Below are 72,089 nucleotides of genomic sequence, written 5' to 3' on the forward strand. Positions count from 1 at the left end.
ATTAATGATATAGTCACTTGGGATCTCTAACTAATATACAAAAGTAACTATCTTTCTGCTGACTTTTTAATTTTTTTTTTATTATATATAATCAGTTTCTATTTTGTCCTGAAAAATTTCCAAATATATTTTTTCAAATGATCTCCCTTTATTTCCCAAATAAAAATTACACAGATTTTTATTAATGTAACAAATTGGGATTAAGGGGAAATTTTCCCATTTAATCCGAGATGGTTGACACTTACGATATACAAATGTCTATACATATGTTGTTTGATTAAATATATATAGTGATCAATTTAAAATCTAATGTACAATTTATAATTCCATTTTCTCTATACATTAGTCTATAATCGGTCTTGGACTTATAAACGCACTAAGCACCTATGATTAAACATTCTAGACATGGTAAATGATAAAAATATGTACAAAACATTTATATAACACTGTGAAAAAAAATACAGAACAATACAAGGAATCACTTCACTAATGTCAAATTCCCACATCTTACATGTAGATTAAAAGTAGATTACTCACTATAAGGACACACATTCTAAACTCATATACTATATATGTTAACTTACACATTAGTATAAATCTCTGAAATAGTAACACAGCTAGGTTAGCAAGATTTATAATACTAATTAAACCAGTATAAAATTAAAATGGATCACAGAAGATATATAACTATATGTGCACAACATATATTGTTCATTTATATGTTATAACAGTATTTACTGTGTACATGTAATAATATCTATATTTATAACAGTATTTATATGCAATGACAATATTTAGATACATGTATATATGTAATAAGAATATTTGTATGTAATAAAAATTGTTTATATGTAACAACAGTAGTAATATGTAATAATATAATTCATGTGTAATAACATTATGTATATGTAATAACATTATGTATATGTAACAACAGTATCTATATATACATTGTATATGATAAAAGTATCTACATGTATATGTAATAACAGTAAGATTTTTTGATTTTCTATACAATTATATATATTTCATTTTAGATGGAAGTCCTTGTCAAGTGTTTGTATATGTAGTCTAAAGTTCATCGAAGCTAGTCCGTGTGATAAATTACACCGATAATCAACATGTTGGTTATACCAAAAGATTACATAGACATGTATGTGTGTGCACTACGGGTACTACTTTTATTCCATGTTGTCAAGGTAAGTACAACTTAATTAAAATTTTAATCATTAGATTGTACCCATTTTGTCACACAAGCAGAAGTTAATTGTTTCAAATAATGGAAATACCTATTTCTCATATTGGCATGATATGTTGACATATTACAACTTTTAATGCAAGATGCAGCCTTATATACGTTATATTTATAAGAAACTATACCTGTGAGTAGAATGTTTGCTGATGAGATGAGCTCTTGTTAAAATATACTCATCAATATTATTATTAGAAATGTTTGGCGACTTAGAATGTATGAGAACATTGTGTATTAATTCAATACCCGGTATACATTTATCTATTCATAGTCCTCATCTGAATCTGGTGGTTTGGACTGCCCACCTTTTGATGGTAAGTATACAATATTCATGGAGAGGCGTCTGTCGTCCGTCTGTCGTCCTTCAACATTTGTTTCAAATCGCTACTAGTCGAAAAGTTCTTATTGAATTTTTACCAAATTTGGTCAGAGACATCCTTGGCGAAAGGGAATCAGATTTTGCATAAATAGTGACTCTGACCCTCGAGGGGCCAAAGGGGCGGGGCCCAATAGGGGAAATAGAGGTAAAAAAATGCCTTTAAATGGCAACTACACAAGTCATAAAGTTATGAATGCATTTGAATCCAATTTGATCAGAAACATCCTTAGGGGAAGGGAAACAGATTTTGCATAAATGGTGACTCTGACCCCAGAGGGGCCAAAGGGGTGTGGCCCAATAGGGGAAATAGAGGTAAGGCCTTTAAATCGCTACAAGTCATAAGTTATGAATGGATTTGAACACAATTTAGTCAGAAACATCCTTTGGGGAAGGGGAACAGATTTTGCATTAATGGTGACTCTGACCCCCAAGGGGCCAAAGAAGCAGGGCCCCACAGAGGAAATAGAGGTATTTTTTTCAAATCGCTACTAGTCATAAAGATATGAATGGATTTGAATCAAATTTTGTCAGAAACATCCTTGGGGGAAGGGAAACAGGTTTTGCATAAATGGTGACTCTGACCCCAGAGGGGCCAAAGGGGTGTGGCCCAATAGGGGAAATAGAGGTAAGGCCTTTAAATCGCTACTTGTCATAAGTTATGAATGGATTTTAACCTAATTTAGTCAGAAAAATCCTTTGGGGAAGGGGAACAGACTTTGCATAAATGGTGACTCTGACCCCCAAGGGGCCAAATGGGGCGGGGCCCAATAGGGGAAATTGAGGCAATTCCTTTAAATCGCTACTAGTCATGAAATTATAAATGGATTTGAATCCAATTTTGTCAGAAACATCCTTGGGTTGGGGAAAGGGGAACAGATTTGGCATAAATGGTGACTCTGACCCCCAAGGGGCCAAAGGGGCGGGGCCCCATAGGGGAAATAGAGGTAATGCCTTTAAATCACTACAAGTCATAAAGTTATGAATGGATTTGAACCCAATTTGGTCAGAAACATTCTTGGGGGAAGGGAAACAGATTTTGCATAAATGGTGACTCTGACCCCCGAGGGGCCAAAGGGGCGGGGCCCCATAGGGGAAATAGAGGTAATTTTTTTCAAATCGCTACTAGTCAAAGTTATGAATGGATTTGAATCCAATTTTGTCAGAAACATCCTTGGAGGAAGGGAAACAGATTTTGCATAAATGGTGACTCTGACCCCCGAGGGGCCAAAGGGGCGGGGCTGTTACAATGCTTATGACATCATTTAAGACAATTTCAGTGTTTTTAAAAATAGAAACATCAGGTTAACATGCAGGTATCTCAAAATATTACCTTCCATGTGATCATGTTTTAACCAATGAGAATTGATTGGAGGAAAATTGTGCTATATCTATTCTTTAAAATTTTCTGTTATGCAGATATTTTAAAGTTAAGTGAATATACTACACTGCACATAATTTTAAATAAAACGACATATAATATAAACCTATTGTAAAACTATAAGACATGTCTAACTATTGTTCATTTATTTGACATTATGTAATAGATAGAAAGCTAGATAGAATAATGGAATATTAAATGGAAAAATATTTTTTATATTGATGCAGGCTCAAAGATCTGGATTGACGGTAAATGTCAGTGTAATACAACTGGAGGCTGTTACAAGCCCAGAAAGTATGGATTCTGTATAAAGATGAAGGAATGTCCTCCCGGATATGAACCAAATCAAGCCAGTAAGTACAGAAGCAGTCAATATGTGTCTATAAGTTCATTCATGCTCAGATTTCAGATGGAGAAAGATAATGTGATGTAGATAGATACATGTATCTGTAACAGATAGGACTCCAGATTACTATAAAAGCCAATTTTCAGCAGAATAGAGAAGTTTTATTGTTTTTGTATACATCTGTACATGAAAACCATAAGGGCTGCCAAGGTTGGGTATCTTTCTGGTTATACATTCCCTGTCCTCTAAACACATCACATATTGCCATTATCAAATCCAACTATCATTAAAACATCATTATTATACCATTAAAACTGATTAAGTTGCCAGGAACCCATTAAAAAACACATTTAAACTTTATTTATGTTTTCTTTAATGGTCATTGGACTACACTCATATGCATGAAATGCCATTAATCCAATAATGAATGGCCATTAAATATATTTAAAATCACTCAAATATGTATTCACTAAAAACAAATAATGGGCATTAAAAAAACAGTAATGAACATTAATTGTAGCAGTTTACATAATTTTATTATAGTCTGAATGAATTTGAATGCTAATGAACATTAACATATTACTTAACTCATTTCTGTGGCACTTTGCATTCATTACCATTAATCTGAATGAATTAGAATTCCAATAAACATCACCCAGTACTTGATTTTAATATAATGTTTTCCTTAATGGCCATTAAAACCATTACTTTTATATTTGTAACCTTCGTTTAGTTTCCTCTTTTTTTTCTTATTTCCTATTTTTTGATTTCATGTTTCGATGCTGACTATATTGTACATACATCCCTTACAGAACTCTTAATTCTGATATCCTCTGTTTTCGTACTCTTCTGCTTTCAAACTTTTCAGAACTCACATTCTTTTTAATCACTTCTGATTTTATATTTTTCTGACTTCACTTTTTTTTTCTGATTTCCTTCTAATTTTTTTTTTCCTATGACTTAACATTTCCCTGATTTCCTTCTGATTTCATACTCTTCTGATCATGGCTTAACATTTTCTGATTTTCTTTTGATTTCATATTTTTCTGGTTTCCATCTGTCTTTTGATTTCATATTCGTCTAGTTTCCATGTCTTTTGATTTCATATTCGTCTGGTTTCCATGTCTTTTGATTTCATATTTCTCTAGTTTCCATGTCTTTTGATTTCATATTTCTCTGGTTTCCATGTCTTTTGATTTCATATTTCTCTGGTTTCCATGTCTTTTGATTTCATATTTCTCTAGTTTCCATGTCTTTTGATTTCATATTTCTCTGGTTTCCATGTCTTTTGATTTCATATTTCTCTGGTTTCCATGTCTTTTGATTTCATATTTCTCTAGTTTCCATGTCTTTTGATTTCATATTCGTCTGGTTTCCATGTCTTTTGATTTCATATTCGTCTGGTTTCCATGTCTTTTGATTTCATATTCCTCTAGTTTCCATGTCTTTTGATTTCATATTTCTCTAGTTTCCATGTCTTTTGATTTCATATTCGTCTGGTTTCCATGTCTTTTGATTTCATATTCCTCTAGTTTCCATGTCTTTTGATTTCATATTCCTCTAGTTTCCATGTCTTTTGATTTCATATTCCTCTGGTTTCCATGTCTTTTGATTTCATATTCCTCTGGTTTCCATGTCTTTTGATTTCATATTCTTCTTGTTTACATGTCTTTTAATTGTTTTCATATTTCCCTGGTTTCCATGTCTTTTGATTTCATATTCTTCTGGTTTCCTTGTCTTTTGATTTAAACCCTTCTGATTTTGCATCATTCTGATTTCATATTAATTTTTCTGATTTAATTTTGATTTTACATTCTTCTGATTTCACATTATTCACAGTATTTTATGTTGATGTTGCAGCTAATGAATGTTTTCCTTGTAAGCGGGAGTTCTTCTCTGCCACTAGAGATTGCATGCCATGCATTCCCCTAACACAGTAAGTACATGTATCTTAATATGATCTGTTAGGTTTATCGCTCAGTGAATTAACAGCCAGGGTCACTTTGAGACGAGATGTAGTAGTTGGTGACTACCTCATTGGAGAAAACATTGAAGGCTCGCCACATGCCATCCAGAGTAATTAAGGTAAAGTGTCTTGCCAAGGAAGATATCCACAATAGCTCAGACTGATTTGTTTTTCAGTTTCCCAAGAAACACAAACCGATAGGTGTAGGGGGCTTCAAACCACACATCTCGGCTATTCACCTGAGGTTGCATGGCCATCACTCTAGCCATCTACATGTAGCTGTCAGTCGCAGCCCCTCTTTTATTGGGATTGACCTGTGAGTGAGAATCAGTTCTATATATATGCATTTCTTCAGTGATACAGCATTGCAGAATAATGAATTGAATATACATGTACTTAAAGCAGAATTACATGTGAATTCAAATTTTCCTTTGATCTATGAATCGATTGTGATTCTAATAATAACCAAACATTTAAGAAGTCAGAACCAGTTTTAAATCAATGTTAGTACAGACATACAGTTGGAAACAGCACAATGTACGTGTATATGTGACAAGATTAAAATTGGACAGTAACACATTATCAGAGTATACTGACGTAAAAATGAAACCATAATTTGAAATCAAAATTGGTTTAACAACACATATCATTATGACAAAACCTTCATTTTTAACTCAAAATCGATTACAAAGGTGCAAAATATAAATTATAGATTTGCATGGAGACTACTGAAAAAGTAGAATATAAGCTTAAGTAATATGTAATTATAGGTGTTTAAGAGAGTTGACGTTGATGTAAAATGACTATATATCATATTAATGAGTATGTTATTGATGCAGTTTTTAGGTCTTTTATGCAGCGACGTCTGTCATGAAAAAAATTCAAATTTCGACTTTGATTTTCTTAATAACCATGATTGAGGTCCAGTGACATGATATTGGACCATGCAGTAACATGCTACGAGGAAGGGCTACTAGTTTGATCAAATGAATAACCTTGACCTTACTTTCAAACTCACAAACATTTTTTCAATTGAATGACCTTGACTAGCCTTCAAGGTCACACTTGTCATATGTGTTAAATTCTACCAATTTAAAAACAAAAAACATCAACTATCAGTATGTATTTTATAACTGAAGTGACTGTTAAGGCCAATTGGCCTTTTGCTAACAATTTTACAGTCAAAATGGGACAAATAACAGGTGATCATGATTTAGCAACTGTACATATACTACTGACAATTAAATGGAAACTATGAAGAATATACATTATGGGTGAATTGTAAATTGATCTCATATTGCATATTGATTGACACTCATACACCTTTGCTTAAATGTAGCCCACTCTAACTAATCCTCAGCAAGCCAGCTTAAGTTTACAATGCATAAACATGAGTGAAATCAGTGTTTAAGTATTCTATATCACTGTGTTTAATATAATGAAACCATTTTTTTCAGTATTTCAAGAATAAGATATTTTCATCCACAATTGTGTCTGAGTGAAGTTTAATTTATCAATACTGTAAACCTTTTCACCTGATATGTCATTTAGCACAAAATTTGTAATGTTTGTACTTGTGATTTGTTGGATCTAATTAATTGTTTTTAAAAAAATTGTGTGTTGATTGGCTTGTTAGCTGTTAAGAACATACTGACAATCACCAGTGCTATGTATAATGGTATATATTCAGCTTAATGAAATACTATGCTTTTAGATGCAGGGAAAATGAATATGAATTACTGGCTGGGAACAGATCGATGGATACTGTATGCGAACAAAAAATGGATGAGAAAAGTAACACACCACAAACCACATCTGGTATGTATATATGTTATCATATATTTGTTATAACCATGCAGGTGAAGCAACCCCTAGAAACTTCATTTAACAGTTACTGCAGAATGATAGATGATACACATATTGAGTGTACACATAGCCCTGGTGGTGCTTGGAGGAAGTGTTGGTAATCAATATACCATGACCATCAAGTGAAATGTAACCACCAGCAATTGAAAATAGGTGGTCGGGTGGCACAGTGGTAAAACACTTGACTTTCCCCTTATCAATTTGCAGCATGGACTGCAATGCAGCATATGCTGCAATCATGCTGCTTTTATGCTGGCATCATGCTGCTAGTTTCACAGCATGATTGCAGCATGTGCTGCATAGCAGCATGGTACCATGCTTCTGTACAGCATGTACTGCAACCATGCTTTAAAAATTGAGGTAATTGAATATCTGAACTCTATCATGCTGCAATCATGCTGCGTGGACTTAGTAAATTTATCATATGCACTGTATCATGCTGCAACCATGCTGCAATAACTTTGCCAGTTTGGATATCAAATTATATCATGCTGCAATCATGCTCTGTGGACTTAGTAAATTTATCATATGAATTGTATCATGCTGCAACCATGCTGCAATAACTTTGTCATTTTAGACAGGATCTGTACCATGCTGCAACCATGCTGCAATAACTTTGCCAGTTTGGATATCGAATTATATCATGCTGCAATCATGCTGTGTGGACTAAGTAAATTTATCATATGAAATGTATCATGCTGCAACCATGCTGCAATAACTTTGGCATTTTAGATAGGATCTGTACCATGCTGCAACCATGCTGTATTAACTTTGCCATTTTAGATACCAACTGTACCATGCTGCAATTATGCTGTATTAACTTAGTTAATTTAATGAACTGCACCATTCTTTCATGTATTAACATGAATTATTAAAGTTGAAATGTGTATATGTGTATACATAATGTATATGTGTATATGGGTGAAATGTAGGTCCAAGCGAGGATCCAAAATCTAGGACCAAATTTCCCGGGTACCAAGATTAACCTAAACAATTATTAATAAAATAAGATACAGAAAATTATCAAAAGTTGGTATCAGATATTTTAGTATCTTTTTTTTTTAATTTCAAATAAAATATAGAAGATTTCCAGGTATCAATGGTGATAACAAAATCATTTTTAAAAACATATTTATGTTTGTGTTGCAGAATTTCCTTTTTATACTTGATCGGTACCACACATATTTATTTAAAATTCAATAACAATTATTTTAATTAAGTATTTCGTTTATAAGTATGTTCTTTGTTAGTATAACGGTTCACAGCTTTTAAATGTGATATTTTGTCAGCTTTCACTTGTAGTTCCATCTCAGAAGGAATTAACTTAAACATTGATGAATGTTACAAGTTAGTACATCCATGTGACGACTGTCAAAACTCATCCCTATAAAAATTTCATTCCACAAATTTTCCGAGTTTAGATCGTTTTTTGAAGAACCAGTATTTTGACTTTTGCTTCGATTATACACTTTTTATCGGAGATAGAATCAGTCACTTTATCGTGTTTGACACAACATTCATCGCTATAAACTCCAATAAACATGTGTCGAACTTATGTTGTCACTCGGACGCTTCCTTGTAAAACGTATATGTACATCTTTTTTTTAGACATTGAGGGAAATAATAGACACTGAAAACAATATCAGTGCCTATCACAGAAGTATTAGGTACATTTCACAAAATTCGGCTTGAAGGCAAAAAACTAGTGTGTGAATTTCATAATTAGATATGTTTCTGAAAAAATAGTCTGTGCTGTGCTAAATTAGTGCTTATTTGGTAAAATTGGTGAAAAATTCTAAATTAGGAGAAAATATGAAAAAACTAGGACATTCGTGTCTCCCAGTGAAAGTATACTTTGGGTAAAAATGACACCACTGGTGTACATTATAATGGGGTGTCATTTTTACCCAGTCTCAATATCTAGCCCCCTCCACATCCCCCCCACCCCCCCCCAAAAAAAACAACTAAAAAACAAAAAACAAAAGAACACCCACACAAAACAAAAACGTCTGAAAATGTGCTACACACACTAGAGAAGGTCCAATTACATGTACACAGCAGCTGTAACAAATTATCCTAGTCCCTGTGTTTGAATCGACAGTATGTACATGTACCATGATAGGACAAGCTAATGTTAATGTGTGCCACAGGTGCTTGCATAGGAAATGTGATTGTTTTTTATATGGCAGCTGTGTACATTTTGTAGGTCAGTGTTACAGTACAGCTGTCAAACAAGAAACACAATCTGGAGTTTAGTTATCACAACTATGTCGAGACTATTGTTGCTCTGTTTAAAATTCTATAACTTTTCCAACATAAAATTAACATCCTGTGTTTTAAGTAAAAGGTTGCTAAAGTAATGTTACATGCATTTTGGTTACATATAGTCATGCATAAAAGCTATACAGTTTCTCCATCCCCGGTCAATATTACAGCAACAGTAATGATTACATTGTCATCTACTATACTTGCCACTGCTCTGCAGGTAGGGCGTAAAAAATATATCTGCTGTCCCCGTTCCATTATGGTAAGAGGCGACTTAATTTCGGATCATATATTTTCTTTTCTTTCTATCAACTATCTTCTTTATGATATCTCTTGACAATAACTCACTTATGGCTTTTCTCTGGTGGGACAAACCAGAGTCTGTACTGATCATGGTACATGTACATTTTTGGGGTAGGGCGACTGGTATATATCCGTTGTCAGTATAATGTGGGCTGTCTTGCTGGATGTCTTTGGCAGACTACAATGAGGTAGTTTTGTCAAGAGCGAGTCTACAAATGGTCTTGCGCAGTGTCCTCCTTCGAACTTTGATTTATTTTAGTTTATTTTCCAATAAAGGATCTAAATTTATATGTATCGGGTATAAAATTACATAAATATGTATAATTAAATGTGACATCATATCATATCATCCATTAAATCTGAACGCTGTCTCATACAAACTTTCGCGGGTGATTCAGTTCTTATCCAATCTATCAGAACGGAAGAATGTGTAACGAATCTCGATATCGTAACATATAAGATTTCAATGATATCAATGATTTTATTTCACTCAGCCACACTTTGTGTGGAACAAGAAGACATACACACATGTATCTATACAGTACAGTGATTCACATATCCTTAAACACTAACTTTGTACATCCTTAAACTTTATCTTTGTATATATGGTAAATAAATGTGCAGTTTCACACATTCCTAAACATCATCTTTGCACATGCAACAAATGCAGTGATTCACGTTTTCTTATACCTTATCTTAGACAATTTATCACACTTTTTTTTAATTCAGCTTTGAGACAATGTGTGAGATAGTTTCCACTAACCATTTTCATACTACCAGCAGATTTATCTGCATGGTGCCCGCTCTGGAAAATTGTGGCCTATTCCATAATATTGATTTTTTATTGGTTATTAGAAAAAACTTTTTTTTTATCAAGTCTTATGTTTTCTACATTGTAAATACTGTATGACTTTCCTAAATACCGAAACGGCAAAATATGAATAACATTTATACTGGGTAGTTTATAAGATTTCAACGAGATCATCGATCTACATGTAGGCATATAACGTAAATTATGCAATGATGAACACAATGTTATGACAGAAATAATCTTCGTCCATTGAACTAGCCTAATTACCAAATACAACTCATAGGAAAAATAAAATATAATCTGATTCAGAAAAAGAAACCCAAGATGTTAATCGGCTGTTTATGTAAAATACAGATGATCGTTTGGCCCAGAAAATAAAACCCGAAAATGCTGATGTACCATGTAGTAAAAATGACGTTCCCTGGAACAACGTCGTGACCTTGTTCACAGCTTTGCACTAATGACGTCATTATTTACCTGCAGTGACGTCATTTATCATGATATGACGTCAAAATTTATTTCAATGTGTATTAAGATATTCGACCCCTATCAATCTGTAATAAATAAATTAAGAAAATAATATGTTCATTTCTTACTGTCCTGCATCGGCCTAAAATCGGCCCGCTGGCACTCAACGTAGTACTATAATCAGCCCAAAATCGGTCCCGTGGCACATAACTCGTTAAACATTATTCCATCGGATGAAGATGCTATATCTATTGTGATACCTAACTTCAATCATTATTATACAATGTGTACTGAAATATATCTAATTAATTTATGTAGAATTTAAATAATTTATTTTGTCTGATGTTTGACTTTACTTATAGATATTACAACACAAGGAACTGTGATGCAAGATGTGCCAGAAATCACAAACGACATGACTGTAAGCGGAAAGACTACTAAGACTACACTGCTACCTCCAACAGGTAAATTTTACACAGTATCTTCCACTTTATCAGGTAACGCTTAATAGAGTGCATGTATTTTGTTCTTGGGATAAAATTCAAAAACCAAAACTATTTTCTCCTTAATTATGTTTAAAAAATTATTTAATCGAGTTGGAAAAGGTGTATATTTTTGATATTCAACTACAACAATCTGACAAAAAAAATGAAAATGCTTCAATTTTCACAAATGTCATCACTTATTTCTGTAACTTTTAGGCATATTTATCAGAGGGTAACATATAGATTGTTATAATGTCAAAAAACTGTATATATATTGGCCGTGATTAATGCATTGATTTGTGTTCATAAGAAAATCAATAACTAGATATTGAAATAATTGGGTCAGTCAATTCATCGTCTTTACTAAATATACCTTACCAATTGCAAGTCAATGGAAATAAAATGTACATGTAGTACGTTTTAGAAGTACTTTGACTTCTTTCAACTTTCAGAACGAGAGTTAATTTTACTCTTTGACCATGTAGCCAATATGATGTTGTACTCAGTAATCTTGCTTTTCTTTCATATTTCATGATGGAGTTCAATGAAAGCTAGTACAAAAGAAGATCTGAGGGGTAGTTGAGCTTGAAGCAAGGGACTTTTCTGTTTTTACTATTTCTTTGAGATTGAGGTTTAATCACCCCTAATACTCAACATATAGAAATTATCTGACCTAGCTCAAATGTTATATATATATTTAAATACTAATTTATAACAACCTTATAAGTAATAACATTAATACCAAACAGCAGTGAGGATTCTAATTGGTTGAAAACTTAACTTTGAAAGGGACAGCTAGTATCTGAAAAATATACTAATCAGTTAAAGCTGCAGGAATACTAACAGGATTGGGTAGAGGTCACTCTAATGAAATACTATACAATGAATTAGGGTGGGTTCCTTTAGATAGGAGAAGAAAACAATACAAGTTAATGATAACGTCATAGACATCCCAGTCACATTATACCAAAACATCCTATACAAACTTCACAGGATATCCCAGTCACGTTGAACCAAAACATCCTATACAAACTTTACAGATATACCAGTCACATTATACCAAAACATCCTATACAAACTTCACAGATATCCCAGTCACATTATACCAAAACATCTTATACAAACTTCACAGATATCCCAGTCACATTATACCAAAACATCCTATACAAACTTCACAGATATCCCAGTCACATTATACCAAAACATCTTATACAAACTTCACAGATATCCCAGTCACATTATTCCAAAACATCCTATACAAACTTCACTGATATCCCAGTCACATTATACCAAACATCTTATACAATCTTTTAAGATATCCCAGTCACATTATACCAAAACATCTGATACAAACTCCAAAGTCATTCTTTAATTAATGTTGTCCTTAATAAAGGATGTGAACACTGTAATAAAACTGAAAACAGACCTTCTACTTGCTGTATCCAATAATGTTATTAGTTCATACAGATTTGAGTCAGATAAGTTTTTGTCAGCATGTACTATGAGTTACCTATAATCATATGTATGTAACATATTATATTCAGATTTCCATCTGCATGCAAGGTAACATATAATCTGCTGTCGAAAAACTTTAGGCTTTATAACTTTCACTTGGGAAATAGTAATCAATTTTTATGACTTTTTAACTGGAAGACATTAATATACTTCTATGCAAACTACTTCATAGATTAACACATGGACATGTAGAAAGATAATATTTTTTTTATTATTCACAAAGTACGTCAAACTTCAATCAAGATAAGTTGTTTGGTGTGGCTAAATTTCTAGCTTCAACAGTGGGTATAAACTTCTGACTAGTGCAGTGGTCTTTTATGGTCTAAATCTGTATTTGAGGAATCTCAAACACGTTGGATATTTACAAATGGTTCATTTTTATAGACATTTTATGTACATTTGATATCATCATGAAAAGAGTAAAAATAGTCAATATCATACAACAGTTTTTAAGGAGTTGCCTCCCTTATAACGTATATGCTATGATGCATGTATACAAATAGGCTCTGCCTGATGTCCAATCGTTTTTCATGTTGATGTCAATGAAATGTTTTTGAAAAATGAAATCCATAACCTTCCCTTCCAATAATATTTTGTGTAGACCTCTCTCATCAATTTACACATGCATGTGTCAGTTAGGATTTCTAATGACATGGCTGTCATTATAATATTTCCATGCTAATTAAAGGTTATCAAAGGATAGTACACAGGTTTAACATTCAACCTGTATATGTTTATGTTAGATGTATAATACAAAACAGAATTAGCTTAACTATTGATTAACTTTAAATGCTTGTATGATAGAATTAATCAAAAAGCTATTTTAAGATTGAAAAAAAAAAATCAAAAGTAGTAATGTGAGAATAGTCTAGAACATTTCACGTTAAATCTTTTTGATTCGATCTGCTAAACACATCAGTTTAATATAAGCATTAATGTATAAATAATTCAATATCTAATCAAATGCAAAACATCTGTATGTAAGTTTGGAATATAAGTTTCAATTCAGTGAATATAAAATACTTTCCTTATTAGAATGGTATGCTGAAATCTTTACAAATTAAACTGACTTGATAAGCTAATATACATGCTGAAAATTTGTTGAAGTCCATTTTGTTCCAAATTTTTAGGTCATCTGACCCACCATGCACCGCACACTGTCTGCCATGCATAAACTTTTCGCATTTCAAACTTCTAAAGTTCCATCAGTGAGATTCAGCTCTAAACTTACCTTAAATGATCCAGAAATGGTTGTGACCAAGTGTTGATACTTTTTGTATCAGTCCGAAATCCAAGATGGCCACCATTGCATCCATCTTGAAAAACACATTTCAAACTTCTTCTCCAGTTCCACTAGTGCTATTGAGCTGGAAATTGGTGAGGATGTTATGGAAGGGGAGCCATCAAACCGCTGTTATTTTTCAGCCTCTTAAAAGCTTTGACATGGCAGCCACTGTGGCCATATTGTAACATGAATGCCCAATCATGGGTTTCCAGAACAACACCTTTCAAATATATAAACTTCTTCTCAAGTTCCACCAATCTGATCCACGAAAAAGAACTGTTGTGGCAGTTGATTTTTTCCCATTGCGATATATAATTCGCAGAAATTTATCCTAAATTAACAAAAATTTGTGGGTTATCCTTGTTAGTGCAGAGAAGAGATCAGTTTTACATAGAACCATAGGAATCCTTCATTGGTGGGTACAAGAACTTGGATATCTTAGGTGTTTTGTGAAAATCATTCAGGAATCTTTTTTTTTTTTTTTTTATTTCAATTTCAACAAATTTTATTAGGATTCATTTTTTCCCTTTCAGATTACAGGGGTTCCGAAAGTGACCATTTGTACATGTAAGTGAATGTATCTAAAATACTTAACTACTGCCTCTTCAGAGTACGATTTCGCATTTAAAATGAAATGTCGGTTGTGTAAACACTTTTTTGCTTTTCCCAGCCCGCCAGAGAAATCGGAATTGACTAGGCTATAGTGTTTGTCTCAGCCTGTTTGTCCTTCTGTCGGATGTTGGTTTCCAGACAATAACTTGAGAAAAGATTGGTAGATATCAATGAAACTTCACTTAATGTAAGGTTCAGAGGCATTAGAGATTGGGATTGGGATTGATTTGGTGGTAGAAAGGTTACTGTTGCTAAAAATATATACTTTTTTCATCCAATGTTGGTTTCCAGATGATAATTTCAGAAAGGATTGATGGATTTGGTTGAAAGTTCATACAAAGTGTGCTTATGAGGACTATGTTTGAGGTTAAAATGTCAACTAGAAAGGTCACTGTTACTAAACATAGACATTTATCATCATATTTTGGCTTCCAGATGATAACTAGTAATAAGGGTGACTAATTGAATTGAGACCTGATGCAATTTTATATTATTAGAAAATATACAAGGTGGGATTAGGTTATGGGTCAAAAGATCAACTATGAATGTAACTTACTAGAGTAGACATATTGATCAGCATTTTTTCGGTCCTGCATCAAAGATTCAAGAGGCAAACTTTGTCAGAATAACCCCATGCCAGTAGTCAACTGACCAATGTTCCAAGGTTTAAAGGCCACATTTTGTTATGTGTATACTGCTCTATGTTATGTAGAAAATTTTGTTGACGGCACCTTGGGACAAGTGTTTTCATGGTTTCTATCATGCAACCACAAATATAAATACGAAAAACGATTATTGTTGTGTGTGATGATTATTGTTGCATCATTGCTAAAAAATAATCTGAAAGCTCCAAACCACAAGACAGTACATACATTGTGTTTCAACTGTTTATGGCACCATTAAAAACAACATTGACACAATAAATTGAATCAATTTTCCATACTTGCTAGAAACTCATTTATCAATTACGTAGTTGGACAACTTATTGTAATTGTGAATGATCAAAGCTAGCTCTATAATATCTTGTTTTTAATTTAATCCATTCTGGTTTATATTTCAGAATTTTGGGTCTCTGCATACCATTACTTGTAATATTGGCATGTGCATTTGCAGTAATATTCCATGTACGACGTAAAAGACAAAAGCAAAGGCGAGAAAAGGACAGCGGTATGTATATTTCTTGATGTTATACACCAAGGTGTTACCCTCACAGTCCAGATACATTAACAAATAATAAACTCCAATCTTCTGGTACTAATTTGTATTAGAGTTGAAGGTTAGCATAGACGTGCGCCTAGCTCAGAGGTTCACAATGGAACTGATTAGTTACATGTATGATACTCTCAATATATCCGATAAAAATAGGTGTGAAATTAAGGTGTGCCTCCCTTAATTTGGAGAGAGCATCAATTAACCTGAGCTTATCTGAAATACACTAACAGCCACCAAGCCAGGTGCCCTGACAGCTATTACCTGGTAAATATATATCACCCTGCACTGGCTAAACGGACCAACCAACCAATGGTTTTTCCATAGACTTTAGTGTTAACGTTTTGGAGTATATCATTACAATTCTTGAATTCAATATGGCAATTATGGTTTATAACAAAGTTTTGGGTCTCATATAACACTTAATCACACTTAAAAAAGTAGGGTCCTTCAGCTCAAACTTTTCCAGGGTAGCCATTTTGAAAATGGGTGAATATTGTAGTAAGAATTCTCAAAAATCTGAAATGTTTACCTGTTAATCATTATGACCTGAACTTTTGGAAAAAAAATTTAATTGGACTTACGAAATTTCTATCAACATTTCCTATGGATGGTTACCTATCAGGCTACTATACTGGCCAATCAGTGGCTGCCAGACATTCCTATACACAGTTGATGTTTTAAATGTTTTTTCAATTGGTTGATTGCTCCCTAACAAGTCACTATTAAGGATAATTGAAACAGATTGAAGCAAATTTCTTATCACGACGCGAGTTCGAATCCTACGAAGGCCCTTTTTCTTTTTCCATCAATTGCTTTTTTAATTTTCGAAATTAATGCCATATGATAGATGTTCTTGATCGTAATACTGTATTGCCTGTAAAGAAATGTACATTTTATAAACAAATAATGCAATACTCAAGAAATAAATTACAAGTTTTTCCCGGGGTTTCTTTGTCGTTTTTCTATTAGAAAGAGGTAGATCTCAGAAATGAACAGTACATGGTAGAATAGAAATAATCAACGACTCGTGTATTGTTGCAGGATATACAACTGCGGACCTCGTTATTAATTTAATTGCAAAATATCCTCGTCCTCGTTGTATATCCTGCAACAATACACGAATCATCGTTAATTATTTCTTAAATAACTGTTACTTTGAGCTTGATATATACATGTATTTGGGTTTTGAAACCGACTGCGGGGCGCGGGGGATAATGCGGCTCCTTGTTAAATGTGTGAAGTTTCATCTTTAGCAGAAGATGACATGGGCTTTTCAAATCACCCTACGTCTGTAGTTGTCCGTGTTATCAATCCTTGTTATCGGTGTTTCTTTAAAAGTACTGGGGGTATTTTACTCACATTTAACGTCCATTGTTCCCTAGTTATACCCTTATATGAGTCTTATTCAGAAAACAAAAATCTGCCAGACAGCTATATTTCATTTTGACAGTTGAAGTTTGCTATTTCTTGTGAAGTATTTGAAGGATATAACTTGATATTCAGGTTCTTCTCCTAGCTGTGCTCATTTGATTTTGAGTCAGACCCTGAAAACAAATTGGCTGACTGATGAGGTTTAGTAGTATTGTTATTTCTAATTCATAGAAAGTTATTCCATAGAGTCATTCTCTTTGTTATCAGATCATTTAAGTAGAAAAAAGAACGGTTTTACACAGAACCAATAAAGATCACTAAATATCGAGCTCCAGGATCCCTAATTGATCTCTCCTGTTTTATAAGATATATGTATATAATACCATAGACGTGTCACCTTTATAAGCACGCTACATTTGGCATTGATATACTTTCAAATGCAATAATTACATACCTGATTGTATTTTGTACCTTGTAGACAAATCCTTGGCAAATTCCGCTTTGTTACCTGACAGTGATGAAAATGGCAATGGTATGTTAACTATTTCAAATGTTTATGATATGATGAAGTAGATGAAAGATTGAAATATAAATTGGATATTATTTTTATGTTTTAGGCGAAATTTCAGACATTTTTATTTAAATATTCAAAACATCGTTGAACGTATACTACTAAAATGATGATGATTTTGTATACACCTGTTGGTATATATGTTGTCATTTTAATGCATTATCAAAATATCTCCTGCTAGTATTTAAAACACAATCATCACCACCAATGACCCCGGTTATCGTCTGTGAAATGTCTATAACACCAAGAGGTATTTAATTCTAATATGTTGAATATATTATTCACATTGTCCAAATCTCCATTAAATCTCAATCAATGTCAAATATTGGGGAAAGTATTATATACCTGTACATTCGTTTTTCCAATATACACAGATGCAATGATATATTTAAAATAGTCTAATGTGAAGTGTAAAAAGTAGAACATATACTGTCATAACATGGGCCTTTTGTATATATGTGTATTTACTGTCGGAGCTGAATATTTACTACAAGTTCTAAGCAGTATCGTTTTGTTAGCAGTTCATGATATAAAGTGTGTGATTTAACAAACCTAAATCTGATTAAGTATACTTTATTTGTTTCACTAAATTATTTTGTAACAGTTTCAAGAAAGTCTGATCCACCACCATACACCTCCAAGGATTACACCCCACTGCCCCCATTCAGGGAAGGCAGTCTCTCCAGATGCACATCAGAGACAGATGTTAAGAGACCATTACCATCACTAGATCTGTCCGAGGCTCCGCCACTTACTTTTAAGTCAGCCGGTAAGTGTAAAATATTTTACTTCACAAAGCTGGTTGTTCTAAATATATTTTGTTATTCTCTTTTTAAATCTTACGTAGGAAGTGATTTAACTTACTGTATGTGATTTGCGAAATAGGGGTAGTGTACATTCTGTATATAGATATGATGTTTGTGAGACCAATGCAAACTTTGAACATGTGTAATAACATACGAGTGTGTATTTTCAATATATACCGGATGCAAAGTATCTTTAATACGTATGAATGTTTTATATACAGGGGATGTCGGGTATAAACAATATATATCTGTTATGTGAACAGGAGTCATTAGGAATATGTAATATGTACTTATGTTTTGTATGTACAGTGTCAATGTCAAGTATAATGTTTGTATGGACAAGGTCGATGCCCGGTATAATGTATATTTGTTCAATGTTTTGTATGTACAGGGTCGATGTCAAGTATAATGTTTGTTTGTACAAAGTATGTTTTGTATGTACATGGTCGATGTCAGGTATAATGTTTGTTTGTACAAAGTATGTTTTGTATGTACAGGGTCGATGTCAGGTATAATGTTTGTACAAAGTATGTTTTGTATGTACAGGGTCGATGTCAGGTATAATGTTTGTACAAAGTATGTTTTGTATGTACAGGGTCGATGTCAAGTATAATGTTTGTACAAAGTATGTTTTGTATGTACAGGGTCGATGTCAAGTATAATGTTTGTTTGTACAAAGTATGTTTTGTATGTACAGGATCGATGTCAGGTATAATGTTTGTAGAAAGTATGTTTTGTATGTACAGGGTCGATGTCAGGTATACTGTTTGTACAAAGTATGTTTTGTATGTACAGGGTCGATGTCAAGTATAATGTTTGTACAAAGTATGTTTTGTATGTACAAGGTCGATGTCAAGTATAATGTTTGTTTGTACAAAGTATGTTTTGTATGTACATGATCGATGTCAGGTATAATTTTTGTACAAAGTATGTTTTGTATGTACAGGGTCGATGTCAAGTATAATGTTTGTACAAAGTATGTTTTGTATGTACAGGGTCGATGTCAAGTATAATGTTTGTTTGTACAAAGTATGTTTTGTATGTACAGGGTCGATGTCAAGTATAATGTTTGAACAAAGTATGTTTTGTATGGACAAGGTCGATGTCAGGTATAATGTTTGTACAAATTATGTTTTGTATGTACAGGGTCGATGTCAAGTATAATGTTTGTTTGTATAAAGTATGTTTTGTATGTACAGGGTCGATGTCAGGTATAATTTTTGTATGGACAGAGTCGATGTCAGGTATAATTTGTGTTTGTACAATGTATGATTTGTTTGGAGAACGTCGATGTCAGGTACGTTTGTATGGACAGGGTCGATGTCAGGTATAATGTTTGTACAAAGTATGTTTTGTATGTACAGGGTCGATGTCAAGTATAATGTTTGTTTGAACAAAGTGTGTTTTGTATGTACAGGGTCGATGTCAGGTATAATGTTTGTACAAAGTATGTTTTGTATGCACAGGGTCAATGTCAAGTATAATGTTTGTTTGTACAAAGTATGTTTTGTATGTACAGGGTCGATATCAGGTATAATGTTTGTACAAAGTATGTTTTGTATGTACATGGTCGATGTCAGGTATAATGTTTGTATGGACAAGGTCGATGCCCGGTATAATGTATATTTGTTCAATGTTTTGTATGTACAGGGTCGATGTCAAGTATAATGTTTGTTTTTACAAAGTATGTTTTGTATGTACAGGGTCGATGTCAGGTATAATGTTTGTACAAAGTTGTTTTGTATGTACATGGTCGATGTCAGGTATAATGTTTGTTTGTACAAAGTATGTTTTGTATGTACAGGGTCGATGTCAGGTATAATGTTTGTACAAAGTATGTTTTGTATGTACAGGGTCGATGTCAGGTATAATGTCTGTACAAAGTATGTTTTGTATGTACAGGGTCGATGTCAAGTATAATGTTTGTTTGTACAAAGTATGTTTTGTATGTACAGGGTCGATGTCAGGTATAATGTTTGTACAAAGTATGTTTTGTATGCACAGGGTCAATGTCAAGTATAATGTTTGTTTGTACAAAGTATGTTTTGTATGTAAAGGGTCGATGTCAGGTATAAAGTTTGTGCAAAGTATGTTTTGTATGTACAGGGTCGATGTCAAGTATAATGTTTGTACGAAGTATGTTTTGTATGTACAGGGTCGATGTCAGGTATAATGTTTGTTTGTACAAAGTATGTTTTGTATGTACAGGGTCGATGTCAGGTATAATGTTTGTTTGTACAAAGTATGTTTTGTATGTACAGGGTCGATGTCAGGTATAATTTTTGTACAAAGTATGTTTTGTATGTACAGGGTCGATGTCAAGTATAATGTTTGTTTGTACAAAGTATGTTTTGTATGTACAGGATCGATGTCAGGTATAATGTTTGTACAAAGTATGTTTTGTATGTACAGGGTCGATGTCAGGTATACTGTTTGTACAAAGTATGTTTTGTATGTACAGGGTCGATGTCAAGTATAATGTTTGTACAAAGTATGTTTTGTATGTACAAGGTCGATGTCAAGTATAATGTTTGTTTGTACAAAGTATGTTTTGTATGTACATGATCGATGTCAGGTATAATTTTTGTACAAAGTATGTTTTGTATGTACAGGGTCGATGTCAAGTATAATGTTTGTATAAAGTATGTTTTGTATGTACAGGGTCGATGTCAAGTATAATGTTTGTTTGTACAAAGTATGTTTTGTATGTACAGGGTCGATGTCAAGTATAATGTTTGAACAAAGTATGTTTTGTATGGACAAGGTCGATGTCAGGTATAATGTTTGTACAAATTATGTTTTGTATGTACAGGGTCGATGTCAAGTATAATGTTTGTTTGTATAAAGTATGTTTTGTATGTACAGGGTCGATGTCAGGTATAATTTTTGTATGGACAGAGTCGATGTCAGGTATAATTTGTGTTTGTACAATGTATGATTTGTATGGAGGTCGGTGTCAGGTACGTTTGTATGGACGGGGTCGATGTCAGGTACGTTTGTATGGACAGGGTCGATGTCAGGTACGTTTGTATGGACAGGGTCGATGTCAGGTATAATTTGTGTTTGTACAATGTATGATTTGTTTGGAGAAGGTCGATGTCAGGTACGTTTGTATGGACAGGGTCGATGTCAGGTATAATGTTTGTACAAAGTATGTTTTGTATGTACAGGGTCGATGTCAGTATATAATGTTTGTACAAAGTATGTTTTGTATGTACAGGGTCGATGTCAAGTATAATGTTTGTTTGTACAAGGTATGTTTTGTATGTACAGGGTCGATGTCAGGTATAATGTTTGTTTGTACAAAGTATGTTTTGTATGTACAGGGTCGATGTCAGGTATAATTTTTGTACAAAGTATGTTTTGTATGTACAGGGTCGATGTCAGGTATAATGTTTGTACAAAGTATGTTTTGTATGTACAGGGTCGATGTCAGGTATAATGTTTGTTTGTACAAAGTATGTTTTGTATGTACAGGGTCGATGTCAAGTATAATGTTTGTTTGTACAAAGTCTGTTTTGTATGTACAGGGTCAATGTCAAGTATAATGTTTGTACAAAGTATGTTTTGTATGTACAGGGTCGATGTCAGGTATAATGTTTGTACAAAGTATGTTTTGTATGTACAGGGTCGATGTCAAGTATAATGTTTGTACAAAGTATGTTTTGTATGTACAGGATCGATGTCAAGTATAATGTTTGTTTGTACAAAGTATGTTTTGTATGTACAGGGTCGATGTCAGGTATAATGTTTGTACAAAGTATGTTTTGTATGTACAGGGTCGATGTCAAGTATAATGTTTGTACAAAGTATGTTTTGTATGTACAGGGTCGATGTCAAGTATAATGTTTGTTTGTACAAAGTATGTTTTGTATGTACAGGATCGATGTCAGGTATAATGTTTGTAGAAAGTATGTTTTGTATGTACAGGGTCGATGTCAGGTATACTGTTTGTACAAAGTATGTTTTGTATGTACAGGGTCGATGTCAAGTATAATGTTTGTACAAAGTATGTTTTGTATGTACAAGGTCGATGTCAAGTATAATGTTTGTTTGTACAAAGTATGTTTTGTATGTACATGATCGATGTCAGGTATAATTTTTGTACAAAGTATGTTTTGTATGTACAGGGTCGATGTCAAGTATAATGTTTGTACAAAGTATGTTTTGTATGTACAGGGTCGATGTCAAGTATAATGTTTGTTTGTACAAAGTATGTTTTGTATGTACAGGGTCGATGTCAAGTATAATGTTTGAACAAAGTATGTTTTGTATGGACAAGGTCGATGTCAGGTATAATGTTTGTACAAATTATGTTTTGTATGTACAGGGTCGATGTCAAGTATAATGTTTGTTTGTATAAAGTATGTTTTGTATGTACAGGGTCGATGTCAGGTATAATTTTTGTATGGACAGAGTCGATGTCAGGTATAATTTGTGTTTGTACAATGTATGATTTGTTTGGAGAACGTCGATGTCAGGTACGTTTGTATGGACAGGGTCGATGTCAGGTATAATGTTTGTACAAAGTATGTTTTGTATGTACAGGGTCGATGTCAAGTATAATGTTTGTTTGTACAAAGTGTGTTTTGTATGTACAGGGTCGATGTCAGGTATAATGTTTGTACAAAGTATGTTTTGTATGCACAGGGTCAATGTCAAGTATAATGTTTGTTTGTACAAAGTATGTTTTGTATGTACAGGGTCGATATCAGGTATAATGTTTGTACAAAGTATGTTTTGTATGTACATGGTCGATGTCAGGTATAATGTTTGTATGGACAAGGTCGATGCCCGGTATAATGTATATTTGTTCAATGTTTTGTATGTACAGGGTCGATGTCAAGTATAATGTTTGTTTTTACAAAGTATGTTTTGTATGTACAGGGTCGATGTCAGGTATAATGTTTGTACAAAGTTGTTTTGTATGTACATGGTCGATGTCAGGTATAATGTTTGTTTGTACAAAGTATGTTTGTATGTACAGGGTCGATGTCAGGTATAATGTTTGTACAAAGTATGTTTTGTATGTACAGGGTCGATGTCAGGTATAATGTCTGTACAAAGTATGTTTTGTATGTACAGGGTCGATGTCAAGTATAATGTTTGTTTGTACAAAGTATGTTTTGTATGTACAGGGTCGATGTCAGGTATAATGTTTGTACAAAGTATGTTTTGTATGCACAGGGTCAATGTCAAGTATAATGTTTGTTTGTACAAAGTATGTTTTGTATGTAAAGGGTCGATGTCAGGTATAAAGTTTGTGCAAAGTATGTTTTGTATGTACAGGGTCGATGTCAAGTATAATGTTTGTACGAAGTATGTTTTGTATGTACAGGGTCGATGTCAGGTATAATGTTTGTTTGTACAAAGTATGTTTTGTATGTACAGGGTCGATGTCAGGTATAATGTTTGTTTGTACAAAGTATGTTTTGTATGTACAGGGTCGATGTCAAGTATAATGTTTGTACGAAGTATGTTTTGTATGTACAGGGTCGATGTCAAGTATAATGTTTGTTTGTATAAAGTATGTTTTGTATGTACAGGGTCGATGTCAGGTATAATTTTTGTATGGATAGAGTCGATGTCAGGTATAATTTGTGTTTGTACAATGTATGATTTGTATGGAGGTCGGTGTCAGGTACGTTTGTATGGACGGGGTCGATGTCAGGTACGTTTGTATGGACAGGGTCGATGTCAGATACGTTTGTATGGACAGGGTCGATGTCAGGTATAATTTGTGTTTGTACAATGTATGATTTGTTTGGAGAAGGTCGATGTCAGGTACGTTTGTATGGACAGGGTCGATGTCAGGTATAATGTTTGTACAAAGTATGTTTTGTATGTACAGGGTCGATGTCAAGTATAATGTTTGTTTGTACAAAGTATGTTTTGTATGTACAGGGTCGATGTCAGGTATAATGTTTGTACAAAGTATGTTTTGTATGCACAGGGTCAATGTCAAGTATAATGTTTGTTTGTACAAAGTATGTTTTGTATGTACAGGGTCGATATCAGGTATAATGTTTGTACAAAGTATGTTTTGTATGTACAGGGTCGATGTCAAGTATAATGTTTGTACAAAGTATGTTTTGTATGTACAAGGTCGATGTCAAGTATAATGTTTGTTTGTACAAAGTATGTTTTGTATGTACAGGATCGATGTCAGGTATAATTTTTGTACAAAGTATGTTTTGTATGTACAGGGTCGATGTCAAGTATAATGTTTGTACAAAGTATGTTTTGTATGTACAGGGTCGATGTCAGGTATAATGTTTGTTTGTACAAAGTATGTTTTGTATGTACAGGGTCGATGTCAGGTATAATTTTTGTACAAAGTATGTTTTGTATGTACAGGGTCGATGTCAGGTATAATGTTTGTACAAAGTATGTTTTGTATGTACAGGGTCGATGTCAGGTATAATGTTTGTTTGTACAAAGTATGTTTTGTATGTACAGGGTCGATGTCAAGTATAATGTTTGTTTGTACAAAGTCTGTTTTGTATGTACAGGGTCAATGTCAAGTATAATGTTTGTACAAAGTATGTTTTGTATGTACAGGGTCGATGTCAGGTATAATGTTTGTACAAAGTATGTTTTGTATGTACAGGGTCGATGTCAAGTATAATGTTTGTACAAAGTATGTTTTGTATGTACAGGGTCGATGTCAAGTATAATGTTTGTTTGTACAAAGTATGTTTTGTATGTACAGGGTCGATGTCAGGTATAATGTTTGTACAAAGTATGTTTTGTATGTACAGGGTCGATGTCAAGTATAATGTTTGTACAAAGTATGTTTTGTATGTACAGGGTCGATGTCAAGTATAATGTTTGTTTGTACAAAGTATGTTTTGTATGTACAGGATCGATGTCAGGTATAATGTTTGTAGAAAGTATGTTTTGTATGTACAGAGTCGATGTCAGGTATACTGTTTGTACAAAGTATGTTTTGTATGTACAGGGTCGATGTCAAGTATAATGTTTGTACAAAGTATGTTTTGTATGTACAAGGTCGATGTCAAGTATAATGTTTGTTTGTACAAAGTATGTTTTGTATGTACATGATCGATGTCAGGTATAATTTTTGTACAAAGTATGTTTTGTATGTACAGGGTCGATGTCAAGTATAATGTTTGTACAAAGTATGTTTTGTATGTACAGGGTCGATGTCAAGTATAATGTTTGTTTGTACAAAGTATGTTTTGTATGTACAGGGTCGATGTCAAGTATAATGTTTGAACAAAGTATGTTTTGTATGGACAAGGTCGATGTCAGGTATAATGTTTGTACAAATTATGTTTTGTATGTACAGGGTCGATGTCAAGTATAATGTTTGTTTGTATAAAGTATGTTTTGTATGTACAGGGTCGATGTCAGGTATAATTTTTGTATGGACAGAGTCGATGTCAGGTATAATTTGTGTTTGTACAATGTATGATTTGTATGGAGGTCGGTGTCAGGTACGTTTGTATGGACGGGGTCGATGTCAGGTACGTTTGTATGGACAGGGTCGATGTCAGATACGTTTGTATGGACAGGGTCGATGTCAGGTATAATTTGTGTTTGTACAATGTATGATTTGTTTGGAAAAGGTCGATGTCAGGTACGTTTGTATGGACAGGGTCGATGTCAGGTATAATGTTTGTACAAAGTATGTTTTGTATGTACAGGGTCGATGTCAAGTATAATGTTTGTTTGTACAAAGTATGTTTTGTATGTACAGGGTCGATGTCAGGTATAATGTTTGTACAAAGTATGTTTTGTATGCACAGGGTCAATGTCAAGTATAATGTTTGTTTGTACAAAGTATGTTTTGTATGTACAGGGTCGATATCAGGTATAATGTTTGTACAAAGTATGTTTTGTATGTACAGGGTCGATGTCAAGTATAATGTTTGTACAAAGTATGTTTTGTATGTACAAGGTCGATGTCAAGTATAATGTTTGTTTGTACAAAGTATGTTTTGTATGTACAGGATCGATGTCAGGTATAATTTTTGTACAAAGTATGTTTTGTATGTACAGGGTCGATGTCAAGTATAATGTTTGTACAAAGTATGTTTTGTATGTACAGGGTCGATGTCAAGTATAATGTTTGTTTGTACAAAGTATGTTTTGTATGTACAGGGTCGATGATAGGTATAATGTTTGTTTGTACAAAGTATGTTTTGTATGTACAGGGTCGATGTCAGGTATAATGTTTGTTTGTACAAAGTATGTTTTGTATGTACAGGGTCGATGTCAGGTATAATTTTTGTACAAAGTATGTTTTGTATGTACAGGGTCGATGTCAGGTATAATGTTTGTACAAAGTATGTTTTGTATGTACATGGTCGATGTCAGGTATAATGTTTGTATGGACAAGGTCGATGCCCGGTATAATGTATATTTGTTCAATGTTTTGTATGTACAGGGTCGATGTCAAGTATAATGTTTGTTTTTACAAAGTATGTTTTGTATGTACATGGTCGATGTCAGGTATAATGTTTGTTGTACAAAGTATGTTTTGTATGTACAGGGTCGATGTCAGGTATAATGTTTGTACAAAGTATGTTTTGTATGTACAGGGTCGATGTCAGGTATAATGTTTGTACAAAGTATGTTTTGTATGTACAGGGTCGATGTCAAGTATAATGTTTGTTTGTACAAAGTATGTTTTGTATGTACAGGGTCGATGTCAGGTATAATGTTTGTTTGTACAAAGTATGTTTTGTATGTACAGGGTCGATGTCAGGTATAATGTTTGTACAAAGTATGTTTTGTATGTAAAGGGTCGATGTCAGGTATAATGTTTGTACAAAGTATGTTTTGTATGTACAGGGTCGATGTCAAGTATAATGTTTGTTTGTACAAGGTATGTTTTGTATGTACAGGGTCGATGTCAGGTATAATGTTTGTTTGTACAAAGTATGTTTTGTATGTACAGGGTCGATGTCAGGTATAATTTTTGTACAAAGTATGTTTTGTATGTACAGGGTCGATGTCAGGTATAATGTTTGTACAAAGTATGTTTTGTATGTACAGGGTCGATGTCAGGTATAATGTTTGTTTGTACAAAGTATGTTTTGTATGTACAGGGTCGATGTCAAGTATAATGTTTGTTTGTACAAAGTCTGTTTTGTATGTACAGGGTCAATGTCAAGTATAATGTTTGTACAAAGTATGTTTTGTATGTACAGGGTCGATGTCAGGTATAATGTTTGTACAAAGTATGTTTTGTATGTACAGGGTCGATGTCAAGTATAATGTTTGTACAAAGTATGTTTTGTATGTACAGGATCGATGTCAAGTATAATGTTTGTTTGTACAAAGTATGTTTTGTATGTACAGGGTCGATGTCAGGTATAATGTTTGTACAAAGTATGTTTTGTATGTACAGGGTCGATGTCAAGTATAATGTTTGTACAAAGTATGTTTTGTATGTACAGGGTCGATGTCAAGTATAATGTTTGTTTGTACAAAGTATGTTTTGTATGTACAGGATCGATGTCAGGTATAATGTTTGTAGAAAGGTTGTTTTGTATGTACAGGGTCGATGTCAGGTATACTGTTTGTACAAAGTATGTTTTGTATGTACAGGGTCGATGTCAAGTATAATGTTTGTACAAAGTATGTTTTGTATGTACAAGGTCGATGTCAAGTATAATGTTTGTTTGTACAAAGTATGTTTTGTATGTACATGATCGATGTCAGGTATAATTTTTGTACAAAGTATGTTTTGTATGTACAGGGTCGATGTCAAGTATAATGTTTGTACAAAGTATGTTTTGTATGTACAGGGTCGATGTCAAGTATAATGTTTGTTTGTACAAAGTATGTTTTGTATGTACAGGGTCGATGTCAAGTATAATGTTTGAACAAAGTATGTTTTGTATGGACAAGGTCGATGTCAGGTATAATGTTTGTACAAATTATGTTTTGTATGTACAGGGTCGATGTCAAGTATAATGTTTGTTTGTATAAAGTATGTTTTGTATGGACAGAGTCGATGTCAGGTATAATTTGTGTTTGTACAATGTATGATTTGTATGGAGGTCGGTGTCAGGTACGTTTGTATGGACGGGGTCGATGTCAGGTACGTTTGTATGGACAGGGTCGATGTCAGATACGTTTGTATGGACAGGGTCGATGTCAGGTATAATTTGTGTTTGTACAATGTATGATTTGTTTGGAGAAGGTCGATGTCAGGTACGTTTGTATGGACAGGGTCGATGTCAGGTATAATGTTTGTACAAAGTATGTTTTGTATGTACAGGGTCGATGTCAAGTATAATGTTTGTTTGTACAAAGTATGTTTTGTATGTACAGGGTCGATGTCAGGTATAATGTTTGTACAAAGTATGTTTTGTATGCACAGGGTCAATGTCAAGTATAATGTTTGTTTGTACAAAGTATGTTTTGTATGTACAGGGTCGATATCAGGTATAATGTTTGTACAAAGTATGTTTTGTATGTACAGGGTCGATGTCAAGTATAATGTTTGTACAAAGTATGTTTTGTATGTACAAGGTCGATGTCAAGTATAATGTTTGTTTGTACAAAGTATGTTTTGTATGTACAGGATCGATGTCAGGTATAATTTTTGTACAAAGTATGTTTTGTATGTACAGGGTCGATGTCAAGTATAATGTTTGTACAAAGTATGTTTTGTATGTACAGGGTCGATGTCAAGTATAATGTTTGTTTGTACAAAGTATGTTTTGTATGTACAGGGTCGATGATAGGTATAATGTTTGTTTGTACAAAGTATGTTTTGTATGTACAGGGTCGATGTCAGGTATAATGTTTGTTTGTACAAAGTATGTTTTGTATGTACAGGGTCGATGTCAGGTATAATTTTTGTACAAAGTATGTTTTGTATGTACAGGGTCGATGTCAGGTATAATGTTTGTACAAAGTATGTTTTGTATGTACATGGTCGATGTCAGGTATAATGTTTGTATGGACAAGGTCGATGCCCGGTATAATGTATATTTGTTCAATGTTTTGTATGTACAGGGTCGAGGTCAAGTATAATGTTTGTTTTTACAAAGTATGTTTTGTATGTACATGGTCGATGTCAGGTATAATGTTTGTTGTACAAAGTATGTTTTGTATGTACAGGGTCGATGTCAGGTATAATGTTTGTACAAAGTATGTTTTGTATGTACAGGGTCGATGTCAGGTATAATGTTTGTACAAAGTATGTTTTGTATGTACAGGGTCGATGTCAAGTATAATGTTTGTTTGTACAAAGTATGTTTTGTATGTACAGGGTCGATGTCAGGTATAATGTTTGTACAAAGTATGTTCTGTATGTACAGGGTCAATGTCAAGTATAATGTTTGTTTGTACAAAGTATGTTTTGTATGTAAAGGGTCGATGTCAGGTATAATGTTTGTACAAAGTATGTTTTGTATGTACAGGGTCGATGTCAAGTATAATGTTTGTTTGTACAAGGTATGTTTTGTATGTACAGGGTCGATGTCAGGTATAATGTTTGTTTGTACAAAGTATGTTTTGTATGTACAGGGTCGATGTCAGGTATAATTTTTGTACAAAGTATGTTTTGTATGTACAGGGTCGATGTCAGGTATAATGTTTGTACAAAGTATGTTTTGTATGTACAGGGTCGATGTCAGGTATAATGTTTGTTTGTACAAAGTATGTTTTGTATGTACAGGGTCGATGTCAAGTATAATGTTTGTTTGTACAAAGTCTGTTTTGTATGTACAGGGTCAATGTCAAGTATAATGTTTGTACAAAGTATGTTTTGTATGTACAGGGTCGATGTCAGGTATAATGTTTGTACAAAGTATGTTTTGTATGTACAGGGTCGATGTCAAGTATAATGTTTGTACAAAGTATGTTTTGTATGTACAGGATCGATGTCAAGTATAATGTTTGTTTGTACAAAGTATGTTTTGTATGTACAGGGTCGATGTCAGGTATAATGTTTGTACAAAGTATGTTTTGTATGTACAGGGTCGATGTCAAGTATAATGTTTGTACAAAGTATGTTTTGTATGTACAGGGTCGATGTCAAGTATAATGTTTGTTTGTACAAAGTATGTTTTGTATGTACAGGATCGATGTCAGGTATAATGTTTGTAGAAAGTATGTTTTGTATGTACAGGGTCGATGTCAGGTATATTGTTTGTACAAAGTATGTTTTGTATGTACAGGGTCGATGTCAAGTATAATGTTTGTACAAAGTATGTTTTGTATGTACAAGGTCGATGTCAAGTATAATGTTTGTTTGTACAAAGTATGTTTTGTATGTACATGATCGATGTCAGGTATAATTTTTGTACAAAGTATGTTTTGTATGTACAGGGTCGATGTCAAGTATAATGTTTGTACAAAGTATGTTTTGTATGTACAGGGTCGATGTCAAGTATAATGTTTGTTTGTACAAAGTATGTTTTGTATGTACAGGGTCGATGTCAAGTATAATGTTTGAACAAAGTATGTTTTGTATGGACAAGGTCGATGTCAGGTATAATGTTTGTACAAATTATGTTTTGTATGTACAGGGTCGATGTCAAGTATAATGTTTGTTTGTATAAAGTATGTTTTGTATGTACAGGGTCGATGTCAGGTATAATTTTTGTATGGACAGAGTCGATGTCAGGTATAATTTGTGTTTGTACAATGTATGATTTGTATGGAGGTCGGTGTCAGGTACGTTTGTATGGACGGGGTCGATGTCAGGTACGTTTGTATGGACAGGGTCGATGTCAGATACGTTTGTATGGACAGGGTCGATGTCAGGTATAATTTGTGTTTGTACAATGTATGATTTGTTTGGAGAAGGTCGATGTCAGGTACGTTTGTATGGACAGGGTCGATGTCAGGTATAATTTGTGTTGGTACAATGTATGATTTGTATGGAGAAGGTCGGTGTCAGGTATGATGTTTTTGTACAATGTATGATTTGTATATAATAATAGATGGAGTACCACGAATATGATATATATTATGTGTACGATGTTTTTATACAGAGAATGTGGAGTATATACAATGCATACATTTGTATATGTTTTTTTTTAGAGTATATGTGTGTTTTATATTAAGCGATATGGAAGAATTGTGAGGTATGTATTTTTATGTGATATATATATGTTTGTTATGTACACAATGAATGTGAGGTATTGTGTAATTCAATGCATGTTTGTATGCTTGAGATGTGAGGTATATAGAAGGTATAAGTGTGCTTTGTTAACTATTCATTTTTGTTATTTTCAGATTCTTCATTTGGGCCTATCAGAATCCCTCCGAATGATCACTTTGAATTACCGTCAGATAAACCTGCATAGGAATAGGATGATTAGATTTTCCAAGCGTGTCTTTCAACAGTGTAGATAGTTATTGTGTCCTTCAGAAGATACTACTCTTATTTTACTCATTTATCAATGGATTTACATACATGTTATAGGAGAAACACTATTTCTATGAACTTCATGTCAGTTATCCAGTAAACTGCATATTTTGCCATCTTGCCATCAAAGATTTTCAGACTTTGACATGAATGACGCAATGCCGTGTTTGTCTGAAATGCAATGACTTCAAAAATATATACGTTAGTAATATCTGTATGCAGGCAGATAAGTATATTCTTTCTTTTGTGACGTGACATGGGGGAAGCTTGCGCCTAGAGTCTTTCAAATAACGTTTTGGACAGCAAGAGATGTTTCCCTTGTGTACCAGTGTGGAATATATTCATGTGCAATTATTTGCCCTTATAGAAACAAGAAATCATTGGTTTGGACACTCTCTGTACGTCTTTACTTCGTCAGGAGAGTTCTATTCTTGATAAAAAAAACGTGTTCAGTATGATGTTTTTCTGCGGCGTTGGAGCAGTTAACATACAGGTTGCGTTCTCAGAATTTGTACTTGAGACATTATGATGAAAGTGTTGTGTTTGCACTTTCTTTATATTTTGTAAAATATATTGAAAGTCAATATGCGGTGACAAAATCTATGACAATATATTTCGTCATGTTACATAATAAATGATGCCTAAATATAGATATGATTTTATATTGCATAAACTATTAGTCACCATATGCTGATTTGAAATGTTCTTAAAAAAGCTACAAAAGGTTACTGTCGGGATTCCCTATAGATTTCTACGTTGTCTTTTAGGGAACTGTACAATGATCTGGTCGCCGATATCAATAAAATATACATATATCTATCAAGATTCTTCTGAAAATAACGAAAATCCAGCCGATAGAAACTTTACTATTTTCCGTGGAAAAACTCGAGTTTCTCCATGCAGTCCCTTTAAACCCTGTCTTGTCACGCCTATCATATCGATAGACGAAAATGTTTTATTTTTAGGTCACCTGAGACAAAAGTCTCGAGGACGAGGTACTCCGGTACTTCCGGGCGTGCGTGATATTTGGAAAGATATATAGACTGTTACCAGTCTCTCTGATATACAAGTCTCTGGTCGAATGAGGAATTTGCATTGCTTTTTGAAAATTCTGCGGGGTACACTTATAGTCGACTAGAGAGGTTCGTAATGAAATTCTGCTGATCACAGTTATACTTGTTACCGTGCTGTGCAGACCCTAAAACTGAATATTGCATCATCGAACCACAATTTATGATTTTACAAGTATATTTTGTATGTGTCTTGATATTTAGCCATTTCCTCCATCTACGTACATGCACCCTTTATTTATTTGTAAACACGGCACACGCCTTTGTGCCTTGTGGTGCTCGTATTTATGTGACTGTGCATGAGCAAGATAATGTTTTTGATATTCGTAACTCATTTACAAGCTATGCATGTTAACATAACGTAAGTAACTGAGGTGAAACGGGTTAGAATTCGTTTTTTCATCATTCTCTTTGCTGTAGTATGTGTACGGTTGTCTGTGGTGCCACGTGATATCTAAATGACGCATAGTAGGCGTGGTTAAAAATTCCATCATAGCCATAGATATGAGTGTAAGCTTCTTTTATTTAAAAATCTTATAAATTACTGTAAAGCTCACATCTGAAGTTCGAACGAAGTAATGCCCCTTTAAACATTAATGCGAAGGTTGTTTCCAAATGAAAGCTAAATTTATGTTAAAACATTTATGTGCAGGCTGTTTCCAATCGGAATTCATCAGAAGTACTTATGCAATGGGTGTAGGATATGTCAAGAAATCATGCATTGTGTTCGCTGACAAAACACCATTGGTGTAGTTTGTAAATCGTAAGAATGAATTCAAAACCAAAAGTTTCTTAATCACAAAGAATGATTCCCCTCAGTATTACCGCTGACTGTGGAAAACGTACACCTAAATACAAAATGGAGACATTCTCATCACTGTTTGTTTGTTTGTTTGCTTTTGTTTAACGTCCTATTAGAGGAAAGAGGTAGAGGAAAGCCGGGGTACCCGGAGAAAAACCACCGGCCTACGGTCAGTACCTGGCAACTGCCCCACGTAGGTTTCGAACTCGCAACCCAGAGGTGGAGGGCTAGTGATAAAGTGTCGGGGCACCTTAACTTTATCACTACGCTCACCACGTACGGGTCATGTGTCGGAAGTCATATTCGCGGACTTCCAAGAGCGTTGTTTCCGATGGCACAAGGAAGTAATGTGCTCGTTGTATCCGATGACATGACAAACTACAATGTTTTTCGGTTATGCAGATATCATTGTCCTGGTAAGCGGTGAATTGAAACGGCCGTTTTGTTTCAAGTTAAGCAAAATATGTCAAAATGAAAATACTTGTAATAGCGGGCCACATGTTTTATTTGTCACCCAAATTGTATTTTTGTCGACAGTTTACTAGCATCTGCTACAGTTCATTGCTTGAATATCTGTACTTACTTGATGACTTCAGCTACATACAACACACTCACCAATAAAACAGTGATAATGGAGATATTTAATGAGAGTAAACATAGGGTAATTGGATGACAGATACTGGTACTATTACACGATTACTGTTTATTGAAAACTGGTGATTTTCTCATCGCAATTAATGAAGCCGTGTTGTCGAAGTTATATCTTGCTAAAGAAGCAAATTGAACGACACTTTGGAAATAGATAAACTTGAAACTTCGTCATTCATAGTGACTAGTTCAGAGTTGGGTGCAAATCTAATGACTGATATACGTAAATAACTGTCAATTTACATGAGCCGCAGGCATCAATTCATTTTGAAAACCCGGTTTCTATGACATTCATGTGAAAAGTAAATGTCCAGTTTTCAGAGAAACGAATCTCAAGTTAAATAAATGTGTTCTTATTCAACGTCACATGTTCTTTAATTCCGTATATATATATCTCTCTCTCTCTTTTAAAACTGTACATATCACAGCTGTTTAGCAGTTACACTACAGATCATTTATATACAATGTACAATTATTTTGTATAGTGTTGAACTTTAGTTAATGATTCGGAGTGGAATGATTGGTATTGTTTTTATATGGAAAACAATCATTAGAAATGCATCATGTAATGTTAAACAAAATTGTACATTTCTCGGGTAATGTTCAAGTTAAATGTCGTTTTATGGGGAGACCTGTTAAGGTCCTTAAATGTGTTTTAATTAACTTGTTTGTAGACATTTGTTAGCGATACATTTTTGATATGTCATTGGAAATATCACAGCAAACCATCAGTCGTGCACATATTTATTCAAAAGTAGACAGTGTTATTTCACTATGTATTGTTAAACATATACACATATCTCTGATAACGTCGACTACACCAATGTCATAGCTGTAGAGATGGCGCAAGTTGGTTATTGGGGAAAATAGTCCAACATTCAGATTAATTAGATACCACGCTTAGAAATAGCTGTTTCTTATGAACAACGAAATTTCAATGTAGTTTACTTATTTTGGTAAGTATTGTAATACAATAATAAGTTCCATGTAAATGCATAACATACAAGAATATAGTTAAAACATGTACAACACCCCCGCTGGTTTGCCTTTACGACCCACTAAATAAGATAACTTCCGTATAATATAAAGGTACATATTTTAGCCGGAGCCTTCTTTGTGGTGTTTTTCGTTCCGCTAGATTATCATTCCGCTAATTGTACTTTCTGTATATTATTTTGAATGCAGCCAATTGATCATCACGCTGATCTGTTTAAATTCAGTTATGCGCGAAAATTTGGGTGCGCAAAAATAATACATTTACAGAATCAAAGCGTGCAATGTACATGTATATGTAGGAAATGTAATGAATTTATTGCATTTGTTGAACTCTTAAAATAGATGCTACACCCTACATACGTATATCGCTACAATTAAGATGGTCGTAATTATTTCGAACTGTTTCATAACGATCCCACATGATAATCTGTAATTAAACAAACGTCCCTACATGTATGTGTATTTATATATACATGTAACAACTTCGAAAGGCAGCAAGCTTAAGGCAGGCGGAAAGAAGACGTTCTCTGATGGGGAATATTTATGTGATGAACATTCCGATTTTATATCCAGGTTAGCTAGTTAGTCGAACCAGAGACGTATATGTATATGTGATATATACGTCTCTGGCAGAACTAGTCGATTAAGATATTCCGTTCAGATCAAACCATTGTGATAGAATTCTTAACAACATATATTCCTGTCATTTTACTCCCAATCAACAAAAATGTGGAATCGATACATTAAATGATAACGCGTCCGTTATTTTCGGCTGATATTGAAACCCGTAATGACTGTAAAAAAAAGGTCATAAGGGCGACTGAAAGCGTTCATTTAACTTAAAACTCAAAACAACACACCAACAAAAATAACTACTGTTATTATAAAAATGCAATGACATTCAGGATCTGTACTCGCTTCACTACCTAACGACTGATTAGTAAATGTAAATTGTAGCTGGCGTCATTATAAACTGTTGAATATAAACAAATCATATGCAATGTACCTATTTTCCTTTCATGAATATCGACTTGCCTTCCAATCAATTATTAAGACGGCAGATCATTCTGATGGGATTTAACTTAAACTATAACAATACGTGATCATTATGAAGATACTGTTTCCTGTTTTCAATTGTTGGCGTAAACAAGATAGTTTCCATTCTTCTTCACGTCTGCCATAGTGCTTCTATTAAACAACTTTCATTGTACATGATTCGATAGAACACGAAATCTAGCAAAATGTAAGGTCTTTATAGACCATGTGTACATTAAGAGTGATTCCCATAATATGTAATATATATGTGTACGGGATATATGAGATCATTTGATATTAGATATGCAAGTTATTGCTTTCTATGTAACTCTTGTTTTCATAAACGTGTATATTTTAATATTTTAAATTTATTTATATTTATTCTTTTTTTCCCCTTTTTGTCGAGTTCTTGACAAAGACTATTCCACTTTATTTGTAAACATATGTATACATGTATATAAGGTAAATTTTATTTAAGATTGATGTCGTTCACATGGGCAGACAGAGTGCGATTCTTATCCCCCACGAGGATGCGTAAGGATTGGATGACTAGTAAAACTATTTTTCACGCGCTTTTCCAGCATAATAAATAAGACGACCATGGAATTACTTATTTCCATAAAAAATGTTGTAAAATAAAATTATTGTTGCGATACATATAAAGCGAAATATATATTACTGTCGATAGAAATTGCTTCACAAGTCATTAAAAGGTTTTGAAAATCTGTGTCGTCTGTTATTTCTGTTATCCTTTAAAGAACGAAACGAAGGTTAATTGAAACGATGGATAATAATAAGGGTGCTATATTCGTTACACAAAGGTTCAAACGTGAAAACAAAATCGGGACGAGTTTAGAATACGGTTACTTTCTGTATACATGAAAGGTAAATAATTGAACACTGAATACACTCGGTAGGGGAACTGGAACTAAGACATCTCGCGAGACGAAAGAACGTAATACAATGTTATTATAATGACGATGTTCACCCTCCTGTCAACATACTTCTATCGTAAATACGTTTCATGGAAGATGGCAGAAGTATTTAGTAGTTTTCACAACCAGAACAACTGTCGTGAACCTTTTTTACTCGTTTCCTCTTCGTCTTATGTGACTTGAAGGATACAGACGTATGAACAGCGGCTGAACAAATCAGTAGTATCATGGCTTCTACAAACCTGAAAATATAAATATATGTACAATTTAAAAATGAACAGATAAGGATATATCAACAGCATAAAAATAATCGCACAAAATATAAATATATAAACAACTTAAAAATAAACACATATATCTCTCAATATACATGTATATATAACTTAAAAATAAATTAAAAACATAAATATATACACAACTTAAAAATACACATATAGATATAAATATATACACAATTTAAAGATAAACAGACAATTGAAATATATATCAAATTTAAAAAATAAACACATCAAATATAAATATAACTTAAACATAAACACATATATGTAACAACTTTAAAATAAATTTATAAAAATTTAAATATATATGCAACTTGAAAATAAACACAAAAATGGATATATCAAAAAAGTAAGAATAAATACATATAACATAAATTTATATACAACATAAAAATAAGCATAAAGATATTAATATATAAACAGCAGCTTAAACCAATATGGATTATTTATACATGTACAATTGGTTTTTCTTAGAAGAGTCAGTCAGAATTATCAAGAATACACGTTATGGAATGGCATTTTGTTTCTTCACAATAATTCATTACAAAAAGCTTAAGAGATGTGTCTGATCTGTCTGATAAAACTTGATATAATATCGTTTTATAATTGCCCATGCATTACCATCAAAGGCGTCTTCATATAAGATACGCTGCAAAATGCGCGAAGCAATATATATCAGTCGCTTCGAGCCTGCAAATAGCACATTACTCTTTTTGTTATATGTATAATATGGCACGATGGCACTTTAGGGATAAGACAGCTTTGGGGCACACTTGAAACTATATAGATATGGGATGTTCTCGTGCCGGAACAGCATCACAGAAAGTCGTAAATATTAATCCGCCTGTTAACTGGATTATAAGTATATGTCATATTCCTATGTTAAATGAAAGTAATGCAATAGCATATTGCCAGCATGTATATCTAGATTTACGAATCCAAGAAAGCAAGATCGGGAAACTAACTTGCAATATATGCAAATGAGGAGAGACCAAAACACTGAGAGGACCGATAGGTCACGAAAGGAACTAAATAGACACTCGAATCACTGGAGGAGACCTCATAGTAACACTGAGCGGAACTGAGGACAATAAAAACAATTATAGAGATTAAAACACTCAGAGAAACTTGGGAAACATCAAACAACTGTACAGACTAAAACACAGACAATTTGAGGAAACATCAAATAATTGTACAGACTAAAGCACAGAGAAACTGGGGAAACATCAAACAGCCTTTGTGACTAGAGCATGACAGAAACTAAGGAAGCACCAAACAACTCTAGAGAAAAAATATTCTGCGTGAGCGGAGCTGAGGAGAAATGAGAATAACTTAGGAGACTAAAAAAACTACGAGACGCAAACGAGAAACACAAAAAGGGTAAAAACTAATTAAATCGGCAACACGAACAGAACATGGGACACCATTAAAAAACGGCAACACGAACGAAACCTTGGAAACATTAAACATCTATAAAACCAGTGCCTGGTGTCGCTTAAATTCGTATCAAATGCAACATTAAGAAATTAAATCGAACTCGAGTGAAAAAATATCCATCAACCACTCGTTGTAATACCTCTATGTCTCTGATGTTGGTATACCATGGTAAGTCATGGTTAAGTATAATCATGAATTATATATTGAAGCGCAGGTCATTACATCCGATAGATAACACTTAACAATTTCAATGTACAACGACGGGCAGTATGGCCTTTATTATCATTCCTCAAATTTGTCGTTAGTGTATATTTTACAAATACAGACAGGACTCTTTTAATCTTGTCTATGTCAGGTCCGTAAAACCATGGTTTTTCCCAAACTAGAATCTGAATTTACTTCATTATATGATTTCTATTGATTTGGCTTTTAAGATTACTGTTAACAATATTTAAACAAGAAGGGAAATATTGTCAGAATTACTTGTTATTTGTTTCTATTTTTAGCAGAAGTCAATATAGCATTCCAAGAACCTGGCGAATCGTTATATTGACCTCCCGGTGATGCTATGAGATATTTCTAATGATACAATTGATGTCATGTGATCTCATTTGGACCAATGAGTGATAGTATTACATACCGATCATATAATAATTGGAATCTAGCATATGATGCCTTTGTTGATATATGCAAATCATTACTATGATGACATACACTGGTGTATGTATACTCTGTATTGATATTGCAGTCCCCCCGTTAGAGCTATAGTAATTGATTAGATTAACAATTAACTGTTTTTACTGTATGAGATAGTCAAGGAAACATTCAAATGGATATTGAAAATCTCAGCAATACTTCCGTCAAGAATTAGATTGGAACTATTCGGATCTCGCTTGCACAATCAGTTCGGAATCTAATATAATTACTGGAGCTCAATGATGTATCACGTAATTTATCTGAATGTCACGCTGCTTTCTTTAATTGATCTGGAAGACATTGTGAAATTTGAAAATCAAGGTCATCTTGGAATTTTTTCTTCTTTTTCTTTCTTTTTTTATCAATAACTACACATTTTCAATTTAAGATTATGCGAAAGCTTTCAGGCGGAAATCCTAATATTCAGTACTTATGATCAAGAATCAAATTGTAGTTATCAGACACGAAAAGCAATTTGTAAAAGTACATGACGGGGACTTGAACCATAGTATGTAGGATATTGAACACGAGACTCAACAAGTCTGTGAATAAGTATTTTATGCCTGATATTGAACAAACTTATTGAATTCATGGCCAGGTGGTCTTCAACTGTGACATGAAAAGCATTTTATTGCGCCGACCCCCTCGTTGAGAGCCATACTGAACGGATTATGAAGCGACTATTTTGTTAACCTATCAAGCAATGGCCATGAATGCAGGCAAACGCAGAGTTATCTGGGATGTGTTGAGTAGATGTTATATCAATGAGGAAATTGTATAATAGAGACATTATCAGTTTGGGAATTGAAATCAATTTATTTGAAATTACGTAGATTACGTAGATTTGGTTGCTCCGACATGGGAATAGAGAGCGCAGTTGCCATGTCTTAACGTAAATCATCTAGTTTAGTCGATATAAGGGAGGGACAACCGGTGGATACATATATCATTGATATTGCGCCAATACATCAGACCACACAAGGCGGTATCCATCACACAGGGGAGGAGTGATGACCACGCCTAACACTATAACTCGGCAGAACAAGGGTCAGAGAAAATTGTTTTACTCAACGTAGGGTAAAAAACACATGACACCCTATTATAATCACTGATCGATATACACGTCACACAATCTTAAAGTCACTGATCGATATTCACGTGACACAACATTATAGCCCCTGATCTGTAGACACGTGACACACTATTTTAGCCCCTGATCTAGACACGTGACACAATATTACAGTCACTGATCTATAGACACGTGACACAATATTACAGTCACTGATCTATAGACACGTGACACAATGTTATAGACATTTATCTATAGACACGTGACACAATATTATATCCCCTGATCTACAGACACGTGACACAATATTATAGCCCCTGATCTATAGACACGTGACACAATATTACAGTCACTGCTCTATAGCCACGTGACACAATATTATAGCCCCTGATCCACAGACACGTGATAAAATATTATATTTACATTTGTCTGGCATTGTCACTATATAGTCTGTTTGAGAGCTCTGGCATTGATGTCCGTTTAAATGTCATCCATCACGCGCTACACTTATCAGCGTATTAATACAACACAAATTGGAACTACACTATCTAGGATAATTAAGTTTCACGACTAATTATTTTGTCTACATTATTTTTATTAAAAAAAATATGCCATTTGCGCATTACGTTGATAATAAAATCATTAACAAAATTAATTTTCAATGTATTATTTTGTTTCGCGACCATGTTCCGGCTGTTCCAACGACCGACACAAAATCTACTGACTTTCAGTAAGGTGGGAATTATGAATTTTAAATATGAATTATAGCATTTAAAAAAATAAAAAAGTAAAAGGAATGAAAATGTAAGCGTTGAACTGCGTTAGCACATTATGACTTGTTTGCTTGCAAAGCTCTGGCATTCAAATACATAGATCATAAATACAATACAAAACAGTTCAATGCTTAAATTATCACTAATCGATATACACGTGACACAATATCATTGTCACTGATCTACAGACACGTGACACAATATTATAGTCACTGATATATAGACACGTGACACAATATTACAGTCACTGATCTACAGACACGTGACACAGTATTATAGTCACTGATCTATAGACACGTGACACAATATTATAGTCACTGATCTATAGACACGTGACACAATATTACAGTCACTGATCTACAGACACGTGACACAGTATTATAGTCACTGATCTATAGACACGTGACACAATATTATAGTCACTGATATATAGACACGTGACACAATACTATAGTCACTGATCGATATATACGTGACACAATATTATAATCACTGATATATAGACACGTGACACAGTATTATAGTCACTGATCTATAGACACGTGACACAGTATTATAGTCACTGATTGATATACACGTGACACAATATTATAGTCACTGATATATAGACACGTGACACAATATTATAATCACTGATCTATAGACACGTGACACAGTATTATAGTCACTGATCTACAGACACGTGACACAATATTACAGTCACTGATCTATAGACACGTGACACAATATTATAGTCACTGATCTATAGACACGTGACAATATTATAGTCACTGATCTATAGACACGTGACACAATATTATAGTCACTGATCTATAGACACGTGACACAATATTATAGTCACTGATCTACAGACACGTGACACAATATTATAGTCACTGATCTATAGACACGTGACACAATATTATAGTCACTGATCTACAGACACGTGACACAATATTATAGTCACTGATATATAGACACGTAACACAATATTATAGTCACTGATCTATAGACACGTGACACAATATTATAGTCACTGATCGATATACACGTGACACAATGTTATAATCACTGATCTATAGACACGTGACACAATATTTTAGTCACTGATCTATAGACACGTGACACAATATTACAGTCACTGATCTATAGACACGTGACACAATATTATAGTCAATGATATATAGACACGTGACACAATATTATAGTCACTGATCTATAGACACGTGACACAATATTATAGTCAATGATATATAGACACGTGACACAATATTATAATACGTAAACAGGTGACATAGTGTTATAGGCACTGATCTAAAGAAACGTAACGGAATCCATAGATATGCGACAGGTTTTGTTCAGGGTAATCCAGTTTTCCCCAAAAGTAAGACTCATCGCATATAAGTTGATATAACTTGCTCGCAATAATAAAATAAATCAAGGTGATATTGATATTTAAGCATTGATGTCATTCTCTTTTTTTTTCAGTTTGCAAACAAAATTTGTTTCATACTCCGATGAAACTTAAAAAAAATTGTTGTCAACGCTTATAATTAATTTTTGAAAATGATTATCTTTTTCTCAAATCAATACGCAACGTAAATTGTCGTATTGTGACGTCACATTTTTCGCGCCATTCTCGGAATTTCTTTCATAGAAGAATGAAAAGAATTTTCGACCAATCACATTTGAGTATTTACCATGAAAACAAAACAAAAAATAATTATACCAATTTAGCGCTTACAACTGATCTTGTAATGTGCACCAACAGAGATGAACTACATATATTCAAATATAATCCGTCTATTCTTCCTATATGAATATATATTAGTCTGTCAAGGAATATAGATTTCTCTGTTATCAATGTGTTAATCAAAGTTTCGATACGGCATGTCATTGTATCGTTTTTAATGCATTTTTGAATGACAAAAATTTTGAAAGCAAGATACATTTGTCAATATCTATTATATCTATAGTAATATAGATTAGGGTGAACCCTACGGACATATGTAATACATTAAAAAATGGTATTATACCACAATAAAAAGGCAAACTAACTAGAGGAGTGTAAGTTTTTGGATCGTTCACGACGCTCACGTAGCATACGGGTGCACTTTAATTTACATTAACTGCGTTCGTCGTGAAACGGTATCCGGAACTATAGTTCACCAGAACAAAAATAACATAATCCGTAGTATCACGTGATATATGTTTTAAATCTAAATGAAAGAGGACAAAAAGAGTACTTGATTTGTCTTGCAAATTTATCTTCTGGAATCTTTAACTTTTTGGTTGTGTGATGCGATTCTTAATTCGTTATTCGATCCCTAATGTATATTTTACTTGATTAATATCAATCGGTTCCATTCACATGTGTGTGTTGTGCACAATAAATACCTAGCCACATTTGGTTGCCATTTTTATTGTCGAAGCATGGAGTTTCATCATCAGGCGATCCTAATTTGTTGTTGATTTACATGCAGCTAAAATGAGAATATATAATTGCAATATCAGTGCAAACAACTTTTGCTTTAGAGTATTCCAGTTCGTCATAGTTTACTGATGTCAGTATTTTGTGATTGTTAGCGATGTGTCAGATTGTGAACATTACCAGCAAAAATGGTTATAGGCTGTAGTCACTGCAGGTGAAAACTGATGCCACATTATGAAAATTAGAAACATCGACAATATAGGCAAAGAAGCAAAACTCTCGTGAAAACATGACTGTAAGCCGCTAATAACACACACTAACGTTTTTTCAAGCACAACGTTTAAAGCACAGTATGCATGCACATATATATGTATACAGTAGCTACATGTACCTGATATTGGATTCTCGTAAACTAGTTAATAATTACTTCTGATCCTTTGTAATGTGTTAGGTTGGTGAGGAGGGGGGTAGTTTACGAACATTACGATTTAAAAAAAACAACTTCTAATGCAATCGTATAATAAGAAAAGGGTAAAAAGTTGACCCGAAAAAAAACGTCGGCTTTCCACAGTCCACATAGAAAAGAAAATTATATTTTCATAGGTATAGAAATAAGATGGTGTTTGTCTCAGCATATCTATTATTAGTACAAAGCAGGCTATGAGGTTAAGTCATGGTGATAACACTATCTCAAAACGCATTATGTCTAATATATTAACTAAATACCAAGACACGCAGTCTATGACACATGCGTTGCACTGCTATGTCGTCTATTTCAAAACCGTGGCGGAAGCCATCGGGTATATTGAATCAATTATATAAACGATATATACAATGGTATGTCTGTATGGAAGGCTCCAACAATGGAAGAATGAAAGCAAATCCAATTCCTATTCCAAAACCCATTACCATGACATTTTAAATTTCTTTGATGTCTTGACATTTCCATAATTCAAAATACGAAAATGGAGGTAATTTTTATTTTAATTTCATTTCAAAATATCAGTAGCGAAATATACCGAACTTCGAAGACGACGGAAAGAATGTTGTTATTAGTGGGGTTTTTTTTATCGCATATCATCTGTATTATATAAGTTTGCTCTGCGCTGTAAGTTATATAACATATTGTATTTTTTTCTATCCGTGCATAAACTGTAGCGGCACATGACACAACACGCAATATAACTGTATATTCTCCCACGGGCAACTATAACGCGTGATCAATGACTAGCCTCTCGCGTCATATATATATGTGATAAACTGTTAACGGCCATGCAATTTTTGTATTATTTACGGATATTTATCGTGATTTACGGATATTTATCGTGATTTACGGATATTTATCGTGACAAATTCATGATATTTTGATATTTTGGCACTGTTTATATTTACTTTTCAAGTTCTGATGTCGTTCTATATAATGAAACAGCGATAAATTGACGAATTATAAATTATTGGCAGGATATATATAAAAAAAAAATAGAATAAATTATCGTAATTTCCATTTCAGGGGGCGAGTCGGGAAAAGGCGCAATAATGGTCACGTTAATTTATGATAAACAGTCTCCAAAAGGTCAAGTCGTCAAACATTCTAACCGTGGGTACAAGTTTAGATGATTTTGGGTGTGAGGACATAGGCTTTGGTCAAATGCAGCCGTAAGATTATCAGATATTGCAGTGTTACAAATAGTATTTAAATCTGACTGTTACCAAATCTTGTGAATGGCGGTACATGTATGTTCATTGAATAAAAACAATGTTTTCATTCAGTGACGTGATAAAACATTATTTTGTAAGTTGAATTTGATAGCAGGTATATATGGTAAATGTTATTTAATCAAACGTTTGTCGTCCTTTTGTCGTACTCTTTTATATAACCTTTTGAATACAGTGATTGACCTCACATACCTTTAATTAAAGGGATCATGTCATTGTACGTTGTTTTTGGATCACATATACCTGCTATCTTTATTATGCTATTTTACTTGCCTTTTAATGATTGTTACTTTCAAACGTCGTCAGTTAACCCTACCGTAATTAAATTTACCTTTGAAAGAAATTGATGATTAACCAAGACACTGGATGGGCTGCCGGAGAATTTTGAATACCTCGACTGGTCAAATTGAGTATGGCGTACACGCTTCCAATACAGCTCAGCATGACGAAGGCAGTTAGTACGTAGGTATAGCGGACGAGCTCGTTTAGCATTCGTCCTTGTCGTAATCGCTGAAAGCTCAAAAATGATGATGAATTCGGTAACGTCACTTCCGGAACGTATTCCTCATGTTTCCGACGTCGCCTATTTGCCCTACACTTTTGTTGTTCGTCGTCCTCTGAGTATAAACTAACACGTTCAATGTCTGCGACATAACCACTTTCAAATATTTTTGTTTCGTTGGTCATTAATATGGATGGGTTTAATAATATCGGCACATTAACACCATCGTCGTTTGGAGCTTCTCTTGATTGTTTTCTCACATCCCCGTTAGAATGACGCTCTCTGCACGCTCTATTTCGGAATGACGTTTTTGTAGTGACTTGCGTGTTTGCTATTAGATCGTAAGAAGAGGAATGGGGAATTGTAAAAGTTGACCTTTCATTAGCACTTTCGTCGTTCATGGAGCTATAGTCTTGTAGTGTCATACTCCCGTCCAATGATCCAGAGGAATTATACGTTTTTATTTTTACTTTATCGTGACAAAACATGTTTTTCTGAGACTTCCAAGAACGTTTATCATAATTTGGTCGGTCTCGTGAAAATGTATTTTTATACCAAGCAGCAAATGCAGCCGTCTTTTCACGTCTTATCGCCATTTTCTTTTCAATGAAAGATGATTCATGTTTGCTATCCGATCCTGACGAATAATCACTTAACAACGAAATTCGATTTCCTGACTGATTTGTCCGTATCCGTGGATAATTAATTCTAGGTTTATTCCGTCTTTCCTCGGATATCTTCTTATCAATTTTGGCCAGGCTATGATTACTTAATTCTTTCTTGGCTCGCTGGGCCTCCTTAGCATATCGAGCTATTTTAGGCGCTCCGTATATGAAACAACAACTTAGATAAACAGCATAAACTACATAGATAGCGTCCGTTATAAACGACAATTTAGCAGGTATGGTCGATAGACAAATGAGTGTTTCTATTGTTACGATCTCCGCTGTGTAGATACCGGTAGCCAACATCAGGAAACAGTAACCATTGAGTTGGATGGAAGGGATATCGAGTCTCGTTAGTTTCATTATCACCATCTGTAACAGACAGAATGTTCCTGATAAAACCGGATACGGAAGTTTCCACACAACACGGGTGACTATTTGGGGTATTCTGCCGTAATAACCGTACGGATCCACCACATGGAAGGCGAACAGGAGTATATTACACACAGTGACATACCACAACAGTGTATGGAGCAGGCGCTGCCTTGTAAGACGACGCAGGAACTTTGCGTACAGGACAAGGTCGAACCCTAGAATGATGAGATAGACCATACAGAAAACGTATACGTAACTGAGCCACGCTAGAGTCCACCGGCCGGACACGATTGACCAGTCGGGAACTCCCCATACAGTGACTGTCCAGTTGATGTCCGTGTGATGATGACGTATGGACGAGTTATCATCAGTTGTCATTGATGGACATCTGAGTTATGTCGTACAAACGAACACTGGTATTCGTTTCATACATAAATGTCATTTGTAGCATTCATAGAAAACAGATTTGTTTGATGACTTTCGTTTAAAATGAAGCAGAAGTCTTATTTTTACACAATTTGGCACGGATATTGTTTTCCGGTGTTTGAATAACGTTTAATAACCACGAGAGATCAATGCGGGCACTTTACCCAGACACCACTTTGTGCCAATAATGGAAAGCACGTTGTTCAATAGATATGTTAAGATAACATACGTACGGGCGAAGGTATATCTAAGTCCAAATACATGCATCCCTGTCGCGTTTTCCTCAATCACCTGTATCACTCGTGTGTGTATAGTGTCAAATATATCCTTGGTGTTCATTTATCATCCAGACTTATTCTGCCAGGGTTCATATATGGTTGTAACTACATAGAAACTCTCGACATTTTGTGATGTTATTTCTACTCTAGATAACCGCTATGTTACTATTAACAATGGTTGTTGTCGAAGGTGAATTATCCAGGCAGTAAATCACTATGGGTTTGTCTCAAAGTTCCATTCAATATATATTTCCATTCGAACTCTATAAGGTACAGATGGAACAAATTGTTGATGAAATTTTCACAGATTAACACTCCGCGCTTTGAAGGTTGTCACATTCCCATAAGACTAAGGTAGTTCCGTGTTCCCGTGACGAATCATGAACAGTATAGGACACTGTGTGACCTCCTGCTTCTTTCTGTCAAGATGCCTTGCTGATCAACATCAATATCAGTCGGATAGCAACACAATACAACAATCATCAAAATCCATGAAGATTAAAACTACACATACCACCAAAGGTTGCCACGCCTACCTCGTCTAGTCGCGTGGCCGTGTTCTATCCGTTACAATGTATATAATCATAGACTTTCCTGTCTACTGTAATGTCCCAGAATACAACTGGGAAATTTCACTTTGTCCCTCCAGTAATAAACAATGTTTATTTATGGATTTGCTGTCCACAACAGAAAACAAAGGTTCCAAATAGGTTCGTCATGGGGTGCTTTCCTTACAGGACACAGTCATAGACGTACATATATGGCAACAGTTAATTCCCTAGAAAGCATTAATCTCGCCGTGCAGCTATAACCATGGAGTCTGGATGGTATACCCTGTCTTCTTTGTATGCGGTACAACACGAGCTTGCCATCATCACAGTGTTAATTAAGTAAGTTCCCATATGCGCTTCATAACCAATTACTTTATTTCTGCATTTTCTATTGTGGTAAATGTCACATTGGCAGAGTGGCGTTCTTGACAGAAATTAAAAAGATGTTTTGAGTTAACATTGCGTCTTGGAACGCAAGAGAGGGCGACCCGGTGTGATTAAATCCCAAAACCAGTATAGTTAAAGGCGTACATAAAGGGTACCTCTCCGAATCTCATACGCTCGTGTGTGACATGTTCTTTTCCTGTGAGATTTTGAATATCTTAACTTTTCCGAATGTCTTCGATGTTTTAGCGTTGTCTGGGGCGACGGAATCTGAAACAGAAATTAAGAAAGCACTATATCATCTGCTCTATACCTTGTATAGAAATATCGGTAAAAACAACCCAAGTTAGTTGTAGTAGAGTAACACATACCTATATATTGATAATTATGACGTCAGAATAGCGAAACATGTGCCAGAATTTTTCCTTGTTGTGTGACCGTATATCAGTCGTGTAAAACAATATATCCGTTCACTTAGTTCTTTTTTATGGGAATACAATACTCCAAAGTGTCGTAAAAAGGCGTACAAGTTTCGAGCACTACATGATAATAATGTTAAGTCCAGACAATAGTACCGGTCATATACACTCTCGCGTTAACAAACAGCTGAGCACTTCACCCTTGCGGACGTTGTACTGTGACCGCATCTATGACTTACAATGTAAGTTACACTGGGACGGTCTATTTCTGTGCTTCAGATTATTGATCTCAACATCCCCGTTGCATTCATATATATGCATGTCTTTATATTTAAACGTAGAGTATGAGTTTTAACCGAGTACTGATAGTTCAGATTGAAGATATGTAAAACAAATATCTTATTCGTGTGACTGTAGTCGTTCTTCTGTCGATCGTATTGTGTTAGAGTGTGGTTATAGTATACTTACTTATTAGATATAATACGTGTATAGACAAATCGCCGAAGCCTCTAAATGACAAATTCGCTATTGTTGCAAACAATGTTTACTATTTCCTACGCCACCAGCATGGACATCCATACACAAGAGGTATTGTTTCCTTCTCTTCACTCTGCTTCTCCTATCAAATTAATTCATCAATTATTAATAAATAAATGTGTCTTTTTTAAAGACGTTATTACCTAAATATATTAAGAACAAGATTCGTTTAGTTCCAAAACAAATCAGTACAGATATTTGGATATTTTCAGGTATCGTGACTTATTTATAAACCACACCAATTCTTGATACGCATAACTTAGAAAATCTGTCTCAGACATCTGAGCTTGCGATATAATGTTAGCGCGATTTCCATGACGACAATGGCGCAGTAAATTAAGGGTTTAACACTACAGCAATATCAAAGTTCTACGAAAGTCTTCCCATAAGAAATGAATTTATGCTTTGTGTTAAGGGCAGGTGTGACTATTCCAGCTCCTAATTGATCTACGATAAATGTCCTTGAGTGCCACGGATTATTATAATGACGGATATTCAGCGATAGAGAAAACGATCTTCTGCAAGGGCAAATCTATCATATATCATTTTCATGACGTTAAAATCGATTGAAGAAAGCAGTAAATAAAAAAAAATAAATCAAATGTAGCTGCAATTAATAACTTTATAGACACTTGGCGATGGTAACGACTGTAGATATATTTTGTAAGTAAAGTCGTATATAGACTCATGGTACAAGAGGTGACACATATCAAACCATAACGTCACTATCTAAACTATAAAATGTTTTGTGAAAATGGAATACAGAGGCGATTAAACACCTGTTGTAGCTAAAAAGCAAGGATGTGCATAGGACCGTTGGAGCTCAGCTCTGAAAACATCCGAATAAATGACTTCATGTATAGATCTGAGGTGGTGTGTGCAGGATACTGTGATCCCACAAAATCTCTGCCTTCATGTTTGTGTCATTGGACTCGCAGGGAACTCTCTCGCTCCAACAGCTGTGCTTTATGAGTTGTTTTCTGCTGAGGGGTTGGCTACCTTTTTGCCCCATCAACTTTTCGATTGTCTCTATTCAAACTTGTTTGACCTTTATCGTATCGTTTTATCGATGTCATCCAATTTAAAGTCGTCGAAGGCACTATGCATACAAAACAAATGCTGTTACTTTTAAATGTTATATCTAATGATATCACTTGACAATACATCTTGTTGTATATCATACTTCTCTATAAGGAATATAAAATACATAACTTAAACCAATTAATTAATAATTACGTATTCGGACTGATGTTTGTCTGGTTAAAAAATATAATAAAAAGGTCTTACTTTAAATGAAAGTATCGATTCACATGGAGACTCCTTACACAAACACAAGGAGAATAAGATCAGGTTCTCCTGAGACAGTATTTGTCCTTTGTTTTTTTACTACACACAAAACAATGACATTAGTATTTGAACTGTAGTAAAGCATAATGGTAAACTATCTAATGGCAACAATTAACACTAAAATTGAATCCATCCAGCGTATTAATCAGATGAGGCGGCACTGTTAACGTAATCTGACCTGGACTAGTGTTGTGCTACCATGTTGAGATATGACATTTCAATGTGATTACACTTTAAAGGTCTCTGAGACGCCCCATCATCGGTCGACAAAGTTTCCTTACGCCCTTTTCCGATGACGGCGACCTTTAACAAACAGCAACAACAAAAAGATATCCATAATAACGTTTCATATACATCTTGGCTTGTGGTTATAACAAACAACAACAAAATATCTATTATAACAGTTCATATACATCTTGGCTTGTGGTTATAACAAACAACAACAAAATATCCATTATAACAGTTCATATACATCTTGGCTTGTGGTTATAACAAACAACAACAAAATATCCATAATAACAGTTCATATACATCTTGGCTTGTGGTTTTATTTGAAGCTAACACATTCGCTATATTTCAAACATACATCCCAATGTTTAGGAATTGGTACTTGCATTTCGGTAAGGATTCAATAATAAATTTTATGTAACATCAACTTCCGAATATGTCCATATTGTTTGGGATTTGTGTACACTATAACTGAGTTATAGTTTTGAACCTGATCAAAAAAAGAAAGGAAGGATTTTGATGGGGAGAATAAGACTAGATAGAAATGGAAGACCAATAATATCAGGGCTGAAACTGGGTAAAACTATTTGAAAGATTGAAATAAAGTGTAAAATAACCCAGTTTTATAATATATTATAAAAGTGCAATCCTTTCTGTATACAAAATTAACGGTATATTCCGTAATAAATGACCCAATGAATATTCATAAAATACAATTAAAGCTCATTTATTCTTGTTTGCTATTTTCATTCCCCGTGCTATGTTTAATTCACCATGTATCCTTCTAGACACCTTTTCATATATGACCCTGACTGCTGCATGACCTTCAAACTTCGTCAAAATAAAGATAAAAGAACAATGCCCGATATCGTTATGAGTTTATCGGTCTGTAAGGTCTGATGACTTGAACAGCCGTTCTGGTATCATATAAAGCGATTGTTGAGTCAGCGTTCATAAAATACACCAAACATCTTTTGACATGTTTGGGAATCTGTTTTGCTTTCAATGTCATTTTCCAAGTCCTGTTACTTAACATGACATCGGCATCAGTTAAATGTTTGCGTGTGTATGTTTTTAAGTGGCTATGGACGTTGCCTTAAAACGGTTTTGATATATGTGATCTAGAAAAGACAAATGGTTAAAAGCAGATGTCCAATAAACTATTTCCGTACAGGTTTTCAAGGAACAAGTGGTCAATACTATTTTGAAAGTCTATCACACAGCGTTCTTCCAATCAATGATGAAATTCAACAAAAAAGATATTTTATGTGAGTCGGTAACATTTTTTGTTTTATATTCGATAAAAGACTTTTTGTAATGTTTGTCGATAAGTCGACTCATAAGAGCTTAAAGAACAATAGGGGAACAACTGTCATTGTTAATGTTGTTTGTTACATGTATGTGCATGATGACACTTCATCAAACGGTATGAATAAGGCAAAAGTCTATTGGGAAATACAGTAATCTGAACGCAATAGACATTAACTGTACAATGGCGGCAAATTCACTTAGGATGGCGTGGGGGCGGTCACCATCTTTAACACTGACGAGGCCTCAGCACGCATGAGTCATGATAACGGTTATCATAAAGTCCCATTAGCTTCCAATCGACTGGAGCGTTTTAAGGTTTAGAATAGATGCATGTAGACATTATAAAAAGCAGTATATAAGATCGTATTCTCCATGGACCTATACAATTTATATCCGTCTTAACGTGTCGTTCTGCACAGCATTATACATTTTCGTAGGCAATATTTACGAAGGTTGCGATAAAGATTAGCCTGGTTTTTGGTTATAAAAATGTTGACCTGAAATTGACCTGAAAATGATTTGAAAATGAAGTCATTTTCACATGAAGGTAATTTCAGGTCATTTTAGACCAATTTGACATAAAACAATCTTCATGAGAATACAGGTGAAATGTTCAGTCAATTTGACCGGAAAATATTGAGGTGAAATCTTCATGTCAATTTGAGGTCAAATTCATTTGATTCTAAAAAAATTATATGAATTTTGATGTAAATTTTATGTCAGATTAAGATCTTCATATACATTTAGGTGAACAATCATGTCAATTTGACCTGAACAAATAAGGAATTAATATCAGCTCTCAGCTTGTTTTCTCGTCCGATATTCAAACATACAAAAACTAGTTTTAATCGAATTACGGATATCTCAATTTATTGACAAAAATACAGATAACTTATTCAAATTTTATTTAGGAATATTTAATTATGAATTTGTTTTTGAAGTTTATCAACATTGACTTGATACTGTAAAGCATGTCTGAATACTCAAGTTGATACCTTCAAATGGTGTAAGATAAAATATGCAATGTGATCAGATATCCAGGCTCGTATATATCTGAGTGGGAGTGCAAGTCTTTCCGCACACTCTACACAGGCAGAATATCTTTAAGTAAATTTAATCTGAAAACTGATATTGTATTGCGATGTATCGTAAAGTAACGCAAAATACTCATGGCATTGCAGCGTATCGCAGAGGAGCGGGAATGCATCTTAGATGAACGGACATTACAATATTAAGTGTATTGCAGTGTATTGTAGAAAAACAGAAATCACAAGTCTAATATGAATTAGACCTGCTTGTCCGATATCGACATTGTATACGTACGGACAAGCCTTACTTTCGATAACATCTGGACCCCATATCTGGTCGGTTACATAATAGGCAAGAATCATATTATCCAGGAGACAGCGAGCGAGTTATGTTCACTGTGGGCTTGGAAAAGTTTATACAATTCTGTACCTTGGAGACTTTACTAGACAGATTAGGTTGGATTAAATAATGTCTAGTCTTCGTTGTAGGAGCTTGGCAGGTGTATCGTTGGTGAGAGAATATATTTTCGTTTTATGGCGTACAACGAAACATTTATTATGTGTCGTAAAGTGCGGCCATCTTCCTTTTAATTTTCCATTGCTGGCTTGAATGGTTTGACAAATCTGGACCTTTTTGACCACGATTAATGTGAAGACGATTTGATATGTTTGATAGTAACAAGTCAATAAATATAAAAAACAAGACACAGTTGAAGTAATATACAGCACCCGACACCATTGAGGAAATATACATCACCCGACAACATTGAAGAAATATACAACACCCGACAACATTGAAGAAATATACATCACCCGAAAACATTGAAGAAATATACATCACCCGACAACATTGAAGAAATATACATCACTTGACAACATTGAAGAAATATACATCACCCGACAACATTGAAGAAATATGCAACGCTTGACAACATTGAAGAAATATACAACACCCGACAACATTGAAGAAATATACAACACTTGACACCATTGAAGAAATATACAACACCCGACAACATTGAAGAAATATACATCACCCGACAACATTGAAGAAATATACAACACTTGACACCATTGAAGAAATATACAACAACCGACAACATTGAAGAAATATACAACATGCGACAACATTGAAGAAATATACAACACTTGACACCATTGAAGAAATATACAACACCCGAAAACATTGAAGAAATATACAACACCCGACAACATTGAAGAAATATACATCACCCGACAACATTGAAGAAATATACAAAACTTGACACTATTGAAGAAATATACATCACCCGACAACATAGAAGAAATATACAGCACCCGACAACATTGAAGAAATATACAACACCCGACAACATTGAAGATATATACATCACCCGACAACATTGAAGAAATATACAGCACCCGACAACATTGAAGAAATATACAACACCCGACAACATTGAAGAAATATACATCACCCGACAACATTGAAGAAATATACAACACCCGACAACATTGAAGAAATATACAACACCCGACAACATTGAAGACATATACATCACTTAACACCATTGAATAAATAAACAACACCCGACAACATTGGAGAAATATGCAGCACCCGACAGCATTGAAGAAATATACATCACCCGACAACATTGAAGAAATATACAACACCCGACAACATTGAAGAAATATACAACACCCGACATCATTGAAGAAATATACATCACCCGACAACATTGAAGAAATATACAACACCCGACATCATTGAAGAAATATACATCATTCGACAACATTTGAAGAAATATACAACACCCGACAACATTGAAGAAATATACAACAACCGACATCATTGAAGAAATATACAGCACCCGACAACATTGAAGAAATATACAGCACCCGACAACATTGAAGAAATATACATCACCCGACAACATTGAAGAAATATACAACACCCGACATCATTGAAGAAATATACATCATTCGACAACATTGAAGAAATATACAACACCCGACAACATTGAAGAAATATACAGCACCCGACATCATTGAAGAAATATACAGCACCCGACAACATTGAAGAAATATACAGCACCCGACAACATTGAAGAAATATACAGCACCCGACAACATTGAAGAAATATACAGCACCCGACAACATTGAAGAAATATACAACACCCGACAACATTGAAGACATATACATCACTTAACACCATTGAATAAATAAACAACATTTGACACCATTAAAGAAATAAACAGCACTTCACACCATTAAATAAATAAACATCACCCGACACCATTGAAGAGATATGCAACATTTGACACCATTGAAGGAATATGCAACACCCGACAACATTTAAGAAATATACAACACCCGACAACATAGACGAAATATACAACACTTCACACCATTAAAGAAATAAAGAACATTTGACACCATTGAAGGAATATACATCACCCGACAACATTGAAGAAATATAAAGAAAAAAGCTTGACACATAGGATGAATATATGACAAGGCAACCTGGATGATGCCCACCATTTTTGTAATACACAAGATGCATTTAAATTGTACCCTAAAGTATTAATTAAATCCCCAACAAAATGGATATCTTAAAACATGTATTATATATTATATTAGACCGCATTTCCTTCGTTAATCATTTAAATAAACAAACTCACATTTGAACTGAACAGCCTGGTTAAAGTATTCCAGTTCAATGTCTTGGTATAAACTCCTAAAGGCAAGCGGGACGACACAGCTGCATGAAGGCATTCAATTGATCCTGGCAGTAATGTATGTTAGCTCTTCATTATTTAAAGGCGTCAATATCGCGAGTGTCCTTTTACAATCCTTTAAGAAGGTATTTCATTACAGGCGCAACATGACAACGTTACGTTATTGATGGCATATTGCATATGAATATATGGGATCATTTGATTAGATTTTCAAAGTAAATAATTAAGAAGTTTTTGGATGTCAACAAGTATTTTGCTGAGTAACATGAGTATAGCCAGAGACATTGCAAGTTGTAAAATTCTTCATTTGGTTACAGTGTACAGTGATCCCACTGGAAATAATACATTTTAAAGCTTGCCAGTAACCTTAAGTGTGATCCATTAGCGGCAGGGATCCACGTCCATGTTAATACTACATGTGTTGATGACAAGCTATTGGTACAATGGCTGAGGGCTGCGAATGATGTTATGTCGGCTCTCACTACCTGCCAATAAACACAACTTTAATCTTCAAAGCTTCAAAGTAATTGGATTTCCAAGGCAGATTATAGTGCTTCTCTGTACAGTTAATTGCGAAACCCTCAATATTGGGGGATGTGGTGCTCTGCCATACAAACACTGACGTAGATATAATTAGCATGCATTTTCGCGATGTTAGTTACATGGATAATGTTTATCCGAAAATCTCTTATGTCTTTCTATTTCTTATCGATGTATCTGAATTGATTTGATTCCTTTTGACTTATTCTATTATAACTGTTGCTTTTGATTAAATAGTAAAATAGATCTTCAGGGTAGAGAGGGTCAAAAGAGTGCAAAGGATACAAATGATGAAGTGTACAAAGTGGATACAAAGAGTACAAAAGATACACAAAGTGTAGAAAGAGTAAAAATGATGAAGTGTACAAAGTGGATACAAAGAGTACAAAGGATACACAAAGTGTAGAAAGAGTAAAAATTATACAAATGATACTTTGTTTGTTTTTGATTAACATCATATTAGCAGCCAGGGTCATTTAAGGACGTGCCACGTTTTGGAGGTGGAGGAAAGCCGGAGTACCCGGAGAAAAACCACCGGCCTACGGTCAGTACCTGGCAACTGCCCCACGTAGGTTTCGAACTCGCAACTCAGAGGTGGAGGGCTAGTGTTAAAGTGTCAGAACACCTTAACCACTCGGCCACCGCGGCCCCTCACAAATGATAAAATGGATAAAAAGGGTACAAACGGTACAAAGTGTACAAATGATGCAAATGGTACAAAGGGTACAAATAATGCAAATGGTACAAAGGGTACAAAGGATACAAAAGGTACAAATGATACAAAGGGTACAAAAGGTACACAAGGTACACAAGGTACAAATGATACAAATGATACACAGGATACAAATGATACAAAAGGTACAAATGATACAAAGGGTACAAATGATACAAAAGGTACAAATGATACAAAGGGTACAAATGGTACAAAGGATACAAAATGTACAAATGATACAAAGGGTACAAAGGGTACAAAGGATACAAAAGGTACAAATGATACAAAGGATACAAAGGGTACAAAAGGTACAAATGATACAAAAGGTACAAGTGATACAAAAGGTACAAATTATTCAAAAGGTACAAATGATACAAAAGGTACAAATGATTCAAAGGGTACAAAGGGTACAAAAGGTACACAAGGTACAAATGATACAAAGGGTACAAAGGGTACAGAGGATACAAAAGGTACAAATGATCCAAAGGGTACAAAGGGTACAAAAGGTACACAAGGTACACAAGGTACAAATGATACAAATGATACAAAGGGTACGAATGGTATGAAGGTACCAAGGGTACGAATTGAACAAAGGATGCAAATGACACAAAAGGTACAAATGATACAAAAGGTACAAATGATACAAAAGGTACAAAGGATACAAAAGTTACAAATGATACAAAAGGCATGGATTATCATAGGCATTAGACAAGTTTGAACGAAAGGAAAGTCGAATTGTGTACCAAATTGATTGTTGCCCGAGTCCGCTTAGGTCTACCACAAAACTATTTGTTTTTATTAAGTATTTAGATATACATGTATATCCCAAATATATAAGATTATTTGTATCAATATCTTATAAAATCTCTCTCTGTCTCTCTCTCTCTTCTTCCCCCTCCCACTCCCCCTCTCTTCCCCTTTCTCTCCGTCACTCTCTCCGTCTACCTCCCCTTCTGTCTCTCCCGCTCTCTCTCTCTCTCTCTTTCTCTCTATTTCTTATAAAATTAGATTGTAAATATGTAAATAAAACTGTCATCATGTAAATTTTCTCTCAATGTAAAATTGTATCGGGAAAGGGCTTAATATAAGTTGGAAAACTTGTGCCCAATCCCTTTGTAATAGATTGTAAATTACAAATAAAATATGTTTAAATCAAATACAAAAGGTACAAACAATACAAAAGGTACAAATGATACAAAAGGTAAAAGGAAACAAAGGGTACAAAGGGTACAAAAGGTACACAAGGTACAAATGATACAAATGATACACAGGATACAAATGATACGAAAGGTACAAATGATACGAAAGGTACAAGTGATACAAAAGGTACAAATGATACAAAGGATACAATAAGTACATAGGATACAAGAGGTTCATAGGATACAATAAGTACATAGGATACAAAAGGTACATAGGATACAAGAGGTACAAGTGATACAAAAGGTACAAATGATACACTAAGTACAAAGGATACAAATGATGATCATTCTTGGTACGTTTAGTCATCGTTCTCTTGATCTGTTTTAATTTGGTTTTGCACTAAAATTTGAATGCGTCAACGTTTACAGTACTGCTTCTATCAGAATTGTTAAAAAAAATGAAGAATGTTTAATTGAAATTTTTAAACGTTATATTACCAACCAGTGTGCACGGTAACCAACATTCAATATACTCAGGATGGCTTTATGTGGGCATTCAGAAATTCTCCTTTGCGGATGAACGGTTAACGCCGATATGATAATATTATAACTGACTCCGGCCTGCAAAAATGCCTGTGCCGAATGTTTACTAGCACGAGCATAATGATGCTAGGATGACTCATGATACTAATTATATAATACTGGTGGTTCGATCATAATAATTATCCAATCAAAATTGATTATGCCAACATTGAAATAATAGAAAATTAGAATCAAAACATTTTAATTTCCATGTATTATTTTTCACCATTGACGTCATCCGAATATCAACAAAAACAATATATAATGAGAAGTGAAACACTGATGAATCAGAATTCGAAGAATAAAAAAGTCCTTGTCTCATATACTGTATTGATAACGCAATTATCTTAACTAAATCAACCACGTGCTGTGACAATCCTTAACGTGAAATGTCTCTTAAATCTAAATTGTCACCTCAATGTAAAATGTCTGCAATGCATAAAATGTCTCCTTAATTTAAACTATCGACTTAATGTAAAACTAATCACATCAGTGGAAAAGCTGTCGTTGATGTGTAAGGATGGAACCTCAAAACTTTCGAAGTTAATGGCAAATGTGCGCGTGCTTAAAAGCATGTATAGATGTAGGTGATAGACCCTTCAGTAATATGGTTGATCAAGTATCATGAAAAAAAAACAATGATACTGGCAAGGATACGAATTCGAAATTGGCAAACTAAGAGCAAAATGCATTGTATAGCTTTGCATGGAGACAATTAAAAAAAAAGCACAAGATGGATAAACCATGTGTTCCAGAAGGTTAACCGCGCCCTCTACTTCATCAGCTTCACCTGCTGATCAAACCTAGGTCAAAACCGGGTAAAGTCATATACCCAAATGGTAGTAAGGATGATGAAATCTACAGGCATCAATAAGCACAAGGATAGTGTGGATTAAAATCCAAAATGGAGAAAACAAAACTAATTGAGCCTACCTGATAAGGACTAACAAGTGGCATGTGGCCCAATAGATCACTTGATTTCTGAAATACTTACTGATAGGTGTTTTTTTAATTTAGATTTTAACTTATTTGACATCTGTGATCTTGAAAGTACAGCCAGGTAATTTGTTTAAACATCTTTGGTAGCCTAATTATGGGCCTCGTACTTATTAAGAAGTCGTTTAAACATTCTCACTCATTTAACCCATGTGACCTTGAAAGTGGGCCAATGTTATTGATTTGAACAAACAATGTAAACCTTCATCCTAGCATGCGTATTGCTTTGTAGCATGCTCCTGGGTCTTTTGACTATTTAGATTAAGTCGTTTAACACACCTTTACACATTTGATCACTATGACCTCAAAAGTAGGTCACAAGTCGTTGAAAAGGACTGTGTAGACCTTCTTCCAAGCATGCTACTGACCACATATCTTGGCCCTAGTCCTCTTGGTCATTGAGAAGAAGTCGCGAATGTCAATTGTGTAGACGCAAAAGGCGATCGCAAAAGGTCACTGAATACTTCGTCCATGTGTCCAAAACACGTATAAATGTGGGACTAATAACAAGATTGGAAACACCTATACCCGAATATTGAAAAGATTGCAAAATCCTCACCTTGATTAGAGAGGAATTGAAAATAAACTAGATATTACTGGGCCTTATTGGTTAGCCATGTAGACAGAGGTCTGATTGGTAAAATGAAAAATACACATTCCTTAAAAAATCTAGAAGATTTCTGAAAGACACAAATGCCTCCGCTGCCACATAACACCTCGAAACACAGTTTGGTGATGATAGCATCAGCAGTGACCGAGTCTAACTTATTGCATTGCATCGGGACGGGGCGGACATGGCTAACACTGGCGGGGCATGATAACCCTATACCTAGGTATGAGGGGATACCTATAGAAAATACATATACCTGATTGGGAAAGATAAAGTATAACATCTGTGTTGACAAGATGCATGTTGACATCAACTGCTCCCGCATGGACATGATTGTCTGAACAAACCTTTATGAAACTATGCTGCGTTCGTCAGGGTTTAAACACACAGTTTTAGATTGATTTGACCAAATCGTTGTCCCTATAGGAAGTTTGTGTTTTCAATCATTCTAATGCAATCATATACATGCCTTGAATTGGAAAACTGGAAACCCTCAAAGGGTTTCTTCAGCAACTATCCTGTACGGAATGGTCACAGGTAACAAAAGAAACTGCAGCAGTATGATGGTGGTTGTCGACGAGGCCTGTGTTTTCATGTGTTTTAACCAGAATATGTCATTCATGTTTGTGAATGCTGGCTTTTCTTCTAGAATATACTCTATTGAAAACTTAAATTAATCATTTGCGTACAAAATCGATCGATATATTTATTAAAGATTACGTTTATCTGTTGAATTATTCAAAACAATGTTATGACTGACTAGGTATCATCAGTTAACATCTAAAGTGCTAATGACGTCATACTTTTACGGAGAAAGTTGAACAACCTTTATCGGTAGGGAAATGTCAACAAACCCGTTGGCATGGTTTGAACGAGAAATTAATATTTTTGTTGATGCACTCTGAAAATTGTGTCGTACTTACAACAGTGTGATATTATATAATTTAACTTAAGTGTGTACTATTGTAAACAATATTAACATGCCGTAATGGTTTCAGTTTGTCACGGCGGCAGGCTATGTTCATCATCCGCTGTAGTGAACAGCTTGATTACAGTTTTCTCTCAGCGATTATCGACTAATTGTATCTACGAGGGATTTGAAATTAAACCATGTCTTCTGGGAGTGAATTACTCCGCCGTACAATGGCACCGGGGAAACATTACATCGTTCAATGGCGCCCTGTTAGGTGAGGATTATCGTTGAAAGCCATCGTTTGATTGCCGTTCTTTGATCTAAAGTCTGACATTGACCAGATCTATCAACCTGAAAAACTTGCTGCCATCTCAACGCAGACTCATTTACTTTATAGTTGTTCAATTTCACGGGGCTAACATCTCCGTCTCCTGTTCCAGTCAGGCCTAGTTCGCGGTTATTAACTTTCGTGCACCTTCGCCTTGCGAACATTGTCGACAAATACTTATATACCAAACTTTAATTAACGTCGCATACATATAAGCAAAGAATATTAGCTCTTACACGTTATTATTGCGACAGAGTATATTTGTTTATATATAATATTTAATGGGTTTTTTATATCCGCGCTATATCAAATGGCAGCTAATATTACCGTCAGTACATATTTTACATCAACTCCTATATATTGCAAAATGCAACAATGTACCCTGAAATGAAAAAAATGTTGAAATATGTCGCTCTCACACACAGTTTGATTATGATTCTGTCATGGGAAGATACTTTCAGGTGAAATATATCAGTGACATATCGTTTGTTTGATACCCTGTCAAGAGAAAGTTTTCGCTGGTTTTTAACCTCTCAGGAGACACAAAGTTATTTTTTTTTCTACTTTTAAACTCTAATCAGAACAGATCATGACTTGTTTCCCTTGACGCACCGTTTGTTTGAGTGGTGTTATTTATCTATTTATTTTATTATCCTGTCCTGTGAACCGTAACGATATTGTACATCAATCTACTGACCCGTATCTCTATATATTGCTATATATATATAAATATATATCTATATCCTCAACCGCTGTAGCCTACTAGGTCATTTGTCGGTTATTAGTTTCAAAGTAACTGATCCGAGTTTGTATATTCAGTGGTAAATCATTTAGGTATCAAATATTCATATTAATAGTTTCTATTTTTTCTTAAACGATATCCTCTTGGGAATCGTGATATCCAAGTGTAAAGTTAGAAATGTCCTGACCAGACGTGAGAAAACATGTTTTTGTCTCGACTTGAATATTTTGTACATGCATCAAGCTATGATATTTGAACTCGTGGAAAACGTAGTTTGTATCAAGCTACGATATTTGAACTCCTGGACAAAAGTATTTTGTATTGAGCTACGATGCTTGAACTTATGGAAAATACCAACTTTTAATTGCTTACAATACAGATATAAATACTCATATATGTTTCATGTCTGTACTCCATTATTCTAAGATGGGGTTCTGTACAGGCAGTATAGAGGCACTCGACATCACAGACAGCCAACAACGTGTGTATACTGTAACAACAATGGCGATTTATTGACTGACTTGGAGCATGCGTATTACATAAAATGTGGGTATGCCTAAATTACGGATTGAGATCCGGTCAAGTTATCCAGAATAAACATAGACATGTTACAATATATAATGTACATATCTAGAATCACACACTGGTTGCGGTAATCTGGTCCTACTACAAAGAGTATTATTTCCAATACCGACACTGTAAACACGCGTATCATGCAGTTAAGATAATACAAACCCCGATACATACTCTCCTCCATCACCTACCATTTTGTTCTGTTTAGTCTGATTTGCTCCATTGCAAGCATATATATATATATATATGACAATTTAATCTGTTGTTAATTTCATTTCATAAATAAAAATAATCGCCCTCCTTCGAAATAATAGTTTACGATAATATTTTTTCTAATGCAAAATACTGAAAAATGTGGCCTCAAGCGACTAACAAAGGCAATGATATTGGTAATGGTATTTTAAAGACTGTTTACCCTACGGAACAGATATTAGTTTTGAGAGTATTAAATTTAAGTAATACCTCCTTTCGGGCTTCTAGTGCTTGCAACATAACCAAATTTTAAGTCGAACGTACATATAACACTCGACATTAATATGATATAATCGCCATGTTATGTATTGTGAAGATACATATCTCAACAAAACCACCTCATAAAACTTTGTTATATCGACGCATGTTACCCCAACGCATTCTCAGATTATGATGATATCTCTTAAAGTAATGTCGCCATACGCTATCCGTAAGTTCCTTTGAACTGTATGTCACAACCTAAAGATTAAACAATTTTAATTTTACAAGTGACATGCAATGTATAACGATTCCTTTGATTTTGGTGTCAACTAGTAATACATTGGATAATCATGTACAATCAGAAAGAAACATATTTGAGGGATAATAATACAGCTAGGGAAAGCTTCATATAAAAGTTCACTTCTTTTTGGTATACTTCAAGCCTCTCTGTGTTTTTATTTATGAATACAAAACTTCAAAGTAAACTTCTTAATCGTTATTATGTTATTTTCATTTTCTTTAACATCTATTCCGTTACGTCAACCATTTCGGATGGTAAACAGAAAGGCAAGAGTTTGAGACGTTTTGCTCCCTATTCAGGGACCTATCTTTTAGTTTTGTCTAACAGACTTAGGTTGGCCCTGTAAGTCGTAGATGATGGTATGGTTTTGCGCACTCCTTTTCGTTGCCTTCGCGGCAGGAACTAGAATGTCTGATCGACTTTGGGCTTCTGGTGCGTGGCTTTGTTCGACAATGCGCCATTCTTATAAACAAGGTGGACAAAAGTTTTGGCAATCTTGTATGACATACTTTCCGCGGTTTGGTTTGTTTGGTTTGTTTTTGTTTAACGTCCTATTAACAGCCAGGGTCATTTAAGGACGTGCAAGGTTTTGGAGGTGGAGGAAAGCCGGAGTACCCGGAGAAAAACCACCGGCCTACGGTCAGTACCTGGCAACTGCCCCACGTAGGTTTCGCAACCCAGTGTTAGAGGGTTAGTGTGAAAGTGTCGGTACACCTTAACCACTCGGCCACCGCTGTCAATATACATGCATATGCATATATACATGTATATATATATATATTGATTCGCATATTATATCATTATTTGGGTATATGATCACATTTGATATAATTTTGAAAATGTTGACCCCGATATGCATGAAATTGAGATCGCTGTGAAGATGAAAACAATTTAAATCAGATAAATAAATATGATTCTACACACTCCTAGCAATTTATTTTCTGTTACTTTTGCTTACGCTTGTGCATAATCAAGCTTTTTATTAGTTTTCTTTCCCATGTAATTTATTCACATATGGTCAAATTCAACTGAGTCGAAGTGGGCTAAAGTTTTCCAGCTTATTACAAGTGTCCTATTTGACAACACCAACAATCGAAGCATTATATTGTCTTAAGGATAACAATATACTTCTGTTAATGTTACATGTAAAATAAAAATTCATCCAAAGGCAACAATTGATAATAAAGATATATATTAGTTACTATAGCAACCTGACGTATCATAATTACTTCCATTACCAACTTCAAATCTGTCAAAATAACAAAAAAATGGTATTCAAACAATGACAATGAAGCAACTCATAGTTTTGTATATGCCGTGGTATGAACTAACTGAAGTGAATACAGCCTATATGTTCATGTATATGTAGCTAGGATTCTTCTTACCTCTAGACTCTGTTTTATCATTACCAATTATGTTTGCTTTCACGTAACACGTACGTATATATACAATCTGTAACATTGATCATAATTTAAACATACTTACAATGATATGGTGTGCGGGTAGCTCCTTCTGTAAGACGTATCTGCGTAACATGTCACCAAGGCTAAAGCTTACAGGTTAAAGCGGACATACCCTCACGGGGACTGTGCTGGTATCTCAGGACAGGCAGCCCTGATAGAGGAAATAATCAATTTTGCAAGTGTTTAATCCTCTCGTTGCACGTGCATCCTGGGATCAAGAAATGACTTCATATAATACAGACAGATTGATCTGGCGTTCGATCCCTTTATTACGTAACAGTCGTTGATGGTTCGACGAGACTGGAACATATCAATTATGTATGTGTTTTGTTTGAACATCATCGTTTTAGACACGGGAAGGGAAAAAGTCAATAAATTATTTGGCGTCGAGATTTCTGCATTTATTGTTTTAATCTCCTATATCTGTTTTATGAATTTACGCATTATTATAAAGATCAAATAAAATGATATTCCCTTTCATGTATGCAGAACGCAATGCTTAAAGAAGTATTCAATCTTCTCTAGTTATCTAAAAAAAAAAAAAGCCTATGTTATGTAAAGTTTAAGTGTCTGTGTGTAATCTCTGACGATGTTATTGTAACGTTATTGCTATGTTTACAGTATTGCCGTGGTTATATCATTAGCCCGTTTGGTAGTAAACATTCGCTGATAAATGGCATCGTAATGTAGTGTTTGGCTATCTAAAGTTGAATATAAACATAAATGACAAAACTGTATTATTAAATAATTGTCTCTAGGAACGGTATCGAATGATTTCATGACTGTTATAGTATTAACAGGTTCGTTGGTAAAACAAACAGCGCTATTGCATTACATTTAAAGTTGAAAATAAGAATGATAATTAAAGAGTAGAATTCTGTGATAACTTTCCTGTTATGCAAAAACAATATTTCATGTAAAATGATGAAGAGTTCTGCATAACTCTTAAGGATCATCTATATAGGAGAATAGTGTTAAATGTGAAACACGAATAAATACATTGTATCTACGCATAATTTTTTTTTTTTTTTTTTTTTTATACATTATAAACTATTTATATACCAAAATGTTTGTTTGGACATGTAGTTTCTTAAAATCACCAATAATTTGCGAGTACTTTGGTATGATGTAGCATGAAATAATTCTTACTCACACAAATAATCAAACCTGAAAACAATGATGCTTTAATGCTAACAGATGATCATGGCAGATGACAGGAGGAGCATTCTTTAACCGGTTTGACTTTATGTACAAATACACACTTATTTTGCTATGACCTTGAAATGTAAAATGTGGCATTGAATATTATAACACAAATGTGGCTTAAAGGGAGTTAGTTTAATCAATCAAAATGTTCCTATATTATACTTTTAACACATCTGATCATAGTAAGAAGGACTTTTTGTATGACAAATTGTTTAAACTGGTGAGTTTTGGGGCTATTTCAGTAAGATAAATCTTTTACAAAATCTCAGGAGTTGAAACAGTCTTCTTACCATGTGTAGAGTTTTTGATACCTAATCATATACCATTTTTGTGTTATATTAATTCACAACCGCCATTTGTATTTTCAGGTCAAAATATAATTAGTGTTTATACATACTTCAAAGTTAAATCTAATCACAACAATGCTCCTATTGTGAGCTGTAGACACTTGTGAGCAAAACGGCACGGCTATATTGTGGAATATATGTGATACAAATGAGCTAATTGTGTCGCCCTGAAACAAACGTTTTCTGCATGTTCTTGATTTTACAAACAACTTAGCAATTTAAATTTCAAAACAAGGCCCAATGTTTGCCATGATACATACTAAAAGTTTATCAAGCTACTTCTGTTAAATTGCACTACAGCCTACATATAGGAGGACTAGATTCATTGTCTACAGGGATAGTACAGTTTATCAGTTTAAACTTCAGTGTATACTTAAAGATTTCTTTCTTTTAATATTTCTATGATGCCTGCTTACATACATGTATAGGATGATACGATCCAGTTTCTTCAGGGAGTGAGTAATTTATCCGAGTCGGACTTTAGCGTACACTCAAATATTACTTTCTTGTATTGTAATGTATTCATGTTCCCTGCTTATATTTACTCCATATTTGGTGAAAAACAACGCCATTTATAACAACCAATTGGAAGGAATCCCAGGAGTATACGTCACAAGTGAGTGATTTCCGTTGCCGCGGTTGGGGAAAGTTTCCTTTGGACTTCGTACCGTGTTGTCCAGACCGGATCTTCCCGAATGATCAAACACGGACAGATAATTTTATCACTGAGAGTAAATGTATAATAGTCTACAGTCTTTCTTCCAAGCACGGTGTCAAATTCCCTGTGGCGTCCATGTAGTCTGGCGCACCTTAGCTGATATTGTGGCATAATGACATCTGTCGTCATTGACTGTCCCCGTATTTCAATTTCAGTATTATTCTAACATGTTTACATAAATTGATCCATGATTGTTAACCTGTATTTTTCATATTTCCAATGCTATATTTGATTAAATACACAGACTGATAAACTGTTGCACGCAATGGACGGCGTTATCTAGATAATTCGTACCCAATTGCTCCCAAAAGCAAACATAGTTATAAAAAGAATATGGCCTTTGAACAATCAAATACTTTTATGATAATTTGGTATACTGAAACTATCGTTGTTTGCATAGTTATCACATCATGTGCCCAGTATTTTACATATCTTGAATTGTCTGGCTTTCCATCGATCTTAGAAAATTGCCGCATTCATTAGTTATGACGGACGCTTTATAGAGCCGCAGCCATAAACCTGATAAGGATAACGGAAACATCTGTCTCTAGTTTGTAAATCAGTTTTGTAATTATATTTTACATTCTCTTATTTCTGTCATGCACCTCACCTCCGATTTTCGATAGATAAATTGCCAGTGAAGTTAAACGGAACCAAAACAGGGTCTAAGGATCTACTACAAGCAGCACGTGAACATACTTCCCTATTTATTGTCACAATTGCGAATGCTAGCAAATCACGTTATTATCAATCTTCTTAAAATGATCTTATATATGAATAACCATCCTACAGGCCGGAATGCCTTCGGATTACAAAACTAAAATTCACGTGACACGCCGTAATCAAAATCAGAGACAATATCAGCCTTGGAACTAATCTGAATTCAGCCATAAATAACTTGGGAGCTGCAAGAGCTGTGAACGTCACCCTGAGGATCATGAACCCGGATACAGTCAACTAGGAAACGATTTTGTGGTGAAAATATAAAGAATGATAGTCATTTTATGGCCTAAGCAGATGCATAAACAACCTTGGTAAATGGTGTTTATATATTAAGCGCTGACACCTGCTTTTAGATATGGTACCGTGTAATCTGTTAAAACGTTAATCTGCATTGGTTATTTCTTGCCAGCTTGTCTCGGGCCTTACCACGTGATATACCTGTAGAGTATGACGTGTTGCTTTAATGTGAAAATAGTTCACAATGCCCAAACGAAGTATACTGTATGTATTTGTGATCCCGTTGTTACCTCTGACTTAACACTGGTTGGACCTAGCTGTTCATGGCGGATGTCGTCCACAAAGCCAGAGACGCTTACTCTCTGGAACACATGGTCTTACTCTCCGAGTTCGTGATCTTACATTTCGAATATCCTGGTTTTGCTGTAATTGTACAATTTTAGGGATGTTCACGCAAATATATTATTGTCTCGTCTAATTGATTTTGAGTTATATTTATGGTTTCGTTATCATGTTAGTATTCTTTATTGTTTTTCATTAAATAACTTCTCCTTCGAAATTAGTCTTAAATGGCCAAAAGAGCTATTCAGTTTCTACACTTATTCGCTTTTCCACATCAATTTAAATGCCTTCAATATAAAATTTTGAGCTCAAAACTTCACTTCAATTTTTCCTTTAATCACTCATAGAATGTTTATTTCCCATGTCTAAGATCTGGGAATAGTAAAATTGCATCCTATATAGCAATAGAGACTGAGGTCCCTGTTTGTTTTTGTAGGGTTTTGCACAAACGACATCCAGGCGAGATACAATTAATTCCAAAAGCTCTTAATTGGTATTTGCTAATATCTTGTGTGACTTGAGGAAATCTTTCTTAATGAATTTTGCCGGTCCATACTTTTACTTCTTTTTGCCTTTCATTTAAACCTGGACTGTTTTGTTAGCTTCACGTGTGTTCGAATATTGGATATTGTCCAACTTACCTTACTTGAGATTTTGGCATGATTTATTAATTTTTGAAATACAAAGTCAATATTGTGTATATGTCATAATCATTGTGACGTCACAATAAATCGATGTATTTCCTGTTATCAGCAGAAACACAACGCAATTTCACTCTTTCTACCAACATGATTCATACAGTGTAGTAACGAAAACGTTAAGAACCTTTGATCCGGTCAATATGCCAACATGGTTAAACAAAAATTACTTACCTCGGGCTTCGCCATCGTTTAATTATGTGAAGTCGATACAACACCAAAGATCCATAATTTGATAGAAATTGATAAATTTGAATCCTGCCTACCTTAATGTAACCTACAACATTCTATTGTTGGTGAGCACCACTGGATAGAAATCAGAACACATATCAGTACTACAAACGACAGTTTGTAAAGATTATGAGCTTTTTAGGGTAATGCAAAGTTTTCGGGAAATAAACAATTGTTTGAATATGATTATCATTCACAACTTTAATAGCACCCAATTGTATTTAGATTTTCACCATAATTTAATTAAAGTTATCTTATTACAAACTGTACAACTATTCGTTGCATTGCGTTATCACATCAAAATCATTGTGATGTTACAACTGTCCAATGCAAATTTCCTGTTTTCAAGATACGTGTAAATATAATGCCAACAAATCCCTTTTAAGAAACAAAATCATATCTAATACAACAAATCAGGACCTTAGATGCGATCAATATGGTGTTTAGATTTCATGGCTTCTAAATATCCGCTTTGGTTACATTAACATCAATGAGCAATTTACAGTTATGAACATACAAAAATCAAATGGTTGAGTTCTTAAACTACTTTGATATAAATGTATTTCTTTTTAACATAGTATAGTTATTTAAGGACGGTGTCCACGATAAATTACGGTTTATAGTGCTATCACACTGAATTGTCACACATGTTAATGTTATACCGCAATATTCCACCCGGTCACGTAATGAACATTGAAAAACCAGTCCTTATTGACAATTTTAGACAACATAAAGCAAAGAGTGGAGATAGATGCGAACACTTAAAAATGAATGCCAACCGTGATGCATTGGCGATGGAGACAGTTCAGAAAATTAAAAGGGATCCCCAGAAGGGTATATTTCAAAAAAACTGGATTACGTATTATGTTTTCTATTTAAGAAATGGAATATCTCACATAACCACATAGCCGCGCAATTTTTCTCGTCACTGAATTTGTTCTTCTCAGAGTACCTTAACGTGGCATTATAAACATACAGGTATGTGCGTGTGTCCCCAAACTAATGGCGTCAAAAGATGGTAAAGAACTGTTTTATATCTTGTTCAGTCGGTAATTTCTTATGTAATTTAGAGAATTCTTTCGTTGCGGTTGTTTATCATTATTATCGACTTATACACATGTACCTATATCAACAAAGCATAGTACTTTAATGAATTATCCCGTATTTATTGTACAAAGGTTTATATTATTCAAATATATAAATGTCAACATTAAGATTTACAACTACGGCAACCATTATTATTCACACACTTCGCATTATACATCAATAAACCTATTGCCTTGTATATGTTGCTAATGATCTATTCTTTAGAATGAATCTCCAACCTACATTCGCGTGCAATTTATTTT

General features: G+C 34.3%; 2 protein-coding genes across 2 annotated transcripts; one reads left to right on the forward strand and one right to left on the reverse strand.

Annotated features, from left to right (window-relative positions):
• The first annotated feature begins 1,038 nt into the window (after nucleotides 1–1,038).
• LOC117344631 lies at nucleotides 1,039–32,189 on the forward strand. The gene is made up of 11 exons (XM_033907459.1): nucleotides 1,039–1,199; nucleotides 1,524–1,566; nucleotides 3,237–3,362; nucleotides 5,216–5,291; nucleotides 7,036–7,139; nucleotides 11,397–11,498; nucleotides 14,853–14,886; nucleotides 15,992–16,098; nucleotides 17,993–18,046; nucleotides 18,690–18,854; nucleotides 32,119–32,189. Exons 1-11 carry the CDS (start codon nucleotides 1,122–1,124, stop codon nucleotides 32,187–32,189), a joined length of 960 nt encoding a protein of 319 aa, XP_033763350.1. The 5' UTR covers nucleotides 1,039–1,121.
• A 5,014-nt stretch (nucleotides 32,190–37,203) lies between these two features.
• Nucleotides 37,204–48,100, reverse strand: LOC117345174. Its single transcript, XM_033908178.1, has 2 exons — nucleotides 46,448–48,100; nucleotides 37,204–37,979 (listed from the first exon to the last, which is right to left on the reverse strand). Exons 1-2 carry the CDS (start codon nucleotides 48,034–48,036, stop codon nucleotides 37,847–37,849), a joined length of 1,722 nt encoding a protein of 573 aa, XP_033764069.1. The 5' UTR covers nucleotides 48,037–48,100; the 3' UTR covers nucleotides 37,204–37,846.
• Between the last annotated feature and the right edge of the window lie 23,989 nt (nucleotides 48,101–72,089).

Source organism: Pecten maximus, chromosome 16 (assembly GCF_902652985.1).
Source record: "Pecten maximus chromosome 16, xPecMax1.1, whole genome shotgun sequence".
Taxonomy (NCBI): Eukaryota; Metazoa; Mollusca; class Bivalvia; order Pectinida; family Pectinidae; genus Pecten; species Pecten maximus.

Excerpts from the sequence above, each read along its gene's own strand:
- LOC117345174 (XM_033908178.1), bottom strand. The coding sequence starts at position 48,036 with ATGACAACTGATGATAACTCGTCCATACGTCATCATCACACGGACATC. Across the intron at positions 37,980-46,447 it reads ATCATCAATTTCTTTCAAAG|GTTTGTAGAAGCCATGATAC; the intron begins GTAAATTTAATT and ends TTATATTTTCAG.
- LOC117344631 (XM_033907459.1), top strand. The coding sequence starts at position 1,122 with ATGTTGGTTATACCAAAAGATTACATAGACATGTATGTGTGTGCACTA. Across the intron at positions 3,363-5,215 it reads ATATGAACCAAATCAAGCCA|CTAATGAATGTTTTCCTTGT; the intron begins GTAAGTACAGAA and ends TTGATGTTGCAG. Across the intron at positions 18,047-18,689 it reads CAGTGATGAAAATGGCAATG|TTTCAAGAAAGTCTGATCCA; the intron begins GTATGTTAACTA and ends ATTTTGTAACAG.